The following is a 72,089-nucleotide window of genomic DNA, read 5'->3' on the forward strand; positions in this document are numbered from 1 at the left end:
GAAAAAATTAAACAAGCACTCTTTCTATCCAACTTAAAAGCTAAAATGATCAACATCCACACTCTCCATATCATAGTAAGATGTTCACACACATTTAATAAGCTCAAATACTTATTCACCAAGACTTTCTCCACTAGTCCACTTAGCATATGAATTTCAATGTTGAAGTTGGATCCCCCATCTTTGTAGGACTCTAAAGGGATCCAATTTTTTGTATTTTTCATTCATAGTTGAGAACATAAATACACATACAATGTGCAATAAAATACCAAAATGTAATCCTAATACTAGGCACCCTACAGAGTACACATCACCTCTATGCACATCATCCACATTGTCTCAACCTTCTGCAAAAGTATTCATGAAGAATGGTTCACTTATACATTTGGAAATAAACACAGAAGGACAATGATACTGATTAGTAGCCTTGAAAATATACTTGAAAAAATAAATTCACACAAGCCAAAGAAGATGCACAAAACTTAAAACTTTGAAGAACTTCATCACTCTATAAAGGTGATTTAATATCTTTGATGCTTATAGTTGCATTGATCACTAATTAGGGATTCAAGAGCATTATATGGATGAAAGATAAAGCTTAGATACACATACCATATATTTATACTTAAAAAAAAAAATCAAAGATAATAAGGCTTTGTGAAGACTTCCTAGATATAAAATTTTCACCTACATCAACGTACAAAGCTTCATACATTTGAGTTAGGCTCCTCAAGGGTTATTTCTCTATTATTTGATGGAGAAATATTTAAAAGGAGAGTATGTATATATATATATATATATATATATATATCTACACACACACACACACACACACACATATAAGTAGATGAAATTCACTATTCCAAAGCAACTAAATCGAGAAAAGTTGTATTACCATGGAAACTTGGAGTTAGATAGAAATGCATAGTGCATATCATAGGAAGCAAGCTTTTAATCCTTTATAGTGTAACATCTAGCATTACAACTAGACTACCATTTGCTTAGACCCAAGAAATCTATATTTCCAATGATTCTTCAACAAATCACATCTTACTCAATGAGGGCCTATTACACTTGATTACATGTATACCCATGAATCTTACTTGAACATTGCCCCTATCCATTATCCATACTTATCCTTTATATTATGAACACAAATAGCCTTAAGGGAGTCTCAAGGAAACCATTGATAGCTTGCAAATGCAATCAAAATGATTCAACAAGAAGTGTAGTTCTTGCGAGAGATAGAAGGCATGGAGCTGATTGCAAGAACGGGAGGAATGGTGTCTATGGAGTACCACCTAATAATGGTGTCTTTGTGGTTATGGTTATGGGTATTGAAGAAAGGAGGTATACTTGTGGAATGGAGAGGGAGAATACCAAAAAAAGGAGTGGTTCTTAAAGAAACACACTAAAAAAGACATAATATAAAATCGGGTTTTTAAAGAAAAAGGCTTTTAGGAGAGGAAGAAAAAAATTCAATGTTTATCCCTACTTTTGGATGCCTTATGGTGTCCACTACTAGCATGGAGACCATGTTATTGGGGGGTAAAAGTAAGAGGAAGGAAAGGGAGGATGGATAAAGTGAAGGCATGTAGAAAGTCTACCTAGAGTTGGCCCAAGGAGAAAGAGAAAGCGGGAGTGGATAAAATGTGCACACCACCCCTCTCCTACCAGTCTATCCCAAATCTCTTGTCACTAGGAGATTCATCAACTTTTAAGCTAAAGGATTTATTTTTTGTCCATATTTTCCCTAATAGGCTCAATGTGCAAGATTCTTCATAATTTCTATTTATCTCTAGTCCTTCAAGTAAATGGTAGAGCTCTTTAAGATACCCAATTTTCCTCTCAAAGATTCCTTCAAAACTCTCAATCTTCTCAATAACAATAAGACAAAATCTCAAACACATTGATAGGTGCATTTCATAACCTTTTATTATTTCCATGTGAACCTTCTTTTAGAATTACATAAGATGTATATAGCTTATGGGATGTGTAATTTAAGCCTTATGTAGGAATCAATGTTTATAAAGGCTTGCACATTTCTACAAAATAAGAGTGATCTACTTTTCCCTTAGAATTTTTTTTCTAAGAGTTATCCTCTTTGGAAATGTTTATCTATAATAATTTTAGCATTGAGCTTGGATAGATTTGGAGGTGGGCCATATGATATTTAAAAAACCTTGGAGTTAAGCATGAGAATCTCCTCATATTTACGGAAATGATACCATGCATATAAGAAAGTCAACATTAACACAATGGGATATGAAGACACCTTCTATAAAAAATTCAAACTTGCCAGTCACTTGAAGCCAAGATCTTAAAAAATGAAAGAAAGAGGTGGGACCAAGCTTGGACACATGTCTTTGAGTATTTAAATGAAATACTCTAGTAACTCTTTCATATAGTGCATACATCGATTCCCTTTTTCTTTTCTTTTATATTTTCATCTTTCATAAATCTCACTTTTTCTAGTCTATTAGTAAAGTGATTATGATATTCTCTCTTTCTTTATATTTGAAGCTTCATAAATGGTGCATGCATGAAAAAGACTTTGGACCACCAATATATATATATATATATATATATGTGCATAAAGGGATTCATAACAAAGGCCACATCTACAATGGTAAAGATTTTAGACTCCTCAATTACTATTAAAAGCCTTTTCTCCATGAATCTCTCACAAAAGTAAGCTTCTTTTCCATTTGAAAGATGATAACATATTGTAAGAAGTTTATGTATCTTTTCATATTCTCTCTACTCAAACCCTTATAAATTTATCTATTCCATATTGTAAAACTTAATATTATACTATTAATGCACATATACAACTCTTTCTCACATTTTTCAACCTTTGTAGTTTACCTTTCCTTTTCTTATAATTATTTTCTCTAGAAATCTTTGCTATGAAGACTTATGCATATAAAATATTAAAATGCATTATGATAGAAGACTCCATGCACTATCTTACATCACTTGGTGCATCATCCAATTTGGGGCTCTAATTAATCAAAATCATACTTGATTAATTAGAATTTGTAGATGATATAATCCAATGAAATGTTTAAGAAAGGAGACCCCTTTGAGACTTTGGGGGATACACTACAAGGATTTAAGCCTATAGTGACGGCGGGTAGCAAAGCAGGTACCGGCGTCGCTATTTGCGTCGCAAAATGCGACGCAAAAAATGATGCAAATAGTGACACTCCACGGGGAAAAAACAGGCTGAAACCGAGCGTGGGTTTATTTCGTGTTTTTGCGTCTTATGTTTTGAGAGCGAGAGCGAGATAAAGAGCGACCGTCATGAGAGAGGGAGAGGAAGAAGGCTTGCCGCCACCGTGGCCATTGTTCGCGAAGGAGAGGAGGAGCCTTCATCGTGAAGAGGAGCTGCCCCACAGTCACCATATCTCATCGGTGAGTCTATTCTCTCATTCATTTGCTTGTTTAGGTTTTAAATCACTTTTTCTTTTGCTTGTTTAGGAGCGGAAATGAGAGAGGGGGAGAGGGAGAGAGAGAAAGAGAAAGAGAAAGAGAAAGAGAAAGAGAGGGAGAGGGAGAGGGAGGGGGAGGAAATGAGAGAGGGAGAGAAAGAGAAAGAGAGGGAGAGGGAGAGGGAGAGGAAGAGGGAGGGAGAGTGCATTCTCTCTCTCCCTCTCCCTTTTTCTTTTGGAGAATGTTAGGATATATTGTGAGAGGGAGAGGAAATGAGAGAGAAAGAGATGGAGAGGGAGAGGGAGGGGGAGGAAATGAGAGAGGGAGAGAAAGAGAAAGAGAAAGAGAAAGAGAAAGAGAAAGAGAGAGAGAGGGAGAGGGAGAGGGAGAGGGAGGGAGAGTGCATTCTTAGTCTCCCTCTCCCTTTTGCTTTTGGAGAGTGTTAGGATATATTGTGAGAGGGAGAGGAAATGGGAGAGAAAGAGAGGGAGAGGGAGGGGGAGGGGGAGGAAGGGAGAGGGAGAGGGAGGAAATGGAAGAGGTTGTTGGCAAAACCTTTGTGGTATGAAGGAGATGCTCTCAATAAAAGGCCATCTTTGTCTCTACTTTTTATATCACTGCTATCCATGTGTTGACATCTAATTGAGCAAGGCCTATTTTTATGACTTGAATGTACTATTAACCACCATCATCTTTCTCTTCCAAAGGTTCACTATTGATCCTCTATGCATATAAAATGTTTGCAATGCATCCATGTGTCTTTAAAAGCCCTCAAGAGAGTCTGCAATCAATACCACATCATTTGCATACAATAAAATGGATATCGCTATGCTTGCTAATTGGTCCCCCCAAACTATACACATAATCTGAGAGCTCATCATCATAAAAACAAAATAGAGTAGGTGAAAGTGTGCACCACTCCTTCATTTGGATGCAACTATCCACCATATCAAAAATCCCTGCTAGTTCATGTATCCTCCCAATCACTAAATCATACAAGGCATGAATCCCCACTATAGATCTTCTAGTGTGCCATTATAATATGGTTGAAACTTGAGCCTAGCACAAGACACATGTCAAATGCATTGCAAAAATCTAGAAAATAGCAATAAATCCTCTTCTGATGTGTCCTACCCTCCTATATAATAGCTTTGATGATCAATACATGATCAAGCATAGTGAACCCTCTCCCAAAGCCTACATGCACAGGGGATTCACTAGTAGTAATAAGGATATGTCACATGTGTGCAAGAAATATATGAAAATACTCCTTATATACCCCCTATTTATGGGACCTTACCTTATAAAATCTACCTTCCTTCCCTTAAATAACCCCCTCCCTTACACTCACGTGGTACCATACGGTAGACCCTAGTGGACCCCTCGAGCCTACATGCCTCATGCTCTATTCTCATCTCTCTTTGCCCATGTTCTAAGCTCATATTTCTACTTAGGCACACTAACCGATTGTAATGATTTACTTTTGACATTTTACTATAAGTAATTACAATTCAATTATGTTATTCTATATATAATTCTTGTGAAAAGGAAGTTTTGCTCTTCTATCAATGTGTTTTCTTTGTAATAATATTTTTAATTTGGTAAAAGTATAATATTCTACCTCTTGATAATGTTGGAGTTTTACACATAATTACTTAGTTCATCATTTGTACCAAACAAAAATTATTGTATGTTCTTCTTTTATGAACAAAGATAAGTAGATGCATGATAATGCATGAGCAAGATGCAGACTCACAACTTCACAATAATACAAGTAGCCCCAACAAGTGCTACTAGGAGATCATCTAGTGTGTTTGTATCATATACGTATACCCATTCTTATGTTTATATAATGGCAAGTACCTTTGTCACTAAAAATTTCAAGGGCACTAAATGAGTTTTTGAGTTTGTCCACAAAAAATGGCATCAGATGAGTGTTGACAAGAAAGACTACTCCTCCATCGCTGCATTTGTCCTCTCCTTATGGATGCATGTAGGGGAAAAGGGTTGGAGGTGACCTCCTTCAACACTTCAAATTCCAAGTCACTTAGAATGGTGGGAAATCAAAGCATAGTCATATGCCACATAGGTAAATAAAAAGAGTATTGATGTCGAAACTATTTGTAAGGCCCTCTTCTTTGATAGGAACCAAGAAGAAAGACATAATTTTTTTAGGTAATCTAAAGCAAGCATTCTATGTCAATGGAAGCTTTATGCACTAATGAATTTTTTTGTACTTGATGGGGAAGGTGCCAATAGATCCAAGACAAAACATCAAACCATCCTACGATAGGGGTACTGCATCCAATGAGTATCAAGAGAGCATGCACATGTCACAATTAGTCCTATTGTCTCACTATAATATATCTAACAAATGGCTCATGTATCATCCAATGATAAGAGGCATGAAGTGTCTTAAATTAATGCTTGATGTGAGAAGTGACAGTCAAACTCAATGGGACTAACCTTCCATCTCAATCCAAGTGCATTCTAGAACCTCCAATAACAATGAGTGAAGGTTTTTCCCAAATTGTATTACAAGTCATTAAATTGTTTGTTGTAACATAGACAAGATGGAAAACGCAGAAGGTCTTGTTGTTCAAGATCGCGAGGCGTATCTTAATCAGCGTGTCCCATGTCCTTACTCTCAATGCAAGTTGGCAATTAGACGAAAACGTCGATTGTCTATAGAACACGTACGACGAATTGGCGAGTTTCAATCTGAGATCATTGATCACGCCATTGCGGATTTTCAGCAAATGGTAATTTGAAGTTAATATCAATCATGCATTGTACTCGCAAGCTAATTGAATGCCATATACAACAAGATTGGGTCTTGCTAGTAAATTTTCTTTCCAGGGAGGTGATGTCTCGTAGCAAGGGGGAGTGTGCCCTTTGCAGCCAATTAAAAGAGTATGTGGGTGTGCGATGGATGGAGTACAAGAGCCAATCCACCACTCGCAAGGCCAATCTATACCGTCAATGCCAAAGGAGATAGGCAACCTTCCAGACCTACCTACAATCTTGGAGCCTGAGATGGAGGCAATGATCGATGCATTGATTCCCATGGATGTCGAGACTTCTGGTTCACTTAGAGAGGAAGCATCCATACCATTATATGATGGGTGCCGAGTATCTCGGCTAAAGACACTGCTTGCACTCTTAAGTGTGCAAGCAAAATACGAGTGGAGCGATACGAGTGTCACCGAGTTATTCAAGTACCTTGTACATACGCTTCATTGATTATTTTTTTCGGCACTATTATTACAAACATTTATTATTTTTCAAGGTGTTTTATGATTTTTTTCAAGTTATTGAAATATCATATATTACCACCTGCAAATAACATGCCTAAGTCTCGTGATGATGCACGACATGTTTTACGTAAGCTTTGCATGGACTACAATAACATCCATGCATGTATCAAGGATTGCTGTCTATTTTGAGGAGAATACGAGACTATGGAGACATGTCTAAAGTGTGGCGCTTACAGGTATTGATAGGACTTGCAAGGGTAAACCATCCCTCAAAAAGTTCTCAGACACTTTTCGCTCGTCCCCCACATAAACCACATGTATCGTACGTCTGGCTTGGCGAGCTTGACAACGTGGCATGCACAGAATAGGTCCACGGATGGAGTTCAAGGAATATCAGCGGATTCGCGCGCATGGAGCCATATTGACTCTCCCTTCCCAGGCTTTGCCCGAGAGCCAAGGAATCTTCGGCTCGGTCTCGCAATGGGTGGCATGAACCCATTTGGTCTACGCTCAACTTCTTATAGTGTGTTGCCTATAGTCCTTGTCAACTACAACATCCCTCCATGGCTTTCTACGAAGAAATGATATCTCATCCTTAACTTGCTTGTCCTAGGCCGCTACAAAGTAAAAAATATGGACGTATATCTTCGTCCATTAGTCGATGAGCTTAAGATTTTGTGGGAGGAGGGGGTCACTGTGCAAGATATGAGCAGGCGCGATGGTTGGCGGTCAGCCAATATTCAAGCCATTCTCATGTGGACGATGCATGACTTTCCAGGATTGGGAGAGTGCTTAGGTGAGCAGGCCTCCGTTCTCGCTAGTACAGAGAGATTAGAACCTATTGCAATCCCTTGATATAGAAGCAAATAAGCCAATGGAGCTTGGTTGAATGTGATGCTGTCAATTGTTGTCCCATGCTTCTATTCCATGCTACAAATCACAAATGAAAACTTGATTGATTGTGAACAAATGTTAGGAAGTACAATCAAGAAATCGTGTTCGATATCCAAGTTCATGTCCACTATCTTAGGATGACGTAGGTCTTTGTTTTTACCCATGGATGGGATAGTGGGCCTATACTAGATAGGGAGCTACAAAGAGAAAGAGAAGAGAGGCAGGATGAAGCGATGGGGAGAGGATGGGGCAAACAAGCTTCTAGTAGGTAGGAAGATAGAGAGACGAAGGGGAAAGGAGAGGGAGCATGAAGGAATAAGGAGAGGAAGAGAAGAAGGTATGGCAACCTTCAAGTGCAAATGATGAGGAGAAGAGATGGACGATGAAGAGATAAGAGGAAGATAATGACAAGGGATAAGAAGGACATAGGCATTCAACATTCATGAGAGAGAGAGAGAGAGAGAAAGAGAGAGAACCCTTTTTCGTTAGTTCTTTAAAATACGCCCTTCTTTCATGAAATTTAGGAAGTTATCCACATATCACTACAAGATATAGGCCTTATACCGATGTTTAAAGTGACGAAAATGCAAATAACAAAATTTTCCCCCGTCATCGCAAAAAGCATCGTTATTGGCGACGCCATAGAATAGTCGATATTACCGTTGCTATTAGCGTCGATATTGGCGTCGCTTACCGACGCTGATAGCGACGGTTTGCGACGTACAGAATGATGCTAATAGCGACGCGAGCAGTAAAATTTCCGACGCTAATAGCGACGATAACAGGGAAAAAAATAATTTTGCACTATTGTGTACAATGCACTTGCAAACAAAAATAATGTATACTGAAATCATAAAACTGATACATGAAATAAATACATGATCGCATAAAAAGCGATTGGTATAATCATGACATGATATCACTAATACATAGAAAATATCTACATAGATCAGGCAACTAAAAAATAAAGGTGTGTGAGCTCCTAGGATCCAAGGGCGAGCTACAAATCCTCGTCCCCCGAAAGCTTGTCCCACCACAAAGGAGCATCGCATGGACTTTGCAGAAAAAGAAACAACACATTAGTCCACCATACAATAATGCATTCAAATATATCATGGTAACTACGAACAAGAAAGATGAGTGACTTACAGGGCCGCCGCGTCTACAATCGGTCGATCAATGCAGTGAGACCATGCTTCTCTGCATAATATCGAGTCTCAAGTCCAGTCCGATCGCGATTTGTAATGGAGTGCTGCAAAGAAAAAAAAATGCTAACTATTAGAAACATGATTATCAGTACAAATAATATTTCAAAAAAATAAACAAGCAAAACAAAAGAAAAACTTACAAAGTCCTCTAAATATGTCTTGTGGCCGCCACTCCCAAGATGATGGACCACTTCGGCCTCGAGTCGTGCCCTCGCCGCCTCGCGCTGCTGACTCCAATATCCTGGAGAATCTGTAGCCTCCTCCCTCAGTCGGCGCTAGTCGTCTGCATCTAACCACTCAGGCTTTGCAGCCCCACTCTTGATTGCCTTGCATGCGTTGAATCGTCTATGTAACATATATGCACGCATGCAATCCATCATCTAGCCCGTAGAGAATCTATCTACTACGGCTGGCACCGGAAACTCCTCGTGCAAGGATGCTCGTATGTAGTCCTTGCTCCCCTCTGGTATATTCTTCCAATGATCCAAGACATTGTGCCGGAAAACTTGTTGCCACAACTCTCTTATGCGATCCATCACCCTCCTCTCCTCATCATTCACGATGATGGCTCCTGACCTACTATCAACTAGATATCCATAACCCCCTATAGTCTACCTAAGATGGGTACTCTTCCATTTGCATCCACACACCTGGGCATATTCAGGAGACCCCTGAGCATCTCATGTACTGACAGGGATAATATCTCTCGGAGTAGCACCCACAAGGGTGCCACTGCTGACGGCTACACAAAAGCCAGAGTAACTAGAGTAGACATCCCCACAGGTGTGACAAATCCTGGAGGTGATGCAGCTCCAGCTGAACGAGGAGATGGAGACACCGTGTCCGTGTCTCCACAACATCCACATGAGCCTGAGGCACACTTCCTGGAAGGGCCATGAGAGCGAGGAGTCGCACCTGTATCTCGTGTCGACCGCAGGCTCACTGCCTCTATATCTCTGTAGCATCCCCCTGATCCCGATGCACTCCCTCCCTCTGGCCCAAGTTGTGAGCATGGAGCTCGTCTGCTCGAATCCGAAGCATTCGATCACGCTAAAGCAGATTTAGCAGAGCACCGTGACAAAGACGCAGACACCTCCTGGTCTGCCATCTCTCTGAATCTGGTGATTTGGTCTGGAGACATGCGTATGAAGATGTCCTGTAACTCCTCATCGCTCATCTCTCGACTCATCCTGAAAATGTCACCTGTACAGATAAAAAATGATGTTAGAATAATCAATTTAAATCATAAAAATGACAATAATATAAATCATTTAAAAAAAATCTCACTTAAAATGCATATCTTATGTACCCTTATAAGCGATTGGTCAACGAATCGAGTAAGTGGATGCTCCAAGTATGAAGTATCCTATGGTCCCATGTTAATCTCCTGACACAACTCCACATACATTGGAAGGTCGATAGACATGTCACCACAAAAGAATGACTCTCCCTCATTCTCAAAGAATTCTTGGACTCCTGTATTTCCATCATTGTTAGAGCCGATGCTGGCTCCAAGCTTTCGACAGCCTCTACCCCTTGCAATATCGACCCCTCTATTTGCTTATTATCTTCATCTATGCTCGGAACATCGCTTTGATCATATACTCTCGCACTTCGGGGAGTTCAAGGTATAACATACCACCATCGAGGTTGTCGGGGGTGTCGTAATACAATTAGCAAGCAAATGAGTCCATGCAGCTGTTCACAATGGGACGGCAACACAAAGATGTCACGCAAATCCGTCCATTTTTTTTCAGAATTTATTTCGAGAAATCCAGATGGACCTCATCAAACTGTTGCTCCAACTCCTCCAAGTACCACTTTGAACCACTGCACATCGAATAGTATCATGGAGAAGCTACGGTAATCCACCGTAACAATACTTTGCAAGTTCTCAAAATACTCCATCTCATCCACAACCGTGTTTGGATCCGTTGCTGGTCGCCGGTTCTCTTGCTCGAACCTTGCCATAATACCATAGTCCATTGCGGAGCGCATTTTGTCAATGCGCTCCTCGCGAAAATGCCATCTGTGCAACCACGCTGCATTATATATTTTGTACTGTACATTGAAACACTCCAATTAGATATCACATATAAAATTTAGATACGACAGATTCTAAACCCCTCATCACCTTTGGACTACATCCCCTCGAGAATTTCCACTCCTCCATTGAGACCTCTGTCCCTTCGCGAGACGCTGCGGTCAGAGCTCCATGCAACCATCGTGTTGACATAAACCGCAGCATCTCCTCCATGCCCTCAGGATATCGAATCGGTCGATGATGCGTACTACGTTGAAATTCAGCTCGTGCTTCCTCTCAATCTTGCCTAGCGATCTGGTACTTGGCGAGCCACGTCTCAATAGAGGCATGGTGCAACATACAAAAGCGATGCACATTCTCTTCCATTGAGGCATCCATTCTTTTTTCTACCCCATTTTCAACCACCACATCTCCAGTCAATCTATCATCGTCCTTCAGCGACCATAGCATTTCATTGTCTGGTTTCACCATTGGTAGCCATTATGAAATATGCACTAGCGCCTCAAACACCAACCAACCTTCGGCCATGTTACCTTCTGGCCGAGCTCGTTGTCGCACAAAGGCTTTCAGGATTTTCATAAAGCGCTCCAAGAAGAACATCCATCGTGTATGGACAGGTCCAGTAATCTCCACTTCATCCACAAGATGCACAAGAAGGTGGATTTGTATCATGAGAATGCTGGTGGGTAGGTATTTCTCAAAGAGACAGACCATCTCCACTGCTCCCCCCCTCGCGGATTCAATAGAGGACATCTTAATCTCCTTCTGTGAGATCCATTCCACTAAAATCGACAACTTGTAAATGGCCCCGTGTATTTCTGAAGTAAGACATCTTGCGATCGCGATCGGTAGTACAAACTGCTACAAATGAGAAAGCATTATGAATAATGGCTACATTCCAAATAGCAAAATGCCCACGCTAATTACAATCCATTCGTAGTACAAACCTGCCATATCTTATGCCAGTCATGGGATTTTAGCCCTGATAATTGGTCATCTTTAGAAAATACGGACCTAAGAGGATACATCATACCCATCGGAGTATGGATAGACTTGATTACTTGCTTCACAATGCGCTCTTCTTTAGTGGACAAAACCCAAGGAGCGCGAGGAAGCTGCATGCGACCATTAGCACTCGACTGCGACCAAAGCACCTCCATCTTACTTAACTCCTTCAAATCCATTCGTGCCCCTATAGTGTCTCTCTTTCCTGTGATGTGGTCCCATAACAAGTTGCCTAAATTCTTGAAAATATGCATGGAATCCAACAAGTGGTTGACCTGTAAGTGGGTCAAATATGGCAACTAGACATGTTCCAACACCATGACCTAGTGAATACTTGATTGAAGGAGATAAAATATAGATATTACCAACGAGAATGAAGGCCTGCTCACCTGAGCACTCTCCCAATCCCGAAAAGTCATACATCGTCCACATGAGAATGGCTCGAATATTGGCTGACCGCCGACCATCTCGCCTGCTCATATCTTACACGGTGATCCCCTCCTCCCACAAAATATTAAGCTCATCGACTAATGGACGAAGATAAATATCTATATTTTTTACTTTAAAGCGGCCTGGGATGAGCAAGCTAAGGATGAGATGTCCTTTCTTCGTAGAAAGCCATGGAGGGATATTGTAGTTAACAAGGACTATAGGCTACACATTGTAAGAAGTTGAGCGCAGACCGAATGGGTTCATGCCATCCATTGCAAGACGGAGCTGAAGATTCCTTGGCTCTCGGGCAAAGCCTGGGAAGGTTGAGTCAATGTGGCTCCATGTGCGCGAATCCGCTAATATTCGTTGAACTCCATCCGTAGACCTATTCTGCGCGTGCCACATTGTCAAGCTCGCCATGCTGGACGTACGAAACATGTGGTTTATGTGGGGGATGAGCGAAAAGTATTTGAGAACTTTTTTAGGGATGGTTTGCCCTTGCAAGTCCTGTTGATACCTGTGAGCACCACACTTTGGTCATGTCTCCATAGTCTCGTATTCTCCTCGAAACAATATGCAATCATTGATACATGCATGGATGTTATTGTAGTCCATGCCAAGCTTTCGTAAAACATGTCGTGCATCATCACAAGACTCAGGCATGGTATTTGTAGGTGGTAATATATGATATTTCAATAACCTGAAACACTCCAACAAAAAGGCCTTATAGACGCACATTTAGACGCGATTTTTGAATGTAGAGAAATTATTACGGGCGCGTCTATCCACCCGTCTATTTGCGCGTCTACCATATGCGTCTATAATCGCATGTATCAACGAATTTACATGCACAAATAGATGCGCAATAGACGCACATATACACGCGCATATAGACACGCTGGTAGACACGCTTTTGCAACAAGCACTGGTAGACACGAACGGAAAACAAAAAGTGTCTTTTTTTATAATTATTTTTTAAAATTTAAATTATAAAGCACGTGTATAAGCGCGTGTAGTATGCATTATAGACGCGCGTATAAACGCGAATTATCTGCAATTTAGACGCACGGATAGACGCGCAAAGCAGAACTGGAAAAAAAAACCATAGAGCATGTGGTTGCAAAGCAACCACATGCTCTTTGGTTTTTTTTCCCCCCTCCCATACATCAGATTGTGTATTTGGAAAAAAGACAATGTATCTTACGGGCACGAGAATTGAAAATAAAATTCCATGCATTCATTATATATCAAAAGCATTTACAAGGGAAGTTTAAGTGCTTGCGACTTAAAGCATGACCGCAAGCAGTAGGCTCAAAGAGATATCATATATATACAAGAAAAGAAGGCCTCATGAGGAGGTATACTACTCCTCTAAAAATCTGAAGAGGAAACATCTTCGCTAGTACCACCATGGCTACTAGCGTCGCTACCCCCCTCCTCGCTATGCTCCACATCCGGGTTCGCCTACACACACAAAAGATCAGGGTTGCTTACATAGACAAGATGGAGAAAAAGTTATAATTAGCTATACTTTTAATAGGAAAGTAAGAAAAACATACCTCCTCTGGCTGTCGAATCCTCATGGCCCAGTTGTATTGGTCCTCAGTGATGAGACCCTCATAAAAGTGAAGCCATGTCGCTACACGGTTATGGCCTCGATGGTAAACTACCTCTCTAGGAGTAGGTGTCCTACCAACGATGGTAGTTTGTAAAACATTTAGAGATATACAAACAATTATGAGTCATAATATATTAGAATAAAATATATAAAGAATTGAAAGAAATATAAATTTAAAAAAAACTAGAAATCAAAATATACTTACAAACTCTGCCTCCCACGACTCTCTGCCGCCTGATCCGTAATGCGACGATCCCCTTATTTCCATTTGGATCCGTCGCACCTCTACATGCTGGCGACTCTTCACTTTCTCTGTTTCTTTCTTTTTGTCTTTCTTCCACTCCATGCGGTGGCACATAGGTGGTTCGCTATAGGCTCCACGCCCCTCCTCCAGCCTCCGTAGTGAGTCCCTGGCCCGTGTCATGAGGTGGGATCTTTTGTTGTGAAGCATATCCCTCACTTTTGTATGTCCCCAATCATCCGAGAATCACTGACCCTCAGGATTTGGGTACCTCCTATGGACTGCCCTCAACACCTCCTACCACAAACCGCTTTTCTGATTTTTAAAGGCAATGAAACAATCTTTATACATCACATGCACGATGCTCCTCATGTACGCCATTACATCCCTTTCCTCATCATCATGAAAGATGCCAAATGCATCTGTAACTCTATAGTACTGGTGTACAACGTCCTCTACGTGATCTACTAGTGAGGGTGATCGCTGGCCACCTCCTAGGCAACCCCCACACAAGCCTCGTCCTCCCCCTCGACTCTCCCTCCTCCCTCTCTGTCGACTACCCTCTACCTCGCTGGACACACGAGCTTTTGCAGATGCACGTGCTTCTATAAATGCTTATGCTTTAGTCGATGCACGTGGAGCACGTGGAGAACCTGCATGTGGAGTACCTACATGTGGAGTCTGGGAAGTAGTGCCGAGCAAAGATGTCAGAGGCATCCCAGACATAACACTGAACACCTCATCTGCTGTGGGGGAGCGGCCAAGATGTCTGGTTATCTCTCCCATGAAGTCTTCCCTATTAGGAAAACCTCTAAAAAATGCACTGATCCCCCTGTCAAAGAAGGCTAATGTATCATTCATGTGATCCACATCCGGGTCATTGCTAGATAAACCAGGATACGACATCTAAAAAAAACACAGGAAAAAGACAAATTTATTTGTATACAAAAAATCATATATTACCTACATTTTCAAAGAGCTTTCTTTAGACATTGAGCATAACACTTAAGTGCTAATGCTTCTCTTAAACAAGAAAATTGATAAACACAAACATGGGATTGGTCACATTCATCATTGCAAAAATATATTGTTTACTATCAGAACTGGGAGACTTGGCATGTGTATCCCCACGTCTAAATTGCAAGTTAGACCCGCCCTCAGACACGCTCCAGAGTGGACCTTCTGTCCAGCGCGTCTATTTGCGCATCTAAGATGCAGCACAGACGTGCTGTCAGACGCACATTCCAGATCAATACGCATGTATAATCGCGTGTAGACTGCAGGTCAACCTTCTGTCCAGCGCGTGTATCATCGCATGTACACTACAGAGCACACGCGCCAGCACACGCACACTAAGACGTACCCTGAGACGCTATGAGAGGAAACATTTTTCGCGTCTATATCTGCGTCTACACTGAGATGTAGACGCGCTCGATCAGCTGATTTTAGGTCGACGACCGCCATTGATGATTTACAAAATGCAATACATAATGGAATCACAAATCCTAAATACACAGACAGAGCAGAGAGAGGAAGATAGAAACAAAGAGAGAGAGAGAGAGAGAGAGAGAGAGAGAGAGAGAGAGAAAGAGAGACTCACCTTGGGTGTTTGGTGTGGCGGGTGGTGGCGCTTCTTCCTTCTCCTTCTTCCTCTCCTTGGTAAGTTACCCTCCCTTGATGCTTGCTTGCTTGCTTGCTGCTTCTTCTTGTTCTCTCTTCTTCCTCTCCTTGGCTTTCCTTTTTTCCTTCTTGTGTGTTTGAAATGAAAGAAGAGGTGAGTCATGAGGATGTGAGGCATGAAGAGACTAGGTGAGGCATGAAGAGACTGCATGTCGGCTAAACTCAACCTTCAAAACCGCAAAAAATGCAAGAAAGGAAAGGCGCAGTTTGAAAAGAAATGATTTAAGTATGGTTTGAATTTTGACGTGTGCGTCTATTTTTGCGTGTCTATTGTTCAGATAGACACGAGTATAGACGCGAACATAGACGCAGAAATAGACGCCAATATAGACGCATAGGTAAACGCGGATATAGACGCGCATTTGGGCTTTATCATAATTTTTTGTTTTTAAGATAAGTTTTGATAGTGAATTCTTATCATAAGTTTTAATGTATTTTTGATGATTTTTGTGTATTTAAAATTGAGATCTTATGTAAACATATGAATGACAAATATTTTGATGTTGTCATGAATTAGGTTTAATCATGTCAACATCATCATCACCTAGTGCGGTGCAAGCTGATGAGTCAATGATGAGCACATCCTCAAATGAGGATGAAACATTGCGTCTTCATAATCGAGATTCGTAGCTACGATGAAAAATTAAATGCATGTGTGATCCTTGTCGAGGGTGTATTTTTCGAGCACGTCGAATTGCAATGTCAAACCTCATCTTGTATAGAGAATGGAACCGAGAAAAATCACCGGTATTCATTGTTTTTTTTAACCATTAAGATTGCATGTCTATGTTACGGGAATTATATATCAACGTACATGAAACTCCCTTTTGTGGTTGAGCAGGATGCGGTGCCACATCCTTAGATGCTCCCTCCCGGGCGTTGAGAGGCTGCAAAATATATGTAGGTTATTATCACAAATGCTTCCAAAAGAAAACAAATTGCAAACTAAGAGAGAGCAAGCAAGACATTACTTGACATCTCTGGGAGGCCTCGATTATGTCAAGATCCATGCATGTGTCAATGATTGTGTCTTATTTCGTAGGATTCATGAGTTCGCACGAGAATGTCCTGTTTGTGGCGAATCAAGATACGAAGTGGAGATGAAGTCAATGGATGTGCCTCGTAAGGTTTTGCGATATTTTCCGATTGTTCCACATATAAAACTTATGTACAAGTGTAAGTTTATTGGAAAGCTCATGTCATGGCATTCTAGTCATCGTTCAAGTGATGGAAAATGGAGGATCCCTGCAGACATACCGGCATGGCAACATATAAATAATTTGTGGCCCGTTTTCAAAGAAGAGCCAAGAAATTTGAGATTTGGTTTAGGTATGGATGGAATCAATCCATTTGGCATCAAAAGTACATCATACAGTGTATGACCATTGGTATTGGTGAACTATAATATTCCTCCATCCATAGCAATTAAAAAGGGACATGCGATATTGTCCCTTCTGATTCCTAGAAAGCACAAGGTAAAAAACATGGACATTTACTTAGAGCCTTTGACTGAAGAGTTAGAAATGTTATGGGAAGGTATTGAGGTGCAAGATACAAGTGCATCTGCATCCTCTAGAGATTTCACATTGAAGGCCATGTTGTTGTGGACCATGCACGACTTTCCAGGATACGGAGAGTGTTCATGTGCATGTATATAACTCTATATTTGAAATTCAAGACTTGAATCAATTGACTTTTATTAATTCACTTGTTTTTTCAGGTTTACCCACGTCAGGATATCATGCATGTCCTATTTGCGGTCCCTCTCTAGTTTCCTCTAGGCCGGCACCTTTAAAGAAGGTTATCTACGACAATCATCATCGATTTTTCCCTATTGACCATCCCAAATATATTCTCCCTACTAATGGAATGACTCCACAATCTCTAACCATTCGAGATTGGAAGGAGAGATGGATTAATGCCGATAGCCACTCTCCACTCGGCATGAGTCGGTAAGAAGTGCATTTCTCTCGATTGACTTTAAAGTATTTAGCATGATGAATTGTTTACATAATATATTGTTTGTTTGTTAGGTTCTCTATATTTTTTCGTCTTCCATACTGGACTGAACTTAAGATCAATCACTTGTTGGACCCCATGCACATATTCAAAAATGTTGTATCTACATTATGGGATCACTTGATACGGGCTCGTGATTCAGTTAATGTAAAGGAGGATTTACGTAACATTGGTCGCATGAGACGAGCCTGGCCACGCATTGGACCCAGAGGAAAGATTGAGCTATCCCATGCACCTTGGATGTTGTCAAAGAACGAGGAAAAAATAGTGAAGAAACAAATATATAGCTTTCGAACATCCACAGGATGTATGAGATGTCCCAAGGGAGCCTTCATAAAGAAAAAGAAAAGAGGTATGGAGCAACTATCTGGTTTGAAATCCCACGGTTGGCACAAAATGATTCAAGTAAGGGTATCTCTAACCATGAGTATAGTAATTAGTGGAGTAACTATGTGTAAACTTTGGGGTATGATGACTTTTTCCTCAGCTAATCATTTGATCTATGAATATTGTTTACATTCAGTTCGTACTTCCTACTAGCATATCCCATTGTGTATCCAAAGATGTACGTGATATCATTCACAAGATGGGAGAGCTTGTGAGGTGTATATATATTGTATTTTTTCATTATATATCTTTGAATTTCTACACAAAAATAAACAAAAACATCATATATCTTGACAGATACGTGAGCTCGAAGGAAATTGATCTAAACACTTTGCAAGATGCTCGAGTATTATCTGTTGAGGTGGTTTGTTTGGTGGAGGAAATTTTTCCTCGATCCATTTTAACTACTCAATTACATTTACTCGTACATTTGATTGATGAGATTGCACTTTGTGGGGCAGTTCATGTAAGGTGGATGTTTTTTCTTAAGCGCTTCATAAAAACCTTGAAAGATTTTGTGAGCCAAAAAGCACGGCCTGAGGGAAGCATGGCTGAGGGTTGGTTAGTGCAATCATCCCTTGTTTGTATCTCTGAATATCTTGCTGAAGTGGATCCCTCTCAACCACGACTATGGAAAGATGATGAAGACTTGAGGATGACCTCTATAGTACTTCAAGGAAAAGGAATGAGTAAAGTGCTAACAAAAGAAGAACATCGTATGTTAAATAGTTTTTGTGTGCTCAATAGTGATGTAATGAGCAAATGGGTGACACTATATAATGAAGCAAGGGAAAGAAAAAAAAGAAAAAGACAAGAATTTCGCACTAGATATGGATGTAATGTCTCATTTCTAGATCATCTAAATGCGCTCCCACGTCATATTGATATAGATTGGTTACATGAGAAAACGGAGAGAATGGAAAAAGAGGAGGAAATTAATATATCTCAAGAAGAGTGGAAATACGCACAAGGTTGCTTATCAAAGGTGAGACATACTATCAATTAATTTGTTTCTATAAGTTTTATTTTATATAAATAATTGACATGTTTGATCTTTTATCTTTTACTACTAGTACACATTATTCAATGCACTTTGGTGTGAGGGTAAACATCTTCGAACTCAAGGTATAGATGAAAAGAGAAATACCCAAGATTGTGGTGTCCTTGCTCACTTCGAGGATGCCAATGGTACCATGGAAGGTTATTGTGGCTTGATCCAAGATATTCTGAAGCTTGACTTTAGATGATTCTTTATATATGTACTGGATGTGAAGTGGTTTAACGAAGTGGTAATAAATAGTGAGCATTGCACAATCAGACATCATCCAAGTGGTTTTGTAATCATTGACTCTACAAAATTTCACCAAAATAAGAATGACACATTAGTACTACCTCAACAATGCAAGCAGGTACATATGCAAAGGCTAATTTTTTTATATGTATACATGTGATACATATATACAATATAATAAGTACTTAAGTTTTTTGCTTTTGTTTTTCAAATATAGGTTGTGTATCATCCAATGATAAATAATAACCAATGGTGGTATGTCATCCCTATATCTAATCGTTCAAAACCAATATATGGTAATATTACCGACATGGAGATAGCAAATGACAATCCAACAATTAATGATGATATGCATGATGACACCATAATGGATGATATGCGTGATATAATACAAGATGAACCTCGCGAGGATGTTCAAGGAAATGCAGAAGAAGACAATAATGTGATTATCGATGATATTGATGAAGTTATTGAGCAATATAGTAACACATCTGATAGTGGGATAGACTTATTTGTTTCGTTACCTCTTGGTAACATAGACCTAGAAGTAGATAGTTTAGCAAGGGTTGATCTCATTGAAAATGATATGGATCATTCACTATAACATACTTAATTTGCTTATTGATTTAATGTGTATTCCTAATTCTATGGTTTTTATCATGCGCACACGTGCATACTCAAGAATCAATAGTCAATTTTAAAGCTAAATTAAATTTTCCATAATAAAAAGGAATTATATTTTATCATCTTCAAGTACGTAGAGAAATTACGAGATACATATTGCAATGCTTGCTACTAATTGTAAGGTTTCTATCGCTTGCCGCTAATTACTTATATCAGGCTTGTCAACTGGAGGAATTGCCATTCATTAGAGAGCAATGAAAAAGTAATTATTAACTCTAGTTTTTTAATTCAATGATTCAATGTGTATTCTTAATTCTATGGTTTTTATCATGCGCATATGTGCATGCTCAAGAATCAATTTCAGGTGGTTAAATAATTATTAACTTTGGTTTTTTAATTATGTGAATTGCTAATTTTAGGTGGTTAAATAATTGTGCATCTGCTTTCGCGTCTATATTAGAGTCTATTTGCTCAGATATATAGACGCAAAATTCGTGTCTATTTACACGCATGTTTACACGCACTTATAGACGCTGTGATAGACGCGTCCGACTTTGCACGTCTAACATGCGCGTCTATGCCTCGTTTATATTGTAGTGAAAAAATTTATAAAACACCTTGAAAAAGCACAAATGTTTGTAATAATAGTCCCAAAAAAAAAAATCAATGAAGCGTATGTACAAGGTACCTGAAAAACTCGGGCACACTCATATCGCTCCACCTGTATTTTGCTTACATACTTAAGAGCGCAAGAAGTGTCTTCAGCCGAGATACTCGGCACCCATCATATAATGATATAGATGCTTCCTCTCTAAGCGGATCAGAAGTCTCGACATCCATGGAAATCAAAGTATCGATCATTGCCTCCATCTCAAGCTTCAAGATTGTAGGTAGGTCTAGAAGGTTGCATGTCTCCTCTGGCATTGACAGTATAGATTGACCTTGCGAGTGGTGGATTGGCTCCTGCACTCCATCCATCGCATGCCCACGTACTCTTCTAATTGGCTGCAAAGGGTGCACTCCCCCTTGGGACGAGACATCACCTCCCTGGATAGAAAATTTGCTAGCGAGACCCAATCTTATTATATATGGTATTCAATTAGCTTGCAAGTAGAATGAATGATTGATATTAACTTCAAATTACCGTTTGCTGAAAATCCGCAATCGCTTGATCAATGATCTCAGATTGAAACTCGCCAAATCGTCGTACGTATTCTATAGACAATCGGTGTTTTCGTCTACTTGCCAGCTTGCATTGAGAGCAAGGACATGGGACACGCTGATTAAGGTACGTCTCGTGATCTTGAACAACAAGACCTTTTTCATTTTCCATTTTGTCTACGTTACAACAAATAATTTGTTTTTGTTATCATTCTTTTTTTTTCTTAGATTGTTATCCTCTTCTTCCATCTCTCTCTTTTTCTATGACCTAGCATATAGTATCATAAAACACTAGTATTTAGTACCTAGTACTCAGTACCCTAGTACTTAGTACCTAGCACATAATATTTCATTTTCTCTCTTCCTCTCCCTCTCTCATTTCTTCTCCCTCCCTTGCTCTCACCCTCTCTTTCTCTCTTTCCCTATTAGGTTTAATGATATTTCTCTTTTTATCTCTCCTCTCTCTCTCTCTCATTTTCTTTTCTTTCTCCTCTCTTTCTAATTTCCTTTTTCACTCTCCTCTCCCTCTCTCATTTCCTCTCTCTCCCTCGCCCTCACCCTCTCTTTCTCTCTTTCCCTATTAGGTTTAATGATATTTCTCTTTTTCTCTCTCCTCTCTCTCTCTCATTTCCTTTTATCTCTCCTCTCCCTCTCATTTCTCTCTCTCCCTCTCTCTTTTTAACTCTCCTTTCTCTCTCATTCTTCTCCCTCCCTTGCTCTCTCTCATTTCTTTTACTCTCTCCTCTCTCTCACTCATTTTTTTTCTCTCTCCTCTCCCTCCCTCTCTCTTTTTCTCTCTCCTCTCTCTCTCATTTCTCTCCCTCCCTTGCCCTCTCTCATTCCCTTTTCTCTCTCCTCTCTCTCTCATTCCTTTTTTTCTCTCCTCTCCCTCCCTCGCCCTCGCCCTCGCCCTCACCCTCTCTTTCTCTCTTTCCCTATTAGGTTTAATGGTTTTTCTCTCTTTTTCTCTCTCATTTTCTCTCCCTCTCTCGCCCTCACCCTCTCTTTCTATCTCTCTTTCCCTATTAGGTTTAATGATTTTTCTCTCTTTTTCTCTCTCCTCTCTCTCTCACATTTTTTATTCTCTCTCCTCTCCCTCTCTCATTTAGCTTTCTCTCTTTCTCTCCCTCTCTCATTTCATGTCCCTTCTTCACCTTGACCCTCTCTTTTTCTCTTTCTCTATTATTTTGAATAATTTTTTATCTTTTTTTCTCTCCTCTCCCTCTCTCATTTTTTTCTCTCTTCCTCTCCCTCTCTCATTTCCTCTCCCTCCCTCGCCCTCACCCTCACCCATACCCTCTCTTGCTCTATTTGTGTATTATGTTTAACATCTTATCTCTTTTTCTCTCTCCTCTCCCTCTCTCATTTCCTTTTGCTCTCTTCCTCTCCTTCTCTCATTTCTTCTCCCTCCCTCTCCCTCTCCCTCTCCTCTCTCTTCCTCCCCCTCCCTCTCTCATTTCCTCTCCCCATCCCTCTCCCTCTCTTTAATTTCTCTCTTTCTCCCTCTCCCTCTCCCTCATTTCTTCTCCCTCTCTCATTACATACAAATTATACAAAAAATAAATAAATAAGGAAGAGAATACACTCTCCCTCTCTCTCTTCCTCTCTTTCTCTCTCATTTCCTCCCCTCCCTCTCCCTCTCCTTAATTTCACTCTCTTTCTCCCTCTCCCTCTCCCTTATTTCTTCTCCCTCTTACATTATATACAAATTATACAAAAATTAAATAAATAAGAGAGAGAATACACTCTCCATATCTCTCATTCTCTCAATCATTTCATCCCCCTCCCTCTTCCATTTCCTCCCTCTCACTCTCCCTTCCTCCCCCTCTCCCTCCCTCCCCCATTTACTCCCTCTCCCTCTCTTTCTCTCTCATTTCCTCTCCCTCTCTCAATATATATACACAAATTATAAAAGCAAAAGGGAGAGGGAGAGAGAGAATGCACTCTCCCTCCCTCTCCCTCTCCCTCTCCCTTTCTCATTTCCTCCCCCTCCCTCTCCCTCTCTTTCTCTTTCTCTCCCTCTCTCATTTCCTCCCCCTCCCTCTTCCTCTCTTTCTCTTTCTCTGTCTCTTTCTCTCCCTCCCTCTCCCTCTCCCTCTCTTTCTCTCTCATTTCCTCTCCTAAACAAGCAAAAGAGAAAGAGAATTAAACCCTAAACAAGCAAAAGAAGGAGAGAATGGACTCATTGATGAGATATGGCAAGGGTTTGGCAGCTCCTCTTCGCGATGAAGGCTTCTCCTCTCCTTCGCGAACGACGGCAGCGGCAAGCCTTCTTCCTCTCCCTCTCATGACGGTCGCTCTCTCTCTCGCTCTCCCTTTCAAAATGATCGACGAAAATGCGCGAAATGAGCCCGTACTCGGTTTCGGCCTGTTTTTTTTTTCTTGTGGGGTGTCGAGTGATGCAAATAGCGACACCGCTACCTGCGTCGCTACCCGCAGTCGCTATAGGTTTAAATCCTTGTAATGCATTTCAAACCTAAGTAGATCACTTAATTGAAGTAAGTAGTGGGTGATTTTTTTGGGATCTCTAACATCTTGTCACTACACCATTGTATAAGTATATGCCATAAAAGACAATGCTAATAAACTACCAAAAAAATCATTATATATATATATATATAGTGTATATGTGTATGCATTTATGTATACATATATACATCTAGAGCAATATCACAAAGAAAACAAACATAGCAGAGAGATGTGTATATATGTACGTATGTATGTATGTATGTATGTATTTATTCTATCTCTATCTCTATGGTTCACTCATATATGCACAAGTGCACACGCACACTCTCTCTTTCAAATAGAAATCCAAACCTTCCCTCCCTCCCTCTCTCTCTTACCACGCCTTTCTTTTCGTCGTACATGCATGCACATGCACACCCACACACACACTCTCTCTCAAATAGAAATCCAACCTCTCTTCCTCTCTCATTATACCCCTAGTTTTATCAAATATGTGAAAATCAATGCAAAACCAAAAACAATTCCATTATATAACTTGTCAAAAGTCATAAATACAAAGTCTTACATTGACAAACAAAAAAACTTATCCTCTAGAGGTTCAAACATGATCTGACTTTTCCCCCTTTTCCTTGCGGATGCAACCGAAAACCATGCTCATATTCTGAAGGAGCAGTACCAGAAAGACCCTTTCACCTTGTGACTCTCCCACACATGATCTCTCACCTCGCGAGGGACTCTTCACCATCCGAGACTACGCAGTTATAGGGAGCAAAGCCGACAATGTCGGTTTGGGGGTTCAGCTCCACAAGGATGCCGGCGAGCTGAGTATTGCCAATGATTGTGTAGCCCACAGTGGAGTTTTGGAAGGTAAGACAGTAATCCGACTTGTCGTCGACGGGAATAGGAGTAAGGACTTGTTGGGCAGTGAGGTTCAGGACACCGCCTCCGTCGAAGTGCAAGGCCACGCGAGGAAAGGTGTCGGGGATGCTGCCGCCATCAAACTGGTAACAGAAGGGGCGCGGGTGCGCGCTGCGCTTGAAGCCTATGGCTGAATCGTTTATGGCGCGCGCGAAGGCATTGAATAGGTTCGGATGCAGCTGAGTGAACGTCGTGCCCATGTCTATCAAGACCCCCGGCGTCACGAAATCCGATGTCGAGGTATTCAGCAGAGTCCCGTTGACGCTGATCCCAATCATGTTAACAAAGTAGCCATGACGGCCCTCGTAGTGCATCCCCGTAAACGTCATCCCGTCCGGTAGCTGCATGGATCCGAACCCCAAGAAACCTGTCTGCGGAGGTTGAGCGAACACGCTGGGCAGGCAGAAGAAGATGCTGGTATTGAGCTGGGTGTGCAGGGTGAAGTTGCCGTACCCTAACCCTAGAACGCCAGAGCCTTCTGTGAAGCCGCGCGCGCTGTGTGCGCAGCCGAAGATGATGTTTGATAGTGCGTTCGTAGCGATCAGGTAGTTTTCGCCTTCGGTATAGTCTGCGCCGTTGAGAAAAAGGTTGTCAGTCCCGTAGACTCCTGAGACATGGGGACCAGGGGCTTGGTCGTGATAGTTGTGGTAGGCGAGGCTGTACGCGCACTGAGACGCATTCAGAAACGGAGCGGCGGCCTGAACGCATGGCGCGATGTCTGGGAGGAAATTGCCTTTGCACAGGTCGTCGTCGCATAACACAGGCGTGTAGGTTGAAGAGGTGGCGGGGTCCCAAAGGGTAGTCGTTTCGTTGAAGCAGGAATCCGCAGGGCAGGGGCTACATTGGAGCCAAGTGAGGTGTGACTGGGTGTCCAGGAGCAAGAGCTGGGGTTCGCCGGGCGGGATGCCCACCTTCATCTGCACGTAGAAATCCGACGTCTGGGCTCCTGGCGAGACGCGGCCCGAGAGCGCGTCGCCGGTGTTCGTCGGCAAGGACGTCTCTGTCTCTCCGAGCGGGTCCAGCATCCCTCTCTCGATACTGCGCTGGCGCCGACGCGCCATCCGCGCCCCCTCTCTCTTGGTAGCCTCCTCGAAGAGCTGCTGCCGAGTTGCGTTTTGGGGCCGTAAGGGTGACTTTGGATGGTCCCTATGCCGCAGCCCCATCACTAACCGCTTGTCCGGCTTCTCCTCCAGGTGCTTGATCACCGTGTCATACTGATGTTGCTTCATTTGGCCTGACCCATGGACCTTGCTAACGAGGTCGGAAGTCGAGTACCGCGACCGCTGCTGTACCGCAAGGCTACCTTGGGTGCAGTATATAAGGAAGAGAAGCTGAAACATAGCTTGTAGTCTAATCACACGCACGACGGATGACCCCATATTGATTCGAGCGAAAAATACGATGTCCCAGAAACTCGTGTTTAAATAACAGTCTAGTAATCTCACTGGTCCCGCCAATGTGTCCGACCATTCTTAATCAGGTCGGGTTCTCCGAACAGCCATTTACAACGGCATTTGTTATAGGGCCTTGAGGCTGGTTACACACCCCCATTGCCCGCCTAGTTCGCACCCAATTTGTGGCCAGAGAAAAGCGTGACTTGGCCAAGCCACATGTTCACACGTCCCCATTGCCCTCCTAGTTTGTGCCCAATTTGTGGGCAGAGAAAAATGTGACTTGACCAGGTTTGCCACATGTTTACACATAGGGCAGCGGCACTTGTCTGCCTCATGTTTAAACACAAGGTGGGTGTCCATCTGGAAATGTTTAACACACAAAGATGAATACGAATCATTAATTAACACCAAAATAGGCTTTGATCAATCTCAAGTTATTGACACAACAATCAAATTAATCAGTTGTTGCTTACACAATAATTATAAAATGATTACCAATTAGCACAATTAATCAAATATTTAACTAGAGAGTAGGGGAGTTGAACCCCTTCACTATACTGTTAAAGCATGGATCTACCCAGTTCTCTACAAGGTGGAAAGAGGGAAATTTTATTTCATACAAATACAATTCTCACATTAGCATTTTCTCTCTCTTGAAACATGGTTCAAGTGATGTTGTCCCTTTGGGCTGCTCCTTTGGGTTGGCCAAATCCTTGTGTCAGCTCTGCTAATTTAGCTCATTGAACTACTTGTGATGTATCTATACTAGTTAATGTTGCAATCTCTACTAGTCCATTCCTTATACTATTTCATTGGCCCATGTCTTCATGAGGTGTGTTATTTTGTCTCTTTAGTTTTGATGTAGCTTCACGTATCCATGCATCATCAAAATTATCTTCCTGCATAATGCACATATTATGTAGAACAAGGCATGTTGCCACCATCTTTGATAATTTTTTAAGAAGCATATCACATCTCTTCAACAATATGTGGAATCGAGTCCGGGGGTTTCAAAGGCTCTTTCAATTGGCATTCGATTGCTCGATAGTAATGTCCCGAGAGAATCCATTCTTGCTACTCTCACAAAGAAGACAAATTGTCTCAGAGCTCCACTAAAGTATTATTTTTCTAAATCTAGTTTTAAAAAACATTCCAATCATGCATTGAACCTGCCTAACCTATGCCACAATCCCAAACAATGCAATTGGCGACCACAATGATTTGAAGGATGACTGAATGGAAGGCCTTTCTATTAAAATAGTCTTCATGGTTTTGTCTTGGGGCATTGATAGGGATATAGCTACCATCTATTGTACCTACTATGAATGGTATACCTTGAAATCCTTGAAACACATATGGAGATTGAATTATTTGTTGTGTAGATGGCTAATTAATATACATGTGTAATCTAGATATGGCTGATATGTCACAAAAGTCCAAAACAACCATTTGAGTACAAGATGTCGAGACCCTATACAAATCACTTGTAAGTCCCAAATTTGAGCCACGTGCCACTCAATGTAAGGCCACACAAACTCACTTCTCAATAGGTACTACTCTTTTGTAAATTGCATTCTTGCATCTCATTTGTGCTGCTCACTTCAATACAAGATATTTGAATGTGGTATTCCTAACTCACAGTCTACTTTTAAACATCCGATTTCTCAAGAATCATGTGGTAGGGGGACTTGCTTGAGCTACTGTACCAAACATATACTATACACACAAGAGGAAGCTCACTCAAGAATACAAGAAGAGAGATGGAGGCCTAAAAATTTTCTTATTGGTTTTTTCTTCTTCTTTTCCACACAATACAATGTACACAAATTATAGATAAGATACAACATCAAGAAAAGTGGCCTACTAAGTCAAACAATGTATAACTGACTATACTAATCAATTGAGTTATAACTACGCGAGCTCTGCTAGTTGGTGCCAAAAACTAAATATAACATGTGATAAGTTAGTGGCCATGTGAGGATCATAATGACCACGAATGTGCTAAGTGTAGACATGCAAACCCATCTAACCAATTAGTCCATCACATCAATATCCGCACATGTTGAGCTTGCCATCTCAAAATGATTTGAGTAGCTACCTAAAATCCCTACCCCATTAATGTTTGTGGCTTGCTCGTCCATCATGTCCTCAATGGGCTATCCTAGTGTGAGGAGTAGAAGAATCTCAAGCTATACACTTCATAAAAAATTACAAATATATAGTCTAATCCTACACATTATCTTGATCACTTAATAGTAGGTCAAACATGGCCAAAATAGTGATCACAACACCAATAGCACAAATTTTTATCGCTAGCACAAATATTTATCACACTTTCCTTATCCATTTACCTATCTAAAAATACGATAAATCTTTATGGGATACTTATACAAAAATGTTAGAAGATTAAACTTGAAAACACAAAACAAATGAGGACTCAAGATTTTAGAAGATCACCTTTTATTATTCCTTTTTCAAGCTCTTGATCACATCCACTGGACTAGATATAGAGGAGACAAGTGTGTCCATGATAGTGAGCCATCATTCTTCAAATGCTTTCTTTTCCCCTGATGTTGCTTTTGGTTGGCCAATAGTGCTAGCCATATCCCTAAGAGAGTCATATGTTCTTCTCTTCTTCTTTTAACATACTCCTTGGGTGCTATTTAATCAGGCCTAGATTTTGGAGACTCATTTGAGGCAATGACTTCTGCAACATTTACACTTGCATCATTGGATATTGTCATAGTGTTGTCTTTAGACGAAGACATACCACTCACAGTGAAGGCTTGTGCATCATTGACAACACTCGCAAGATTCCACATATATTCATCATCAAGATTTTACCACTAGCAAGTGATCTTGCGATCGTTGCCTGATACTGCATTATGGGTCTTATTCTTTTGATAAGACTCTTAGTTATGTCCCAAATGTTTTCTCCATACCTCTCCATCCTTATCAAACTACTGAAACAACAAAGCTTGTTGTGTGGCCACCTTGGACCAAATAGCCCCTCCTTGCTTTTTGTGGTTTGAGAAACTTTGGGCTTATTGATCTTTAGATGTGGATGAGTTGCACTATTCCATGTATCCTCTTGTTTTTTAACTTTTTTGCTCTTTGTGGTTTAGGAGGCTTTGCTACATCAGACTCGGATGAATTCCACTGTGGGTGTTTCTTGTTTCTAGTTTCAGCCTATTGCGTTGATGATACTTGGGACTCAATCACATCAACATCATCACAAGTTGGGTTAGATCATAGCTTGTAGCCTATAGTCCTTGTTGATGGGATACATGTTGTATGTATGAGGGACTATGCTAAGGGCTATGTGGTATTAGCTGCACAAGTGCCTCTATACCTTGTTGTCTTGGATGTTGAAATGGAGTAAATTAAGGGGGCTGAGGGCTTATCAAAGGAGAGTGGCTTGTACGTGCATTCGCTAGAACACCCCCATCCAAGCTTGGAATATGGAGAGAGAGGAGCCACATTGAAATACATCAAGTCATACGATACACAACATATTGACTCATCTAGGACATACAGTATTGATATTCCTCCATGGGGCTACTATCTTGAGAGTTCATTATGCTTCAACCTTAAACATGATAAACAATTGGTGCATGCTAAAATGGGATTTTATTTATTTGGATTTTATTGCTACATTTCCATGTGTTAAAATGGAACATATATGTATGATATCCATTGCAAAGCTTAAAAGAGAGAACCTTACACACACACACACACACACACTCTCTCTCTCTCTCTCTCTTTTGTTATATGAGAAATTGAGTAGTGTGGGGGGACTTGCTTGAGCTACTGTACCAAACACACACCATATATAGAAGAGGAAGCTCCCTTGAGAACATAAGAAGAGAGATGGAGGCCAAATTTTTTTCTTGTTGGTCTCTTCTTCTTCTTTTATATACAGTAGAATGTACAGAAAGTTCATATTAGATACAATATAAAGGGAAGTGGCTTACTAAGTCAAATAGTATAAAGCTGACTATACTAATAGATTGTCACTATATCTATGGTAGTTATAGGTAGGTGCAACAAACTAAATATAAGAAGTGATAAGTCAGTGGCCATGTGAGGATCATAATGGCCACTTATGTGCTAAGTGTAGATGTAATCCCATCAAATTAGGTAGTCCATTATCAATGTCTGCACATGTTGAGCTTGCCATCTCAACACTTCTCCCTCAAGCTCAAATGTATCTCTACAACACCAAGTACGCTTCAAAATTTTCAAAGCTTCTCTACATCCAATGCCATGGTGAAAATATTAGCTATTTGATCTTGTATGCTTATATATACTAAGTCAACCTCTTTTGCAGGTACATTCTCTCTCACAAAGTACTAATGCACCTCAACGTGTTCTGTCCTAGTATGGAACACTAACTACCTACCTAACTGTATACTGCTCATGTTCTCATAGTAATTGACAATTGGACCATCTCCCTACATATTCAAATCACCCAATAAGTCTTGCAACCAGACCACCTCACATGCTACTATAGCAGCTCTATACTCAATCTCTATGCTACTCAATAAACTAATTATAGGTTTCTTTTTGCTACTCCATGTAGCTGCTACACTACTAAGGGAAAACATGAATCTACTTATAGCTCTTCTGCTTCTCTTCTATGAGATATGCTACCATCCCAATTTGTATTTGTGTATTCAAAAACTTGTATATCCTTACCTATCTCATAAAACAGTCCATAATGCAAAGTGGACTTTGCATATCTCAATATGTATCTAACTATATGTAAACGAGACTTGTCACAGGGACGCTTTGCCAGATGGCAATAAAAGATGATGAAGAGTACTCAACTCAAGGAAAGTACATGGAGTAAAAATAATGGTTAGGTTTTCCATTAAATCGAATATGTGTGGGCATGGTAAGGCAAAGTGGGAATACAAGGATTTCAATCTTCACAATACATCATAACACAAGATCTAATTCACAAAATTATTGAATTGATACACTCGAAGGATAGTTTAGAATAAGCTCAATGTATCTATTCACAAGAGATCTTAAAAGCTTGGACATAAGAGAGAGTAATATGTCATGTTTATGCATGAAAAGAGAGGAAAATTGAATGTGTATTTGGCAATTGTGATATGATACTTCCAAGTATTAAGGTCCCAAAGGTTAAGAAAGGTGAAGTGGAGCAAACAAGGAAAGAACTTCCTAAGCATAAATTTAGCATAGACATTCAGATACTCCTTCAAAGTTATCTCCAATAAGGGTAAGATCTGACTTTGTCTTTATCCCTTGCGATTCAAAATATTCAATCCTTGTAGCTTAGAAGTGATTAGAGCTAGAGCTAAGCATTTGGTCATCGAGTTTCAGTTGCACCAAGGGAATGTCCGCTACAAAGCTCTTGAACATATCATGAATTGAAAGATTTCACTATAAGGCCACATCTCTCCTCATAAGGAGGAATAGGTGGCTGTGTTCTCAAGGCTGAAATCACTGATGTTGTGGTTGCTGATGGAGATGATCTTGTCGGAGCATACTTTACGTCTTCATCTTCCACATATAATGCTCCTCAGTTGTTCTTCATGGCCATTGTCTTAAGCTTAGAAATTGTTCTTTATTCTGAATTTCCTGCAGCATTTGTTGATATTTGGGATCATTTATCCTTTGGGGAAATTCAAGCAGCTAAGGCCAAGATATTGTGGACCTTAGAAATTCATAAAGGCTCTTGGATCTAATGCTTATAAGTTGCAACTTCTTGAAACCCTAAAAGTTCATTATGTATTCCATGTAAATCTCTTGAAGCCCTATGTACCTAATCTTGATCATATTCTTGATTATCAACAAGTTGTAATGACAAGCCAAGGTTTACTTGAACTTCAACCTAACAGAATCTTGGATGTAAAAGAAACAATCCTTAGGAATAGGATCCTTAGAGAATATCTCATCCAGTGGAAGGATTATCCTGAAAAGGATGCCACTTGGGTCGATGAGGTAACCCTTATAAAAGAATACCCCCAGTTTCTCTCGAGATGAGGACATCTCGCTCTAAGGATGGAAGAATGAAATGTCCCCATTACTTAGTTTATTTTAAGGTGTGTATACATGGTGTTGCACATCCACACATGGAAAAAAAACTGCAGAATCTCTACAGGATTTACAAGAAGTAGGATTAGTTTATTAGAATAGTATGAAATCTCTAGTATCATGTTTAGATGACTTAATTCCCACTTTAGATAGATTCAAATATATATTGTGACTTATTTTGAAGGGAATAAGTCGTCCAAGACAAAATATAGATTTGAAAAATGTAATTTATAAAAATTATTATTTTTTTCTTTTTTTTATTTTTGCAATTTGGTCCACACTAGCTTGTTGATCAGATGTGTTTTGATCGTTTTGAACACTTGGACAGCTATATTTGGAATTCATACAACAAAATTATGATCCAAACAAGTTGCAGGGCAGAAAAAAATGAAAATAGTGAAAAAAAACATAAGCTTTAAAGCTAAGCGCTAAAAGAAAGTATTCTCTCTTTGACATTGATGATGTCATCGAAAATCACTAAAAAGAAGCTCCTCTCTTCTACCTCTCCCCCTTGCAAAACTATAAATTGAGGGCTTGGGGATGACCAAAGAGAGCGATAAGAGCAATCTTGACGAGGATGAGACGTTGATCGAGAAGGAGAAGAATCTATTCCACGAGATGAAGAGACATCATTCCATTCAACCCAAGGAAGGGGATACGCAAAAGGTCTCTCATCCTCTTCTACTCTGATCTGAGAAGAGAAGACATTGAAGAATTATATCCTATTCTATCATACCTCTACTGTCGTCTCTATTCTGTCTACTAGAGAGAGTGAAGGACTGCTCTCCATAAGGCAAGAAGAATCATCTGTGAGGCCTACATCATTGAATCCCACAATATCCATCATCATCATCAAGAGTCTTACACCCTTGCCAACCGGTATTACTACTGTATTCTTCTTTTTCTTCTTCTTCTTCTTCTATAAATTATATTTCCATCATGGCCTCGAAGAAAAAGAATTAAAAAGCAAAAATCGCAAATGACCCTACTAATGTGGAAGAAATAGTTGGAGTTGCGAGCATGCGAGTTACTAACGAAATCACGGGCGCGGATAACAACCCTTTACAAATCGCAATACCACACATTTTTCTAAAAAAGTTCTATTCAAATAAGATAAGTCTCTTGAGAAATACTGACTTAAGGCCAAGAAACTTAGTTACAAGAAGTGGGAAGTTAGAGACCCGAAAAACCTAGATACCCCTAGTTAAATTCCAAGGGGAAGATTTTATTATATGAAACTCAAGTGTCGATTGCAACTAGAATTAAGTATCACTTGAAAGTTGCATGATTGATTGAAGTCATAACTACTTGCAGACATAAATCTTGTTTTTGATTTTCTAGATTAGATCCTGATTGAATTAAGAATTGGAATAGACAAGAATTGAAGAGCCCTATACCTCCCCCAAGGATAGGTGTTGAATCCTCATACCAAGAGGGGATGTTTTTATTGCCGCGGAAGCATGGACCGGCTCTGATGGCAAGAGGTCTCCCCGTAGGGATCGTATTAAGTAGGAGGTGGATAGGGTGCCAAGGGGACTCTAGCTAATAAATCCCTTTTTCACACCTAGTAACTACTTGGTCCCTTGTATGGCACAAGTTCTACTTGGGACACCTATAAACATTAGCTATAGGTGGATTTGATCTTGTTAAATTGTAACTACTTGGTCCCCTGTATGGTGCGAGTTCTACTTAGGACACCTATAAACACTAGCTATAGGTGGATTTGATCTTGGTAACTTGTAGATGCACCAGATGAGACAACACGTGAAATTGTAATTTTTCTCTTGTATGGGTGGGAGAATACACATTATAGAATATAATCAATGAAATTGTTTTATTCTGATTGTATGTCTGTGAGTAAATTATGTAAACGAATAACTCTACATAAAAGGATTTTAATTAATGAAGCTATTTTTATATATATTATGTAATGTGGTAGGTAATTAGATAGCTAAGAACTTCCATAGAGGAAAGTTGGTGGATGAATTCTTGACAAATCCAGTTCTATGGCAGGATAGTCTTGGTTAGCTAAGAGGTTTCCCCAAAAACAAACACTGGGAAGAAATTCTAGGAAAGGCTTGATTCGCTGACTTACTTAGGGTTTGGTCTCAGAACACGAACTGTAAATTATCTCAAGGAAAAGATACAACGACTGTGCAAGAGCACTATGAGGGATTTCATAAATCCTTAGTATACTACTGTAAAAAAGTGTTATTCTCCATGAACCAAGTGTAATGGCAGTCGCTCCTTTCAAACAAGAACCCTCTCGAAGGACACCTCCGGATGTGAGCTAGTTGTTGATAGGTGACTGTTAGATCAATCAGTAACCTTCACGTCGGTCCTCCATGGGTAACGATAGGACACTTCCCTTGTCGGGTAGGGTTAACCAGTTGACAAAATCCAATCATTCTGTTTAGAGTAAAGATGGTGACGGCTCGAAGATAAACTCTGGGCGACTACTAAAACGTTACTCGTCACGTAATCAAAGGAGGGTACGTGAGAGAGAAGGAATATGAAAAGTTCATTTTCAATAATATAAAAGGCCAAAATGAGATTGCAAAAGTGGACAGAAAAGAGGATTATTTTATTATTCTTATCTTAACTTTTCTTTATTCTTGAAGGAGAGAGAGGGGTGGCTAAAAGGCCCATTTTTGAGTTCTTTGTTTTTAAATGCCTTGCTTGACTCCACTTGTTGTCACTACATAATATATACAAGTCAATATCCAAAAAAACACACACACACACTTTGATCTAGCATTTTTTTAGCCACCTCTTGAGTTATCCATATCACCTCAAAGAGCCCTTCCCACCATAGTAAATCTAGTCAATAGCCCTAGAGATTTAATAATAGTATTGAACCATTTGATAATCTCCAGTAAAGCGCACGGGCTTTGCTCGATTTTCAATGCAAATGATTAGTAGATACGAAGGAACTCATTTTATAATTGAAAATGAGAAAAATGAAATCTTGAGAGCTCATTTTAAGATATTCGAGAGATTTTTTATAATATGGATTTTTCTTAAGAAAAAAACTTCATGGTCAATTTTCTCATTGTTGGAAATTCTTTTGAAGATAAAATTTAATTTTCTAAAATATGAGAACTCTTACACATCCCTTCTCTTTGAGCTATTTTGCTCCATTTCACTGCTCTTTCATAGCTCTACTCTAAGCTTTTCTCTATGTCTATGCAACCTTCCTTATGTAATGAACTACCTTAACCTCTCTTTCTCACATTTAGTCATCAACAACTAGTGTATGAAATATATTTGTGTGTATGCATTGTGTAATGTCTATCCATCCTCTCACACACACAAAGCTACTTGTTTTCCTTTGACGTCTGATCTATGTGTTTATATATGCATCTCTAATCCACCTCCTTAGATATATAACTTCCTATTTCCATTAATATCTCTATGCATCCCCTCCAGGCTATCTCCATAGGCACAAAACCAACTATTTTGATTAACCTCTCTCTATGTCTATATCTGTGTGTCTACTTCTACCTCTCTAGTTTACTTTTGCAAACTCAATTTTCAATTTCTTCCTCTCCAATCTAACTCCATAGATATCAAACCCCTTATTCTTATAAGTATCTCTATGTGTTGATATGGAACATCTTCATAGACTCAACATACATCTAGCTAAATCATATAATCAACTCATATATTTGTAATTGGCAAAAAAGCAATAATAAAAATAAATATATACAACATTTGAGAAAAAGGATTAGAGAGTACTAGTGTTAATTATCAAGTTCTACGAAGCTATAGGTAGATGGGATTAAAGCACATGGACTTTGTGGGTGGATGGGGGAAACAATCCATTTGATCTCGTAACTAATAAACCTCTAGTTTTCTTAAGAATCACAAACCTATTGAAATATGTGTATGAGGGTGAAAATGGATCATTGGTTACATTAGGCAGCTCATTGATAACGTGTTTAAACTCTTGACAACCTACCAAGCAATCATTAAAAATTGTAATAATATGTAATCATTGCAAATTAACTTCAAATAGAGTAGCTCATATGAAAAGTGAAGAAATGAAATAAAATCATAACTCAAGAAAATGAATACGTTATCAGAATGTAGGGTACTATTTATGACATTTGTATCTTGTATGAGGAGGCAAGCTACAATTGGATGACCTTGGAAAGTTCAATAGCAAGCTAATACAGGAATGCAAATGAAAGAAAAAGTCAATTAATAAGTTAATTATTAACAATGGCCAACGGAGATTGTACATCAAAGCATGCAAGGTAGCTCACAATGAAAATCTAGGTGAGGGTGAGCTTTGACAATCCATTTGAAGATTAATGAAGGCAAGTACATTGGAAAGTCCTTTAAGTAATCCAAAGTTCAAGGCTATGATGGAGAAGGTGATTGAGTGCATGCTAAAAGATATCTCAAACAAGTTTTCAAATGTGGATGCAAAATCTATTTATGATAGGGTTGGCATTAACATGGGGACCTATTTGAAAATATTCAAGGGTGTGAAGGTTGGGTTTAGCAGTATGCTGAAGAGAAATAGAATCATGCCTCTTCCTAGAGAATCAAAGTTAATAGAGGCCCAATATTAACATAGTTTCTAGAGCTTATAGGAGATCCCATGCATGTTCTTGGCAAGGAAATACCAAAAGCTGAAACAAAAAATATATATGAGATTAGATTTATCCAAATTAATCTTTACTATCTAGATCTATGCAAGGTGCAATCAGTAATGGTAACGTACTATGATATGTGCACCCATGAGGAATGTAGTGATAAATTGTAATTTATCATCAAATTGAATAAAAATGAGGTTGTCAAAGGAGTAAATCTTGAATGAATTAGTGTAACTTTGATAAATTGAGCCTTAGAATTTGATAAGAAGAACCCAATAAACTTAAGTATCTAATCAAAGTGCCATGTATGGTGGCTTGCTACATTTGATATTCTCGAGGATATTCCTAAGGAAACATGAGGTGTTACAGTCGTTCTTTATGCATGCAAGCATTCCAAACATAATTCATCATTAGAAACATAGCGAGATGTTTTTGGTTGAAGGATATCATCAATACTTGGTGAAATGGCATCTTATATGAGACTTAAAAACTTTAAAATACATATGTAGAATCTCCAATGGTGCAAATGTACAATATCCATGCCTATATTACTTAACAAAGAGGGTGGAGGGAAAGGAACAGAAGAAGAAGTGAAAAAGGGTAACAATTGTTGTACTAACGCGTTGTCGTGCCGCTATGCGTACACCATGTGAAAAACTCTAAAGTGCGGCTTTCTTATTGATCTAGAGAGCCAATGCCATTTTAGACATTAGTGTTAGTGTCCATGGTTCAAACATATTTCACTTGCACAAAGAGCTTGTTTCTTGCAGATGTTGGCTAGGCATGGGAAAGCCTTTGCATTTCAACCAGATGAAATTGGATGTGTTTAATGATGTTCTTCAACATGACCCTCAAGGGAAGGGTAGTTATATGCTATCACGGCCTTGAGGTGGAAACCATAACCACCATGGACTTATTTTATGAAGCCTTCCAAAGGGGGTTCACCCCTAAGAGGGGTGGCAAATATTGGTTGTGCGTGTTGAATTTGACACGCCAAGAACCCCATGAATATATATGAACATATGCTAAGAAGATCAAAGAGGTTTTTCGTAAATTGAATGTCTCTATCCCTATCCCACCTACTGCTTTGTTGCAATACTTCTTGCATGGTCATGATTTTAACATCTAGGTGCAATTGGCTAGTGTCACCTTGGCAGATATAGACACTGCCATTAGATGAGCACAAGAAATAGAATCTTGGTTGCAAGTGTCCTATGCTTCTCAAACCAATCCCAATATAGGTCTAGCGTCGGGAAATAATTCGCAACTAATCAATGGTAGTGGAAGCCAAGGGATACGGATGGCCAACCCTAACAGGAGAGGAAACATGGTGCCGAATGTGCTTTTATTGCCAACTCTGCCTAGTGTGACTCTTCCTATGGCTAGTGAGATGCCTCCAAATATGGGAGGCCAAGCAGCGAACCCTAATGTCGTTCCTCTGGATCGGCAATGAATGCAACGATGCCTAATCAAATTGTGCGGCCAAGGGACCGACGGGTAGGCGATCAAGACTATGAGTTGAGTTCCTCAAATGTCCTTACGGACGTCAAGGACATGATGAAGCACTACACATATATGATCTCTGAACAATATTGGCAAATAGCCATTGACATTAACTTCTTAAAGAAATAATAGAATTTGATAGGGAGTCGACGCAAAGACGGTGCACCCTCTAGATTGAGCTGCAAATGGTGTGTTGGGCAACATTATCCATGTAATTGCCCAAATCTCAAGTGTGACATTTGTGGAAAGTATGGCCATTTAGTAGTCACCAGTTGGAGCAAGATCAGTTCCCTCTAGCAAGGCAGTCGGCAACTAGGGCTTGTTAATCATCGTGCGCAAGGAAACAATTTTCAACAGGATGATGGACCGAAACAAATACTCCAAAGGGGTAAGGCTACTGTCAGAGATTTGCTAGGCAACAGTGGGGTGAGCCTCATCGAGGTTGTGCAGGTTAATTGTACTGAAGTTTCTAGCCTATGTGCCATAATAAGAGGCCAAAAACATAGAGAAAGTGACAAAGATAATCCAAAACCTATCGACGAAAGCCCTAGGCCGGATGAAAAAGGAATGCAAGTTCTAAATCCTGACAAGGAAGGGGGACCTTTGAAGACCATAGAGAGTAAGGCTGATGCCAAGAGAGATAAAGAGGTATCGAGAAAGAAGGTGAGAGTTAAAAAGAGGCAATAAAGCTGGTGCAGTGTCCTAAAGAGCGGATGGTTTGGTGCGAGAAGTGAGCTTTAGCGAATTATCACAATTTTGATTTAGCTAGCTCCCTTTGCAATGTTAAACTAGACATGAATCTCTTGTAGCTAATCAAGCTGTCGCAAGGAGTATGCAAAGAATTTAAAAAGATCTTGCCTACGGGTTGAATCGTAGAACCGTTGGCAATAGCGCGGGTAGGGGATGACTAGTTTGAACATGCTAACAAGCACTACCCAAGGTTTGTAGCCGATGTGGATGGCATTCCAGTGGATAATGCTATCGTTGACATAGAATCTTCAGTTAATATTATGAGTTCTGAATTGATGGAGAGGGTGGGTCTTTCTATTCTTCAAAAAGAAGCCTCCACAATCCTTAGAATGGTTGATGATAGTCTGAGACAGTTAGAGGGCTGCATTACTAATGTCCATGTGATAGTTGACAACGTAGAATGCCTGTTGGACTTTAGGGTAATCCGATTTGTAGGGTGTTCGAGTTACCAAGTATTGCTTGGTCGACCTTGGATTTTGCAAGCAGACTATCAAGTAGATATACCCGTTGGTAGATTAATATTTGGCAGAGGTGATAGACGTGTGGTAGTTGATACATATCTTGAATCACTTCAAAGTGAGCGAGCTCCCCTATCTTCTACAGAGTTAGAGACAATGGAAGATGTGTCTGCAAGTGAGATGTCTTCGACTGACGAATCCAAAGAGGGATCGACCACAAAAGATGTCTATCAAGTAATGTTGAATGAGCCATTAGAAGCTCAAGATAGAATAAGGGACGCAGATGTTATCAAGCTAGACCTTGGTATGCCAGACAATGAGCATCCAATAAAGCTAGGGTCCATGCTTAGTGCGGAGGAACAGGAGGATTATGTCACTCTGATCCAAGAGTTCCGTGATATTTTCGCTTGGAGTTACGATAAACTTAGGGGCATTTCTCCCAGCCTCGCTGTCCATATAATTCCGTTGAAGGGAAGAAGTCGTCTTGTGCGAAAGAAAGTCAGGTGTATGCCGTTTTAGTTGCGGGCTGGGTTGTTCGAGGAGTTACAAAAATTATGAAAAGCGGGTTTGATCTTCCCTAGGGAGAACACCGAATGGTATTCATCAGTTGTGATCACAAATTGTGATCAGGAAGAAGAAAGATAATCAAATCTGACTGTGTGTGGACTTTTGAGAATTGAACAAGCAAATAGTTAAGGATTACTACCCATTGCCCTTTATCGACTAGATTCTGGATCAATTAGCGGGTAGGAAGATATACCCATTCATGGATCGTTTTGCACGCTATAATCAAATGGCAATTGCAAAAAAATGACATTCATAACAGTTTTTGGGACCTTTGCGTAACATGTGATGGCATTTGGTCTATGCAATGCGCCTTGTTTGTGGCAATGAACTGCTGATAAGACCTTTGGTGACATTTTCCTTGAGGAGCTGAAGGTAGTTATTGATGATTTAGGGGCAGCCACCGTGAGAGAAAGGTAGTTGATTATTTTACGAAAATATTTTGAGTGATGCAGACAATTTTGCATAGCTCTCAATCCAAGGAAGTGCATTTTTGGCATACCTTATGGGCTCCTATTGGGCCATGTAGTTAGCTCGGTAGGGCTTGCAACGAATCTTGAAAAGATCAAAGCTATAGTCGCCATGATACCACCATGCACCCCCAAAGAAGTCCACAACTTTTTGTCATCAGTTGGATATTATCAACGGTTCATAAACACTTTGGCAGAAAGAACATTGCCATTGGCAAATATGTTATCCTTCAATTGTTTGTTTGTGTGGAGGTCATTTTGTTGGGTGACTAACTGTGCAAAAAGCCTTGAGGGCGGGATATTGGTGGCCAATCATCTTCCAGAGTCATTTTGTTGAAGGGAAGAAGTTGTCCTGTGCGAAAGAAAGTCATTTTGTGCTTGTGGAGGTCATTTTGTTGAAGGGAAGAAAGTCATTTTGTGCTTGTGGAGGTCATTTTGTTGAAGGCATCCACCAATATAATTCCGTTGAAGGGAAGAAGTCATCCTGTGCGAAAGAAAGTCAGGTGTATGCTGTTTTAAGGTGACTTTGGAGGGTGTAAAGTAGGAACTTGCAAGAGCACCTGTGCTGAAAGCACCAAAGAGGGGTGAAATTTTTTATATCTTTTCAATAGCTACCATGCATAGCATTAGTTGTTGTTTAGCATAGATGTGGGAAGATAAGTGGTATCACCCGATTGCTTTTGACAGTCGAAAGCTCGGTGTATCCGAATATAAATATACTTATATGGAAAAGTTGTACCTTGCGATGGTCTTTGCGACTAAAAATTTCAGGCACTACATTCTTTATGAGAAGGTTGTCCTTTATACAAAGGCAGAAGGGCTACGACTGCTGATGAATAAGCTACAACTGCCCGACCATTTGGCAAAGTGGTTAATCACTTTGTAGGAGTTTGACTATGAGGTTAAGAGCAAGCCATCCAGGTTACAAGGTATCGTAGAGTGCCTTGTGGACTTTGGGGAGCCAAAGAAAGATCTGGTTGAAGGCAGTGATTAGGATTGATTGTTCAAGATTGACACATCATCTATTCCCTCCTGGTATGCAACGATAAAGCATTCTTTGTCGACTCGAGAGACTGGAGCTACTCTATCAAAGCCAGAAAAGCGAAAGATCAAGCAACATGCTTTAAAATTCACAATAATCCCAGGCACGTTGTATCAGTAAGGGGTCGACGATATCTACCACCGATGCATAATACCTGACGAGGTCCCTTTCATCTTAGAAGAGTGCCATGATTCTGCTTGTGGAGGTCATTTTGTTGGGTGACTAACAGTGCAAAAAGCCTTGAGGGCGGGATATTGGTGGCCAATCATCTTCCAGGGTGCATTCGAGTACGTTAAAAGATGCGATATATGTCAATGACATGATAGTCGAGAGAATAGAAAGTGACCACTCAATCCTATTATGGCGATCCTTCTACTCGAGAAGTTGGGGATGAACCTTGTGGGCCCTATTACTTCGTCATCCCCACTGCACAGACAAGGTATATTATCGTAGTGACTGATTATTTTACTAAGTGTTTAGAAACACATGCAACACGGAAAGACGATGCAAAGGAAACCACCAGTTTCCTATTAGAGCAAATAGTATGTCAATTTGGTCCACCAAAAGAAATAGTATCAGACTTGGGGACACAATTTACTGAACAAAGTGATAAAAAGCCTAACCGAGGTTGGGCACATTAAGCACAATAAAACAACCCCCTATAGCCCACAAGCCAATGGGCAGGTTGAGAGTACCAACAAGCAGCTTGTGAGCATTCTATCGAAGGTAGTTTCGAAAAAGAAACGAGATTGGGACAAAAAGTTGTACATGACAGTGTGGGCATACAATATGATGTTCAAATGAGCTACTGGTCACACCCCATTCAAGTTAGTATATGGAGAGTAGTGTGTCCTATCTCTAGAGATCGATTTGCCAACGATAAGATTCGTGATCAATCATTCTTTGGGTGACAGGGATGCCCTCTTAGAGCGCTTTACGACTCTGGCACACCTCGATGAGATTAAATTTCAAAGCTTGCTACATCAGGAGGTGACCAAGCATCGGATGAAGCAGCTTCATGACCTAAAAGCAAAGAAATACACTTTTAAGAAAGGACAGCTAGTGTTGTACTATGATGCGTATAGAGAATTATTTCCAGGAAAGCTGGAGCCCAAATTTGATGGTCCTTATAGGATTGTCGGGATCGGGAAGAAAAAATCCACAGCATTATTGGTAGATCTTGAGGGTGTGGAGTTTAAGAATAAGGTTAATGTTAATAATATTAAACCTTATTATTTCTAACTGTGCTAATGACATAAGTGCCTTGCATGTCGATACACAATTGATCAAACATCTGCAAGGAAACATCGATAGAGGGTGATGGGTCGATTGATCCCTTATTTGGAGCACCCATACTTAGAGCACCGATATCATTACGGAAAGCTCATCTCCCATGGGGTCCACTAGGGTTTACCATATGGTACCACATGAGTGTAAGAGTGGGGGTTATTTAAGGGAAGGAAGGCACATTTTATAAGGTAAGGTCCCATAAATAGCGGGTAGATAAGGGGTATTTTCATATATTTCTTGCACGCAAGTGGCGTCTCCTTATTACTACTAGTGAATCCCCCGTGGCTCATCTGGTGGAGTAAAGGCTATAAAGTGACTGAGCAAGGCGATGAGACATTCATTTGGGAGATTAAGGTATTCTATCATCACTGTTTGTAGATTTTGATGAGTGTCCTTGTAGCCTTTAATGAAGGTGGGATGGAGCTGTCAGTTCATCCTCTCAATATGTTGAATTTTGACTATCATAATTACGAATAGGGGAGGTCTGCATGGTTGGTTGTGTAAACCCATTGTGGATGTACACATTATATTTTGATGGGGCGTCCAAGGGCCCTAATAAAAAAGGGAGTGTTGGAGTAGTTATCTGAGGTCCAAAGAAGTGAGTGTTGGAGTAGTTATCTGAGATCCTTGATGAAGAGCTACAATGAAATTAGTTGTTTATCTCAGAGTAGGATTCACTAACAACATGGCGGAGTATAAAGCCTTGATTATGGGATTGAATATTGCCAAGAAAGGCTGTATTTGAAACTTGTTAGTAAAAGGGGATCTCCATCTAATCTTAAATCAACTCAATAAGACATATATAGTCTGGAATCCTATCTTTCGTATGTATCATCAAACTGCTATAACCCTACTTGATGAATTTGAGAGTGTATCTCTTCAACTGATTCCACGTTCTTGGAATTAGTTTGCGGATGCACTAGCCAATTTTGTTTATGAAGAGGACCTCTTCTTCAACTGTGGTCCTAGTCTGAATGTTGCTCTTGCTAATGAGACAAGACGTGGCCATTTGTGGGGAATGTTATTAGACCACGCGTTATGTGGCAGGTGATGGTTGATATGGGTGATGTGAAGAGTAGCTGAGACCCATCTACCACTATTATCTTGGATCCATAGGTTGGTCAGATGACATGTTATGCATACGCCTCTTCCTATATATGTGGGAGGTATGGGTCACAACTTGATGCATTTAGTTTAAGGTTGAGAGCTTTATTTTTTCCCTCGGAATAGACCGTATTTTTGTATATCTTCCTTCTTCCAAGGAGGGTTCTATATGAGCTGCTTTGTTTGATTTCTTTAGGCCAAGAGGGCCCTTGTCTGTTTGGTGCAGGTATAGTTAATGGTCTGTTGTTTTAGTGATTGCACCATACATGTTGATGAAATTGCTGGAGGGAGCCTTTGTTACGGAGGAGCTTCTTGTGGCCATTCTAGGTGGTTTCATCCCCTTTTCGAATCTTTTTACCCTTAAGCAAATAACAATACATGTGTAAAGGGGGCACTTTCTTTTTGTTTGTTGGGGATCGGCAATTGAGGCATGAAGTCCCAAGTTTAGGTTATGTATGTCTGTGGGAGGTCTGAGTAGTCATTGCCTCGTGCAAAGGCATTGTTAGGCACTGCAATACTTGTTTTCGAAGGAAGTTCTAGTGACCTTGTTCTACTGACCTGCGAGGTGGCCGTTCTAGGAGGTCCTATTAGTGTGAGGCAGTTAGAGAAGCCTACTAGAATGATGATATAAAGAAGCAAAATCCTAAATATCTTAGAGAAAATTTATAAATTACGAAGGTGTGTAAAAAGAGGTTCTAATCCCTATTAAAAAATATATATAGATAAGGAAAGAAAGAAAAATCCTTGAGTAGTTTTTTATCGCCTTGCGAAGGCCGAGTAGGTTCCCGTGAATGAGTCAAATCTAGGGCCGATGCCTTATCTTCCTAGGGGTGGTATCTAGCTGGAAAAATAAGAATAGAATAAGGTAGGAGCGAAAATAAAAGTGAGCATTAAAAAAGGATTAAGTGTCACCTCGTGAGGGCTTGGTAGGTTCTTGGGTATCAAGACAGGACCTGAGACCACTCCCTCCTTTTTACATGCATGAGTATGGAAAATAAGAGACTAAAGGACCAATTTGCTAAAAGATAATATTTTTCTATCTGACTATAGGAGTCCTGGCCTAGTAGGAGCTCCTAGTTGAGTTGTCCTTAGTTAGGTAGGTATTTCAGACCACCACTTAGGATAACCTCTCTGATAGTTCTTTTTACCTTAGCTTTGTTGGAACGGTTGGTTAGTGACTGGCTTTAGGCTTTTTATTAGATTATGCTAGGTCTAATCCTCATGGATTTCAAACCTTGGTTTTGTCAAGGGGTAGGGTGAGAGCCATGATGTGTATCTATTTTGTATCAGCTTGATTCTTCCCTTGGTTATTTTTGTATAGATCTATTTGTGGGATTCAATGGGCTAAGTCACCCTATTCCCTGGTCGCCAATGACAGATGATTTTTTATGCCGAGAAGTGCTTAAAAATAGCCAAAATTTCCGAATTTCAAGGAAAAAATAGACTTCGTCAAAGGCAGCAATTGCAATCGATATGATTTTAAGCGGCGATGCCCCAAAAGTGCTTTAAAGACCCATTGAGCAACGGTTGGGGAATTTTCATAATTTTTCTGACGGTCAGAGGGGACTTCTCGAGATGTGTGACAGTGCAAGATTTCAAGACGAATTCCCAAAATTTTTGAGTGGCCAAATTTGATACCGGACGCGAGAGATAGGCCAGGCAGGAGGCCAAGGGCCAAAATGGCCGAGTGGAAATGGACTTGGGAGGGGCCAAAAAGTGTGTCGTTTGGGGATTCCCTTTGGGGGCCCCTAATTTTTTATTTTCATGGGGGGGGGACTGTTTTTTTCGGCGGCTGCAGAAAATGACTCTATGCTTAGAGATGATGATTTGGTGGAGGGGGGTTGGAGAACTTCTATGCACCCCCCCCAACTGATTGCATGTCTGATCATCCTCCTGTCTATGCTTCCTATTGCATGTCTCCGCCCATGAAATGGCTACCTGAACATGGAGAACAAAAATCAGTCTTTCTCTCTCCTCCCTCTTTCTCTTTGAAGAGGCAATTCATGTGGGAAGAACCAAGAAGAGAATCCACTGTAAGGATGCTTGTCCGGCATCGCGTCTAATTTTATGTAAACACACTAATAGATGCGTATTTAGACGCACATTTAGCGCACTTGTATTTTTATCATAAGTTTTTGTATTTAAGATAAGTTTTGATAGTAAGTTTTTATCATAAGTTTTTATGTATTTATGATAAGTTTTGTGTATTTAAAATTTAATATCTTAGAATAATTAATACGCCTTGAAGTTTTTATGTAAACATATTAATAACAAATTTGATGTTGTCATGAATTAGGTTTAATCATTACCGCATCACTTTCGGATCGATCGAGGGCTAGAGTTGCTATTCGGAGGTGGTTTGAGCCTTGAATGAGGACTGATTTGCAGTCCCACATCAGATTTTAAAACCCGCAAAGAAGGATAAAACCGGCAACTCTATTTTACAAAGGAAAATTGCTTGTTTTTTATATTTGATTGAGCCAATGTTGTTCTTATGGAGTGAAATTTGGTAGACATGCTGTTCAATATTTGTTCTATGCTCGCATAGTGAAAAAATACAAAAAAATAAAGTCAAAATGCTGGAAATAATTTTCAGAAAGTCGTAAAACACAGTTTTTTATGAGAAAAATGGGATTTTTGGTGTTTTAGGGTGGAATAAACCAATACACATGGGATAAAATGCCAATAGAATCTAAGTTTTTGCTATTTTAAGAAAAAAGAGCCACAAATCTAAAAATATATCAATTTTTAATTGGAAAAATAGAGGAAAATGGAGAAAAATAAGAAAAAAATAGGAATATGCCTCAGAAAAATATGAAAAAAATAATAAGTGGTTGTGGACATATGGTAGGGGCAAAGCATGAGGTTTGACCTTAGTTTTTCCTACCTTTTTGTCACAATGTGTGATTTATTACTTTTTATACATTAAACCATGACAAAACAACCTATATACACCTATGCAACGAAGCAAAACCTAAATGGTGAGGGGGAGGAGGATATTGTGCAATAGTTTAAGGGCTGAAATAATATAATTTTGATTTTTTTTAAATGCATAGCATTTAGAAAACGGCCTATTTGAAAATAAGGAATCTAATAGCACAAGGTTTGCCTTGGTGCTAGATTCTTGCAACGAAGTTTATACGTATTAGTTGGAATTCATGAAAAAAAAGATTTGCGTATTAGCACATAGAGTGATTTTCAAACATAATTGTTTGTGCACAATGAGAAATCCACTATTGCATTGATCATACATGTTGTATAAACTCGTGGAAATGCATAGAAATTGTTTGGATTAAAGTTGACCCATGCTTGAGAGGGCGAGATTCCCCTTGCTGTAGAGTAGTCGTTTGTTTCTCAGGGAAATTTATTGGTGAGGGAACATGGTGTCTCCTGGATATCACTGAAAAAAAAGAGAGGAGTCTTGTGTGAATGTGTTTATATGTAAAAGCAGTGCATTGAGGGGCCAATCCCCAAGATGTAGGAGAGGTGCAGTGGGGCCACAACAATCAGTCGATAGAGTGCCTCCTATGTCTATGATATGTGGCACTTATTGCCAATATGTGTGGGATAACCCCTTTGAGGGGTTTTGGGGAAGATGGAGTTAGACTCTTATCTAGCTATAAATGCAATATTAGATGTATCTAGTGTGCATTTAGTTATTACAGATGCTCTTGGCCTATGAGGTCACGTGGTGGTGGAGGTGTCTGTTGTGTGCATGAGGTCCCAGCTATAGTGCCATAGCCAATGTCGACCCATTTTTGGTCCCATAATTTATCTTTGTATGGGGGATAAGGTATATCTAGGGAGGCTATGAGCTCCTTATCCTACAAATATACTTCTAAAATATGGTTTTGAAAATTATAAAGGATTTGAAGTTGACTAGGCTAGAAATGCATTGGCTACAAATTGTTGAATCGCCATTGCTTTGCAAATGGATTGCTATAGCCATGGAGACTTCCAAATTGCTGTAGAGGGATTTCTTATTGACCTATTTGATGATATACAACTAGCATCCATGCAAAGCATACACTACAAGGAATTGGGCAATTAGCAATGCCGATTAGCGATGGCGGATATCGGCGTCGCTATTTGTGTCGCAAATAGCGATGCCAATAGCGACGCCGCAGGAAAAAAAGTGCGGCCGAAACATGAGCGTCATTTTCATTTCTTTTGCTTTGACTTTTGAGAGCGAGAGCGAGGGAGAGAGCGAAGGCTTTGTGAGAGAAGAAGAGGAAGAAGACTTGCTGTCGTTGCCGCCGCCGCCACCGCCGTTGTTTGCAAAGGAGAGGAGGAGCCCTCATTGCAAAGAGAAGCCGCCCCACGCTCGCCATATCTCATTGGTGAGTCTCCCTCTCTCTTTCTTTTGCTTGTTGAAGGTTTAAATCGTTCTCTTTTGCTTGTTTAGGAGAGGAAATGAAAGAGAAGGAGAGGGAGAGGGAGAGAGAGGGAGAGAAAGAGAGGGAGAGGGAGAGGGAGAGTGCATTCTCTCTCTCTCTCTCCCTTTTGCTTTTTTAATGTTTAAATTACTTTCTTTTTTGCTTGTTTAGGAGAGGAAACAAGAGAGTAAGAGAGAAAGAGAGGGAGAGGGAGAGAAAGAGAAAGAGAAAGAGAAAGAGAGGGAGAGGAAGAGGGAGGGGGAGGAAATGAGAGAGGGAGAGAAAGAGAAAGAGAGGGAGAAGGAGGGAGAGTGCATTCTCTCTCTCCCTCTCCCTTTTGCTTGTTTAATGTTTAAATCACATTATTTTTTGCTTGTTTAGGAGAGGAAATGAGAGAGAAAGAGAGCGAGAGGGAGAGGGAGAGGGAGGGGAAGGAAATGAGAGAGGGATAGAAAGTGAAAGAGAGGGAGAGTGCATTGTATCTCTCCCTCTCCCTTTTGCTTGGAGGATGTTTAAATCACTTTATTTTTTGCTTGTTTAGGAAATGAGAGAGAAAGAGAGATAGAGAGGGAGAGGGAGAAAAAGAGAAAGAGAGGGAGAGGGAGAGGGAGGGGAAGGAAATGAGAGAGGGAGAGAAAGTGTAATATTTCCATTATGAGAATATTTCTAAACCCACGTGATAGTCATGTAAGGAATTCCAACATCCAAAAATTACGCCAATGATGTGATTTTCGAATTTCACACTACGTATCTTAATCTCTGCTTGCATAAACGAGTTAAACGAATTTACGTGGGAACCTCCTTCTAGAAAGCCAAAAGGATAACCTTTAGATTAAAGGAAAATTTTTTATTACTTCCTTTTTTCTTTTCTTTCCCCCCAGCGACTGTCATGCTGGAGGGGAGGGGAATAGCAAGGATGACTAAGCATCCTTGCTAGGGGTCGTAGGGTGGGATAAGCCCATGCACGAGCCGCGTGGGGGAGGGGAGGCACCTCTCCCCCTCCCATATAAACCCTGTGGGAGGAAGGGAAGAATCAAGGGAGGGAGAGAGAGACGGACAGCCTTCGCTCTGTTGAAGCCCGGAGTTGTGTGAGAAGGGATGATGCTGCGGATTAAGGAGGAAGCCACAATCGCCACAAATCGTGAGGAAGAAGGAGCTGAGGCGATGACGTTGCACCAGTCGTAGCTGAAGGAGGGCCGTGTGTTAGTCGTGAAGGGAGGAGGACGCTTTGCCTGGAGCCTTGAAGTTGCCGTGAGCTCCTGCGTCAGCTCGGCTACCTCAAGCTAAGCCGCCTTCAAAGGACGTTCCAAATCACTGCTACATTCTGCCTCCTGGCCGCCCTGAACTCTTCCAAGTCATCTCCCCTTTCTTCCACGTGGTTTCTGAGACCATAGGGTTTTTTGTAATAGGGTTTAAGCTCCCATTCTCATGGGCTCCACCTAAGCCCTATCCTATTGCCTCTCAAACGGGTTATAGAAAAAAACCCCTTCCCTTCCCCAAAGTTTAGGCCTTTCCCAAGCTTGCCTTATGCCCTTTCCCATCGCAATTTAAGGCCTTCCCCCATTAAGACCCCTTCCTCTAGTGGAACCCAACCCCCGTGATTTAAAGCATTATATACCCTTCCCCATTGGTTTCGGAATCATTTCCCCCCCTACGTGTGTAAACCCTCATGAGCCTAAATTGCCTAAAGGTCCTTAGACCCTTACTTATAACCTTTACGGTTATTAATTTCCCTTTAAGCTCTCCTATACCTTGCATCTTTTTCCACACCTTGATATTTCCGTTTGTGCGAGCTTACTAAGGCCATTAAGCTTGTCCCATGGCTTTAATGGGTCTTAGTGGTAAAAGTTTCTAAAACACCCTTTTCAATTCCCGAATTCAAGGAGGGAGCCTTCCAAAAAAACTACTTTTGACAAACGGTGCAAGGAGCGACGGTGGAGTTCTAAGGAGAAGTTATAAAGCTGCTTCCACGTTCGACGGACCACACTTGCGATGCCTCCTAAGAAAGTCCAAGGCGTAGCCGCGGGAGGGTCATCTCCCGGTATCCATGTGGATATCTCACCTCAAAGCCAGGTTTTCTTCTTGATGTTAATTTGGGTTTTAATCAATCATGCAAAGAAAAATTGTTAAGGAAATATATATATTTGTTCAAGTTAATTCTAACGAAGGAGTTAGCTTATGAATGACAATGTATACAAATCAGCTTTCTTCAAATTGCATCAAGCATTATAAAATAATAGGTAATACTATCCATTTACTATAGTAATATGGTCCTAAAATGAAGAAATTATATCTTGCTTCATTAGTCTTATTCCTTTCACAAAGAATCATGGAAAAATGGCTAAATTCATGAAAGGTTTCTCTCAATGCTCAAATTACTAGGGAGATATCTTTGCTAGTTGCACATCTTAGCAAGGCAACTGTTGTTATTTGGCATGAGTTCATCTTTAAAGAAAGCAGAAGTTAAATGTTAGAAATTAACAAGTATAAAAATTAGATATACGAACTCATTTGGGAAGAAAATGTAATGGGAAATTGCTAGATGACACTCTATTAACACTTTTTCCCTACAAATTGAGGACTTGGAACTAATAAAGTGTGTATTCACCAATTCCTTAGCTAGGCCTTTGTCTCAAGGAGTATCGTCACTCTTTGTATCATCATGGCATTATGCTATATGCCAAATTAAACTGTATTGATTGAGAAAGTTAATCGAAGATAGTAAAACCGTGACAAGACACGTAAGATTACCTTCCAAAAGCTGACCAAACCAATCTTTCCAAAAGATAACCGGACCAATCTAAACATAGAAACATTCATACCCTAAAACACTGGACTACTTACCTTACCACAAGGACCATAAATTCATAAAGATAAGAAATTAGGATTCGCCCCTAGGGTTCTTAAATGAAGAAACCCTAGGCCTGACATACATCAGCTTAAGGAATCTAAACAGATTATTCCATCGCCGGACTTGCGCAACATACATGAAATCATTTTGTGATCAATTCACAAAGAAAAAAGGGGAAAAAAAAAAACCTCTTCAAAGACAGCAGATCCTTACGCAAGCTATCTTGCAAAAAGACGTAGTTTTTAGATATCCTTCAAAATAAGGAAAACTGTAAAATAGAAACTAGTATATCTAAGGTACCTTAGGGTTAACCAAGCAAGGTATACCCTGCATCCGAATATAAGGGATCTTGCCAAGTTACAAGACATCTTGAGAACGACTGCTGATACACTCAAAAAGAAAAGAATACTTCTTTAGCAGTTTGCCATACAACTGAGTTGGTTAATGGAAATGTTTGTGCTTGCTAGAGATTTTAGGATTCTGTTTGATTTATGAATTACAAATTAAATAAGTACCTATACTTCAGGTTAAAAGCCTGAACGGAGAGGCAGCTTCAGTTACCCCCGACTGCCTGCCTGACCCTAACCAAGGGGGTTGTTTGACCGCGCCGGGAACGTGGACCGAACCCGCCGCGAGAGGTCTCTCCGTTGAGTTCTACTTGGAGCAGGAGGACGCTTGGGTGCCAGGGGGGGCTCTGGCCGTAAATCCCTTGCCTTCCGGGTCCTGCACAAGGGGCTAACGCGACTCCGGATTGGATCCCGAGGCCCGCATACTAATTGACGGGCAGAAGCTTGGAATAGTAATCCCTGGAGATTACTTGTTAGCCTCCGGGCAAATTATGGACAAGCCTACGGGCAGAACTTCTTGTAATTCAAAGATAAAATGATGAGATATCAAAAGAACTTGGTTGATATTGTTTTTATATGTCACGTGATAAGATAACGTGAAGGAACCAGTGCTTAAACAAGATTAATTAAAGAAGCTGATTGTTATATGTCAAATTAATGTGTTAGATAATTACATAACTAAAACAAACTGAGGAAAGTGCGGAGGATGGGCCATGGGCCCGTCCTACGGTTGGGTGGTCCCGATTAGCCGGAACTTTTCTCAAAAATCTCGAGGAGCAGCGGAATGATCATCATCATCAAAAAGAATAACGAGAACGATGACCTAGAGTTACGTCTTACCCGATTTACGTTGTTTTAGGGGAACGGAATGGGACTATGCCTTATGGCAGAGAGGTTGAGCTTTGCATCCCTCTCGTTTCCCATTCTCCTTGAACCAAGTGCAGCGTGAATCTGCTTCGGACCTGGCGTTTCTGTGTGAAGTAGTTCGCTCGGGTCTGATGCTAGTTGCTGTTAGCTAGTGACCCATTAGGAAAACCCTAATTCCGGTCAATCCTAAGTGGGAACGGCTAGGATACTTCCGCTACGTGGTAGACGCGGGAAGAACTAGATCGCAAAACCCGTAACATTCCATGGGAATGTCGGTTGGAGCTTTCTAGACATCCTTTCCGATGGACTGCTAAGACGTGTCCTGGATGATACTAGGGGACACGTTACAGAAAGAGAACGAGAGGGAGAGGGAGAGGGTGAGAGAAAGAGAAAAAGAGAGGGAGAGGGAGAGAGAGGGAGAGAAAGAGAGGGAGAGGGAGGGGAAGGAAATTTAAGATAATAGACTTATTGATAATGGTATGCAATGTGCTTTCCCATGGGCCACGTACATTGGTAACTCTTTAAGATGGCTTAAAAATGGTCAATTCCTTCATAATGTCCAAGTAGGGGATCTAATTGTGATATGCATAATTCATTGTTTTTGTATTAACTTTATAGGCATGCCAAATTAGAAATCATGCCAACTAGTCAACGGAAGGACTAAAAGAAAATGATACCCTAGCTAATGGTCATTAAGGTACTTCATCAAAATGAACCCAAAAGTATTGTTATAGAAGAAGAAACCCTTAAATTGAGTATATGATAATTTCTCTCAGGTCTTATGACTATGAGAAAAATTGATTAAAATAAATTTTATTACTATAGTTATTAAATTTCATAGATGGAGCGCATTAATTTTAAAATGGATTACTTATACTCAAAGCCGAGATATAACAAATAATTATCTACGGGGACAAACAAATCCTTGAGCATGATACAAGGCCGAGATATAACATCGGAATATCTCTCAACTACTATATACAATGCAAGATTTATGGTCAACTTGCAACTTGACGTACATCTCCATAAAGCTATCCATTTAAGCCTCGTTTGCTGTAATGTAGATAAGATGGAAAACGAAGAAGGTCTTATTGTTCAAGACCGCGAGATGTATCTTAATCAGCGTGTTCCATGTCCTTGCTCTCAATGCAAGTTGGCAATTAGACGAAAACGCCGATTGTCTATAGAACACGTACGACGATTTGGCGAGTTTCAATCTGAGATCATTGACCAGGTGATTGCGGATTTTCAGCAAACGGTAATTTGAAGTTAATATTAATCATGCATTGTACTCTCAAGCTAATTGAAAACCATACACAATAAGATTGGATCTTGTTGGCAAATTTTCTATCCAGGGGGGTGATGTCTCGACCCAAGGGGGAGTGCACCCTTTGCGGCCAATTAGAAGAGTTCGTGGACGTGCGATGGATGGATTGCAGGAGCCAATCGACCACTCGCAAGGCCCATCTATACCGTCAATGCCAGAGGAGACTGACAACCTTCCCGACCTGCCTACAATCTTGGAGCTTGAGATGGAGGCAATGATCGATACATTGATTCCCATGGATGTTGAGACATCTGACCCGCTTAGAGAGGAAGCATCCATACCATTATATGATGGGTACTGAGTATCTCGGTTGAAGACATTGCTTGCACTCTTAAGTGTGCAAGCAAAATACGGTTGGAGCGATACGAGTGTGACTGAGTTATTTAGGTACCTTGCACACAGGCTTCATTGTTTTTTTTTAAACAGTATTATTACAAACATTTGTGTTTTTTCAAGGTGTGTTATGGTTTTTTTCAGGTTATTGAAATATCATATATTGCCACCTGCAAATACCATGCCTGAGTCTCGTGATGATGCACGATATGTTTTACGGAAGCTTGGCATGGACTACAATAACATCCATGCATGTATCAACGACTGCATATTATTTCGAGATGAATACGAGACTATGGAGACATGTCCAAAGTGTGGTGCTCACAGGTATCGACAGGACTTGCGAGGGCAAACCATCCCTCAAAAAGTTCTCAGACACTTTCCGCTCATCCCTCGCATAAACCACATGTTTCCCACGTCTCCCATGGCAAGCTTGACAACGTGGCATGTGCAGAATAGGTCCACGGATGGAGTTCAACGAATATCAGCGGATTCGCACGCATGGAGCCACATTGACTCTACCTTCCCAGGCTTTGTGCGAGAGCCAAGGAATCTTCCGCTCGGTCTCGCTATGGATGGTGTGAACCCATTCGGTCTGCGCTCGACTTCTTATAGTGTGTGGCCTATAGTGCTTGTCAACTACAACATCCCTCCATGGATTTCTACGAAGAAAGGACATCTCATCCTTAGCTTACTCGTCCCGGGCCGCTACAAAGTAAAAAATATGGACGTGTATATTCGCCCATTAGTCGATGAGCTTAAGATTTTGTGGGAGGAGGGGGTCACAGTGCAAGATATGAGCAGGCACGATGGTCGACGGTCAGCCAACATTCGAGCTATTCTCATGTAGATGATGCATGACTTTCCGGGATTATGAGAGTGCTCAGGTGAGCAGACCTTTGTTCTCGCTGGTAATATCTATATTTTATTTCATTCAATCAAGTATTCACTAGGTCGTGGATCGCCTTACAAGTCTGGTTACCTCATGTTATCATGCATGTCCATTGTGTGGGCCACAGTTAGACTCCCGAAGGTCACGAACCATGAAGAAGATGGTATATCAAGGACACACTGCTTTCTTGCCGGAGGATCATGAGCTCAGGGAAGGTTTCTTGGACAACCTCCAGCACTTATAAACACTGCAAGCTGGTATGAGCTGAAAATAGTAAACCCGGAATCACATCCAAATGGAATGCGACGGTTCTCAGTTTTCTACAAGTTGCCATATTGAACCCACTTACAGGTCAACCACTTGTTGGATCCCATGCATATTTTCAAAAATGCGGGCAGCTTGCTATGGGATCACATCACAGGAAAGAGAGACACTATAGGGTCACGAATGGATTTAAAGGAGGTAGGTAAGATAGAGGCGCTTTGGCCACAGTCGAGTGCTGAAGGAGGAGTGTAGCTTCCTCGCGCTCCTTGGGTTTTGTCTACCAAAGAAGAGTACATTGTGAAGCAAGTAATCAAGTCTATCCGCACCTCGACGGGTATGATGCGTTCTCTCAGGTCCGCATTTTCTAAAGATGACCAAATGTCTAGGCTAAAATCCCATGATTGGCATAAGATATGTCAGGTTTGTGAACAGAATGGATTGTAATTAGCGTGGGTATTTTGCAATTTGAAAAGTGGCCATTATTCATAATGCTTTCTCATTTGTGGGAGTTTGTCCTACCGATTGCGATCGCAGGATGCCTTACTCCAGAAATTCGTGGGGCCATTTACAAGTTGTCGACTTTGGTGCAATGGATCTCACAAAAAGAGATTAAGACGTGCTCTATTGAATCCGCAAGGCGGGGAGCAGTTGAGACGGTCTGTCTCTTTGAGAAATACCTGCCCACTAGCATGCTCACGATACAAGTTCACCTTCTTGTGCATCTTGTGGACGAAGTGGAGATTGCTGGACCTGTCCATACGCGATGGATGTTCTTCTTGGAGCGCTTCATGAAAACCATGACAGGCTTTGTGCGACAACGAGCTCGTCCAGAAGGTAGCATGGCGGAAGGTTGGTTGGTGTCAGAGGCGTTACTGCATATCTCACAATGGCTATCAACGGTGGAACCAGACAATGAAATGCTATGGACGCTGAAGGACGATGATAGGCTGACTGGAGATGTGGTGGTTGGAAATGGGGTAGAAAAAAGAATGGATGCCTCAATGGAAGAGAAGGTGAATCGCTTTTGTATGTTGCACTATGCCTCCATGGAGACGTGGCTCACCAAGTACCAGATTGCAAGGCAAGATCAAGAGGAAGCGCGAGCTAAATTCCGACGCAGTACGCGTCACCGACCGATTGGATATCCCAAAGGCATGGAGGAGATGCCGCGGTTTATGTCAACACGATGGTTGCATGGAGCCTTGACCACAGCATCCAGCGAAGGGACAAAGGTCTCAATGGAGGAGTGGGAGTTCTTGAGGGGATGTAGTCCAAAGGTAATGAGGGGTTTAGAATGTGTCGTATCTAAATTTTCTTGCTACATCTAATTTTAGTGTTTCAATGTGCAGTACAAAATATATAGTGTAGCGTGGTCGCACGGATGGCATTTTCGAGTGGAGCGTATTGACAAAATGCGCTTCACAATGGACTGTGGTGTCATGGCAAGGTTTGAGCAAGAGAGCCGGCGACGAGCAACGGATCTGAACACGGTTGTGGATGAGATGGAGTATTTTGGGAACTTGCAAAGTATTATTACGGTGGATTACCATAGCTTCTCCATGATACTATTCGATGTGCAGTGGTTCAAAGTGGTACTTGGAGGAGCTGGAGCAACAGTTCGATGAGGTCCATCTGGATTTCTCGAAATAGATTCCGAAAAAAAAATGGACGGATTTGCGTGACACCTTTGTGTTGCCGGCCCATTGTGAACATGTACAAACTGTCATTTGCTTGCTAATTGTAATACGACATGGTTTATGTCACAATGGTTTGAACTCGCTTTGTAAGTGTTTGTGAACAGGTAATCTTCTATCCAAACCCTCGACAACCTCGATGGTGGTATGTTATACCTTCAACTCCTCGAGGTGCGAGAGTATATGATCAAAGTGATGTTCCAAGCATAGATGAAGAAAATATGCAAATAGAGGGATCAATATTACAAGGGGTGGAGGCCACCGCAAGCTTGGAGCCCGCCTCGGCTAACAATGATGGAAATACAGAAGTCGTAGAATTTTTTGAGAACGAGACAGACTCATTCTTTTGTGGTGACATGTCTATCGACCTTCCAGTGTATGTAGAGTTGTGTCAGGAGATTAACATGGGACCATAGAATACTTCATTCTTGGAGAATTGAATTACTCAATTCGTTGTTTAGATCTTCCATAAAGGTAGATAAGATATGCATTTTAAGAGGGATTTTTCAAAAATGATTTATATTAATGTGCTTTGTATAGTTTAAATTCATTATTCTAACATCATTTTTTATCTGTGCAGGTATCGATACTTTCAGGATGAGTTGAGGGATGAGCGATGAGGAGTTTCAGGACATGATGGCATATATGTCTCTAGATCAACTCGCGAGATTCAGAGACATGGCAGATTAGGAGCTGTCTCATTCTTCGTCAGGGTGCTCTGCTAGATCAGCTTCAGCGCGATCAGATGCTTCAGCTTCGAGCAGACGATCTTGACGCTCGTGACTTGGGCCAGAGGGAGGGACTGTGACTGTAGGAGGATCAGGGGGTGTTGCTATGGAGACACGGACATGGTGTCTCCATCTCGTCGTTCAGCTGGAGCTGCATCACCTCCAGGATTTGTCACACCTGTGGGGACGTCCATTCCAGTTACTCCAACTTTTGCGCAGCCGTCGGTAGATGGCACGCCTTTTGGTGGCACCCCTTTTGGTGGCACCCCTTTGAGTGGCACTCCAGGAGAGGGTACCCCCGTCGGTACATCGGATGTACAGGGGTCTCCTGGATATGCCCAGGAGCGTGGACGGAGATGGGAGAGGGCCCATCTTAGGCATACTCCTAGGGGTTATGGATACCTAGTGGATAGCAGGTCCGGAGCCATCATCATGAATGATGAGGGGATGAGGGTGATGGCTCGCATGAGGGAGTTGTGCCAACAAGTTTTTCGGTACAACGTCCTGGATCATTGGAGGAACATACCAGAGGGGAGCAAGGACTACATAGTAGCATCCTTGCACGGGGAGTTCGCGGTGCCAGCCGCAGTAAATAGATTCTCTACGGGTTGGATGATGGATTGCATGCGTGCATACATGTCACATAGACGATCCGACGCACGCAAGGCAATCAAGAGTGGGGCTCCAAAGCCTGATGGTTAGATGCAGACGACTGGTGCCAACTGAGGGAGGAGGTTATAGATTCGCCAGGACGTTGGAGTCAACAGCAGGAGGCGACGAGGGCACGAATCGAGGTCGGATCGGTGCATCATCTTGGGAGTGGCGGCCATAGGACATATTTGGAGGACTTTGTAAGTTTCTCTTTTGTTTTGCTTATTTGATTTTTTGAGATATTCTTTGTACTGACAATCATGTTTCTAACAGTTAGCATTTTGTTTTCTTTGCAGCACTCCATTACAAATCGTGATCCGCAAGGCCTTGAGACTCGATATGTAGAGAGGCACGGTCTCAGGGCATTGATCGACCGATTGTATAGACGCGGCGGCCCTGTAAGTCACTCATCTTTCTTGTCCGTAGTTACCATGAGATATTTGAATGCATTATTGTATGGTGGATTGATATGTTGTTTCTTTTTCTACAAAATCCGTTTGATGCTCCTTTGCAGCGGGACGAGCTTTCGGGAGAGGAGGATTTGTAGCTCGCCCTTGGATCCTTAGAGCTCACACAACTTTAGTTTTTAGTTGCCTGATCTATGTAGACATTTTCTATGTATTAATGATATCGTTTCATGATTGTACCAATCGCATTTTATGCGATCATGTATTTATTTCACGTATTAGTTTTATGATTTCAGTATACATTCTTTTTGTTTGCAAACGCTTTGTATGCAGTAGTGCAGAAACTATTTTGTATGGCTCTCATACAGCACACAGTGCTAGCCCTGCCACAATTTTTTTTTTCTCTGTTACCATCGCTATTTGCGTCGCAAATTTACTACTCGTGTCGCTATTGGCATCGCTATAAGCATCGCAAATTCTCTGTAACCGTCGTTATATGCGTCGGCATATAGCGACGGTTCTATGGCGTTGTCAATAACGATGGTTTTTGCAATGACGGGGGAAAATTTTGTTGTTTGTATTTTCGTCGCTTTAAACGTCGCTATAAGGTCTATATCTTGTAGTGATGTTACGCTCACCAACAGCGACATGAACTTTATCATTTAGTTTCTATAAAGTAAGAAAAATCCTCCATAGACTTATGATACTAATTATGTCAGGTCTTGCAACAAGTGCTACGATAGAATAGCTTTAAAAGCCAAAAATTTTGTACACTCTATAAGAATGGGGTGTGTGTGTGTGTGTGTGTGTGTGTGTGTGTGTGTGTGTATGTGTGTACAAGGTATTTAGAAATCATTATATCCTACGTGAGGCTATTCCAATCATTATAGTACCAAAAGGCTTTGTCTCTTATTTATATTTTCCTTACTTACGTATGTTTTGCTTGCGGCCTCTTTTAAATGAAAAAAGTCATGTACGGTTCAGAATCCATGCTTATGTAATAATGATTTATTGAACTCACTTATGTCAATCTCAAAGATGGACCCACGACCCACAATCGAGATTCTTTGTTTCCCTAGTGCAGTGCAACTCGAGGCTATAACTCAATGCTATGAGGTTGAATTCTCTTTGCACTTACCTTTGCTCAATAATCGAGGGAAAATGCTCTTTTAGTCTATAGCCAATAAAAAGCCAAAAATGTTTTGTCAACATGCAAGATCTTTATATATATATATTTATTTATTTAAGGAGTGAAATGTTTCAGTCTCAATTATGTGATACTTATGACACCATCAAACAAAGATGCCAATTAGGAAATCATCATAACAACTGAGTATCATCATAGGGTGAAGATCCAACTAAAGTACCTCATGGAGAAATTTTTGTAGAAGCTATAAATAAATCTAGTTAATGTCTTCATGTCTACAAAATTACAATGATTAGTTAAACCTCTTTAGGTCAATTCAATATATATATACATATATATATAGTCTCATTTGATGTGCACTCAATTTAATTAATTTAAGTAAAGTCCTTTTTTTTTGTTTCTTAAAACATACAACTATTAGTTTATGTTTAATGTATGCACATATTGAAAGTAGTAATAGGTATGGGCATGAGCTACTTCGTCACCTATACATGATCATAGCTATACGTAACATGCATTTTTATAATTAAATGAGTTAGCTTGGATCCAAAATCTACTTGATGATTGGGAGATATAGATAGACAAAAGAGTTATAATTTATTATCATAAGTAGCATAGAATTGGTAAGGAACTTCATGCATACATGAAACAAATTGAGGTTTATTATTATTTCATTGAGGACTCTCAGAGAGCAAGTCTTGGTAGGTAACATTGATCTCATTCTTTATATATATAAGAACAAAAGAGTAGATTGCATATATTTGCATTAAGGAGTTACGAGTAGAAAAGCTTCCATGATATTGAAGTACATGTCATGGAGTTAAGCTTGAGGGGGAGTATTTATATATTAAGTTAAATATAAGTTGACATGCATGTACCTCCATGATCACTTGTAGATTTAGATCATTGATGTGGTTGATACTAGTATTAATACACACAACCTATTCATACTTTATAGTTGAACATTAGTTAGGGTTCCACCTATCCAAGTTATGAGATATTTATCTAGTTATCTTTTTAGTTACCATGTTTACACTATGAATTTTTTGTATATTATGTATGTTGTATTCTCTTTTTATTCCTAGTAGTTTGTCATAACAAAGAAGAAGATAATGATGAAAGATTAGGGTTGTCACCTTTTATCTTATATGTACTATCTTTTTGTTATGTGTCTTGCAAGAGCTCAAGTGCCCTTTTCAATTGTTGCTATATATTAGCCATGTATTCACACAATGTATTGATTCAAAACAAGATCTATTCAATATAACAAGTTGTGTTTCTATGAAATTATATTTTTGAGTATTTATGTATTATTCATTCCACTCTTTTTAGTGCAAACATGATGGTTAATGTGAGAGTTTCAAATTTAACCCACATTTGCATTGGTGTACACATCTATATGTATTTTGGTTTATCATAAAAGAGTTAATGTGTATTGAGGCCATATTTTATTTGAATTGCATATTTTTGGTTATTAATCAATATTAAAATCTAAATCATATAGGATTTAACATATGATTATTTACATAGATCATCTAGATCATCATACGAAAGAGAAAAATAACCATTCTTTCCATAGAAGTGATTAATAGGAAAGATGAGGAAGGGAATTGGATCATTGATACATATCGTTGTTTATCTTGGATTCTTATGAGTCTAAGTATGAAGAAATCTGTCAAGGAGAAAGAATTTGTAATTGAAAGTATACCAAAGCCCTAGAAGGGTAGAATTTTAGCTCTTTGAAAGATTGAGTCTCACATTGTGATAAAGGCATTGGTATAATATATATTCATGCATTGATAAATACTTGTTACACTCATAGTATGCATTCAATGAAATATTACAAATAGTAAGTCCTTATAGAGTATACTAAGCATGAGAAAATTGATGATATCTATGGGACTAAATTTTTTATGGTTATCAAAGGATACATTGTTGCAATTCAAAAAGTTTTGAAAGCTGTACAGGTGCATTTAATGTGTACCGTAAAAAGTGCAATAGAATTTTTACCCCCATGCTTGTACCATATTCTCATAGAAACTATGTATAACATTAGTAATTCTCTCATACCTTTATCATCAAACACCATCTTTTAAAGTAGGGGAGTCAATTTATTACGACTAATCCAAATTTTGGCTTTTCTCACTCTTGTTTTTCCTCGACAACTTTGTTTAAGAACCACAACATGCAGTTTTTTCCACTCATTGAAGTCTTGTGACCTACAAATTACAAAATTCTCTTCCTTGTCAATGGATACTATTTTTTTTTTCATGGATTCGGTTCCTTCAAAGTGAGACTTCCTTGAAAAATTACCATAGTTTCTTGATCTTTTCTTCTTCTTTATGTTGTTAATAGCGCTTGCTTGCATTTTGCAATGGTTTCTTTTTTTAATTTCATTCTATAAGAAAATGAAATATATTCATACACAATTTATTCCATAATCTTAATCAAAATATGTAATAAACAAATATGAATGAGATCCAATGGAATGTTAAAGATAGCCTTCCATGTGGAATCTTCTTTATCATGTGTTAGTGAAACACTTATCACTCTTTGCTAGTACTTCTTGCTATCCTTTCCTTCCACCCTCTATGTTAATTACTATAGCCATGGAAATATTGCATTTTCACCATTCAAGATTCCATATATGCATTTCAAAGTTTTTAAGTTTCTCATGAGGTGTCATTTGATTATTATTCATTGTACCCTTTGGCTGAGAGTATATCACCATGTTCTTGGAGATAAAAAATGTTTGGATTGTGTATGTGAAAAGGAGCTATAGTATCTCAAATATTTCCTTAGGAACTTCAAATCTAGAGAGCCAACACATATGGTACTCTAATTAAACATGAGGATTCCTTGGGTTGCTTTTGTTAAATTGTAAGGCTCCATTAAGTAAAAAGAGACAAAATCTTTCAAGATTTACTCTGATGACATTAAATTTCTACAATTTTATGATGAACTACAATTTTCTACCACCTTATTCTATATTCGCTACAAGGAAATGGAAGCATAGCGATAGCCATTTTCGGTAAAATTTAGCACTATTCCTCAAAGTGTCACCATATATATAGTAATGAAAATAGTAACACTTTGCGATGCATATAGCAATGCTTTGTGATGCATATTGTGATACCAATAAAGATGGTATACTCCGAAAAAAAAGTGTTGAAACTCGAGTGCAACATTTTACAAGGTTGTAGTTTAACAAGTGAGAGAGAGAAATAGAGTGAAAGAGAGAGGGAGAGACCTCAAAGCAAAGGAGGTTGAGAGAGAGAAAGAGAGAGAGAGAGAGAGAGAGAGAGAGAGAGAGAGAGAGAGAGAGAGAGGTCATCGACATTGTCATTGTCACTGCCACTGCCATCTGTGCAAGAGGAGATAGGCGTAGTGAAGGAGAAGAAAAAGCAAGGAAGCATGAAGAGATTGTTCTATGAGCTTTTCTCTTCTCTATTTCTTTTTTTTTTGGAGATATGCATAGAGAGAGAGAGAGAGGGAGGGAGGGAGGGAGAGAAACAAAGAGATGGAGGAACGGGGAGAGAGAGGAACAAAGACGGGGAGAGATTAATATAGAGAGTGAGGCAAAGAAAAAGAGAGAAATAGAGAGATAGATAGAGGGTAAAATAGAGAGAGGGAGGGAGAGAAAAATGGGGAGAGGAATAGAATGGGAGAGGGAGAGGAAAATAAAAACAAGGAAAAATAGATAGATCAGAGAGAGAGAGATAAACTAAAAGAAAGAGAGAGAAAAGGAAAAAAGAGAATGAGAGGGATGGGTAGATATAAAGAGAAGGAAGGAAGAGCAAGAAATAAAGGAAAAAAGAGAATGAGAGGGATGGGTAGATATAAAAAGAAGGAAGGGAGAGCAAGAAATAGAGGGAGGGAGAGATAAAAGAAAATGAGGGAAAATAGAGAGAGGGAGGGAAATAGAGTGAGGGAGATGACACCATGGATCTAAAAATACTAAAAATAAAATCCAAACAAATATGAAGATCACTTATAATCATCCTCTTCTTTATAAACATAACTTTTCTTTTAAAAATCTCTAAGCATTTGTTAGTTCGTCCATACATATAGATTAGTCTCTATTTGGTGAGAAACTTGAAGAGAGTAAAAAGCTAGTATTTTTATCCTTTTCTAAATGGGACTCCTCTAGTGGAGCATGCACTCCTATCAAAATGGCCGCATTCACATCTCCGAGTTGTTTTGGCCATATTATATTTTCTTGATTATGATAAATCTTGTATAAAAAAGTGCATACAACTTCTTCAAAAATTTCTATCCTCTTAACATATTGAAGTTGAAATCATCTAAAAATTTATTTTGAATCGATGTGAGTTTTGCTAGTTCATGGTTTAAGTAGTATTGAAGAATATCCTTATGAAGAAAAAATATGAGTCAAAAGTGGAGACCCTTGGTATCATGCTACCACCCAACAAATCCATGGCTTTATAACAAAAATGGCCAAACCATTTGGTTCTAATAAGAACTTGAAAAAACTCAAGTATTCATCTTCTTTCTTGATGCATTCAATCAAATATTCTCCATTTGCAAAATATTTCTTTAAGATGAAAATGACTCCATTGGACCTTGTTTGCCCCATCCTAGTCATGTGATATGGTATTTGGAATACTAGGCAAAACATGAATCTTGAGAAACTTTCAAAAGCCACCTAGGATATCCCAACAAACATAAGTGCCTAGTTCCAAATACCCATAGGTTGGCCAAGAAACTCTTGATCTTACAAAATCTAAAAGGTTAAGCCAAGATGATAATAACATGCTAAAACTGATTGTGTTTTCTACATAAATGATGGTCTTGTCACCTAATGTTTAGTGTTTCATAATCTTTGTTGCCTGTTTTTTCAATAAACATCCACAACTTTATCTTTAGTATTCCTTGAGGGCACCTCAAAAGATGTTGGCATTTCAAAATAAGTGGCAAGTACCTTGGTTGGGTAGGTCTCCATATTCTACAATTTACAACATGACTCATCCATGGTGAGATTAATCATATCAAGATAATGAAAGAGATCAGCATTTGTTGAGATATTGAGCTCCACTCATGATATGCCAGGGTGACCATTGTGCATTTATGTCACTGACTTGTCAGTTGTTGCAGATGCGGTTGGTACACCGCCCATGAATAATAGCTAGATGATAGCTATCCTTATCTACTCTAGTTCATGGCTCAGTTAGTATGCCACCTTAGCTAGTTGAGTTTGGTTTGAGGCCCATATATAGGGTTCTTCTATTTCTTTGTATGAGAGTTCTTTTGGCTTACACAACTAAGAAGAGGAAAATTGTTTTCAACCTCCACCCTTATGTGTATTCCCCCATTGTGCAAGCAAGAAAGCTACAAGTGAGACTCCTTCCTTCTGTCCCATAATCTTGACATGGTATCAGAGCCTTGTTCGTGGTAAGGAGCTCAAGAAAGCAAGCCAAGCTCACGGTGTTCTGGTAAGAGTAGCAGTGTTGCTTTCATTTTTTGTTTTGGGAGCAAGTCTCTGCAGGTAGCACAGCTGGGAAGTGCAAGAGTGCATTGTCTCAGGTTGAGACGCCCTTCGCGGTAAAGTAAGAGGGCAGTATATGCTGCGGGAGTGGGCTTTAGCCCTTGGTGACCCTGTTTTTTTTATTTGAGGCCATTTCGGGGCCTGTTTTGGAGGCGGAAGTTTTCTGCACGCACTCAGGAAAAGGACAAGTTTTATGCTGTGCAGCCACTGTTCTACAGGTGGGCGAAAAGTTACTATAGAAATTGCATCATATGCCTATGCGCAAAGACATTGGGAGTTACAGAATCATCCCTTTTGCCTATTGATGCAAAATTGTCACTAGGAAGTGACTGTGTGGTCAAATACCACTTTCATCAGTTTTGCACATTTGCCCTTGTGAGGCTGAAGTTCTGTTCTTTGCAGTGACAGAATTTTTTGCAGTGTTCTGTAATGGCGTCTGATTCTCTTTCACAGATTGTCACTGAAAATCTTGACAAGAACAACTTCCAAGCATGGAAGTTTAGAATGACGAATTTCCTTATCAGAAAAGGATATTGGGAATTTGTTGCAGGAAATGAAGAAGAACCAGTTCTTCCTGATGTTCCCAATGAACAGCAAATGCAGGCATTTAAAGCATGGCATGGGAGAGCCAAGAAAGTTATGTATTGGCTGTCTATCAGCATTTCAGACTCTATGATTGTGCATATTCAGGATGCAAGTACGCCAAAGGAGGCATGGGATACTCTGTCAAAAATGTATAGCACAAATACGCAAGCGAGAAAAATGCAGCTCAAGCAAGAGTTGCACAATGTGCAAAGAGAAAGTATGAGCATCAATGACTACCACATGAAGGTGAAGAAGATCGCAGATGCATTTGCTTCCATTGGGTCGCCAGTGGAAGATGATGATTTAGTTTCTGTGACCTTGAATGGTCTAGGAAAGGATTATGCACAGTTCCGAACATCCATTTCCGTCCGTGAAAGATTTCCTGATTTTGAGGAGTTGATTGCTCTTCTAATTTCTAAGGAGCAGAGAAATGGTAGTGCATCCTCTTCAGGAGGAACTTCAAAAGAAGCTGTCTTCTACTCAAATGCTAGAAGAGGTAGAGGCAGAGGTAGAGGAGGTCGATTTGGAGGCCGTGGTAGAAATCAGAATATGCAGCAAACTCAAGAAAACCAGTCCTATGGAGGAGAATGTGGTAACTCTAGAGGCAGGGGGAGCCAAAGAGGTCGTGGTGGATGGCAAAGAGGCCAAAATGCAAACAACAATGTTGAATGCTACTACTGTGGTAAAATGGGTCATATGGCTAAAGACTGCTATAAAAAGCAGAATGACATCATGAATGGGAAATTGCAACAAGGAAGTTATGCATCTTCTAGTAGACAGGGTGATGACAGAAATGAGCATTTGTTTACGGTGCAGCACATGAACAATTCTGTGACAAGTGCACAAGAAAGCAACGATGTGTGATATGTTGACTTAGGTGCATCAAACCACATGACAAGTCATGCAGAATGGATGGAGGATGCAAGGAAAATGGAAAAACCAGGATTTGTGGAGACTGGTGATGATAAAGCACATTCTATTATGCAGATTGGAAAAATTCTTTTGTCTATGCACGATGGAAAAAAGAAATACATGTCAGATGTATTTCATGTCCCGAATATCACCAAGAATCTGGTTTCTGTTGGCCAAATGGTTGAGCAGGGCTTGCAAGTGATATTTAATCCTCATGGATGCTTTGGTGAGGATACGAAAAATAAAGGTCGCTTGATAGCAAAAGGAAATAAGAAGGGAAGAATGTTTATATTGGATGCAGATATGTCTGAATTGAGTGCAGCAATGTTTGCATATGGGACCGATGTAGTTGCAGATATTGATATCTGGCATAAACGCATTGGTCATGTTAATGTACAGCGACTTAAATCAATGCAGACCCAAAATATTGTTGCAGGATTGCCTAAATTCAAGGTTGCAGAAATGCATAAGGTATGTGAAGCCTGTCAATTTGGAAAACAGGCAAGGAAACCTTTTCCTAGACATGTTCAAGAGAGTAAGAAGCCATTGGAATTAATCCACTCTGATGTGTGGACTACTAAAGCTACATCTCTTGGAGGCTGTCATTATTTTGTCACTTTTATTGATGACTATAGCAGAAAAGTTTGGGTGTGTTTTATGAAAAAGAAAAGTGAAGTTTTTGGGCATTTCAAAACTCTTAAAGCTATGGTTGAAAAAGAAACAGGCCTGCAAATAAAATGCCTAAGGTCAGATGGAGGGGGAGAGTACCTCTCAAATGAGTTCGCAAGGTTCCTGCAGGAGCATGGCATAAAGCAGCAATATTCATGCAGTCATACCCCACAACAAAATGGAATTGCAGAAAGGAAAAACTGACATATTGGAGAGGTATCTCATGCCATGCTCAATGAAAAAGACTTGCCAGATTTTTACTGGGCTGAAGCAGTTGCTACAACAGTCTATATAATGAATAGGACTCCCACTGCAACAATACAAGGGATGACTTCAGAGGAGAGGTATACTGGTAGGAAACCAGATATTTCTCATTTGAAAATTTTTGGTTGCATTGCCTATGTACATGTGCCAGATGAGTTGAGATCCAAGTTGGATCCAAAAGCTGAGAAGTGCATCTTTATTGGTTAGTCTCTGCAGCAGAAATGGTATAGATGCTATAATCCTTCTACTCGTAAGTTTACAGTGAGCAGAGATGTTGTTTTTGATGAGATGAGTAGCTAGTATAAACCAGTAAATGTGATTGATGATGTAGATGCACAAAATGGTAATGTTGCACAGAATTCACAGCAGCAGTCACAAAATATTAGTGGACCTGGAGTGTCCTCTAGCAGTGGTTCATATCCTTCGCCATGGACAGGCAGATTGAGATTAGGAGAATCTCCTCAAAACAATACAGATAGTGGTATGGAGGTTTTACGAAAAGAAAAAGAGAAGGTAGATCAGCCCATGTTTGATGTGAATGCAGGTCACTCTTATGTGGATGGTGAATCCAGTGGCTCAGAACAGAGCATTGATGATGACTTGGGTATTCCTTCTATTGTTACACCTAGAGTAAGGAAGACCAGGGATGTTTTGAGAGCACCTGGAAGTGAACCTACTTTGCGCAGGTCTACCAGAGCTAGGTATCCTGTGGATAGGTTGAAATATGATGGATTTACAGCCATTCACTATGCATATATGGTCAAAGTGATACAGGAACCAGAACCCACTTCTTTTGAGCAAGCCATGGGAAAAGAAAAATGGGAGAAAGCAAGGGATGAAGAAATGGATTCCTTGGAAGCAAATGCTACATGGGAATCGGTACCTTTGCCTAAAGGTAAGAATGTGATTGGCTGTAAGTGGGTTTATAAGGTGAAGCACAATGCAAATGGTTTTGTGAACAGATACAAGGCAAGATTAGTAGTCAAGGGGTATGCACAAACATATGGCATTGATTATGAAGAAACATTCAGTCCGGTTGCAAGGATGGCAACCGTAAGAGCAGTCATTGCTATGGCTATATCAAAGGAATGGTCTTTACATTAGATGGATGTAAAGAATGCCTTCTTGCATGGTGATTTGCAAGAAGAGGTCTATATGGAGTAGCCACCAGGCTATGTGCATACTGTTCATCCTGAGTTTGTTTGCATGTTGAAGAAAGCATTGTATGTCTTGAAGCAAGCACCTAGAGCATGGTCTGACAAGATAGGACAATATCTTGTCATTATTGGTTTTCAGATTTCCAAGGTAGACTTCTCACTTTATGTGAGAAAAACAGAGAAAGGTATTATGCTACTTGTCATTTATGTTGATCATTTGATTATGACAGGTGACAGTGATGAAGATATCCTTTATGTGAAAATGTTATTGAAGCAGAAGTTTGAGATGAAGGATTTGGGAGAGCTGCGTTATTTCTTGGGCATTGAGGTGATTAGATCACCAAGTGGGATACAGCTCTTGCAGAGGTAGTATGGATTGGACATGTTGTCCAAATATGGGATGATAGGCTGTAATCCTATTTCAGTTCCTTTGGAGCAGAATGTGAAGCTGAGCGCAGATGCAGGTGAGCTTCTGGAAGACTCTACTATGTACAGACGCATAGTAGGAAGCTTGATTTATATGACTATTACCATGCCAGATTTGAGCTACGCTAGTGGACTGGTAAGACAATTTATGCAAGCTCCAAGGAAACCACATTTGGATGCGGCTAGATGCATACTCAGGTATGTGAAGTCCACATTGCAGTATGGACTATTTTATGAGACTGGGGTTCTGATACAGTTGCATGGATATACTGATGCTGATTGGGCTGGTAGTATTTCAGATAGACGATCTACCAGTGGATATGTGTTCTCTTTTGGGAGTACTGTTGTCACTTGGAGTAGCAAGAAACAACCTACAGTTTCCTTGTCGAGCACAGAGGCTGAGTACAGGGGTGCAATAATGGCTGCATGTGAGGTAGCTTGGTTGCATAAGCTACTTTATGATATGCATCAGTCTACGGATGGGCCAGTTGTCATTTATTGTGACAACATGAGTAGTATACACTTGGCAAATAACCCAGTCTATCATGCTAGAACAAAGCACATTGAGGTGCATTATCACTATGTGTGAGAGAGGGTTCTACTAGGTCTTATTGATCTAGTTTATTTCAGCATAGAGGATCAGGTAGCTGACATATTCACAAAATTGGGCACAGAGAAGCTGCACAAGTTCAGAGACCTGCTTGGTGTGCAAGAATTGGGATTGAGCTCGAGGGGGAGTGTTGAGATATCGAGCTCCACTCGTGATATGCCAGGGTGACCATTGTGCATTTATGTCACCGACTTGTCAGTTGCAGATGCGGTTGGTACACCGCCCATGAATAATAGCTAGATGACAGCTATCCTTATCTACTCTAGTTCATGGCTCACTTAGTATGCCACCTTAGTTAGTTGAGTTTGGTTTGAGGCCCATATATAGGGTTCTTCTATTTCTTTGTATGAGAGTTCTTTTGGCTTACACAACTAAGAAGAGGAAAATTGTTTTCAGCCTCCACCCTTGTGTGTATTCCCCCATTGTGCAAGCAAGAAAGCTACAAGTGAGACTCCTTCCTTCTCTCCCACAATCTTGATAGCATTATGTAGTAAGACTCTTATTTAACTAGGAAAAAAGCTATCCTTTTTTAGGATTATCCTCAACACACACATGTATTCTTCTCCACCAAGACCCTTTATCACATCGGGACAGAATCCAAGGTTGTCGAAATGGCCTAATGTGCATTGGAAAATCTGGGTTGTTCCAACCATATCATACTTTTTGTCCAAATTATTACAAGTGTTCATGCACTTCAAAATGAGCATGTTATAACATAGTTATCATAGACTTACAAGATATGCCATTGTAGGAGGATATCATGAGATTCAAGTTTAGTCTAGCAAATTTTATAATGTTGGAAAATTTCAATGCATGAATTATTATGGATATGCAACTTTAAGTGTTATTGATGAGCTTATATGCACGGAATTGGATATAGTTGAAGTGGGTTTGTATACACCTCATGAATAGATTTGATTGAGTATGGGAGAGACTTTCTTCCCTTACGTAGCATACATGATCTATGAATTGCAATACTCTATCTTGCTAGCCATATTTAGATACACTTATTAGAACAATAAAGTAGGTACCACAACAATAGACTACTTAAGAGAGTCATCGATATTTATATTTAATGTACAAGACTTCACTATCTGGGTCTGGTCTAGGTAGACCTATGGGGTTGGCTTTGCAATTACACAAGGGATATCAACTCCATTATCTAGATTACCAAAATACTACTTCAATAGAGAGAGAGAGATAGAGAGAGAGAGAGAGAGAGACACACACACATAGAAATTCATAGTTAGTTAGGTGAGCATTTGAACTCTTACTTTCCACATTTGTCTTTAGAATAGAGCTTCACTGAGATCAAGACTTCAATAAAGTTCAACAATGAGATCAAAGCTTCAATAAAGCTCAATATAGGATCTCTCTCTCTCTCTCTCTCTCTCTATCTATCTATCTCTTTTCTTCCCCATTAGACCCCACAGTGCATAGGGATTACTTCCAAGGTCGTACAAAGTGTAAGAAGCTGAGAATAAGGAATTAGTGTAAATAACATTGATATTATGCCATGTCACACTGACATTGGTATAAAAGGAGAGGGCATGTAATTTTACATATCTTTTTGACACATTAATACAATTACAATCTTTCTCTCCCTTCTTGATCACAGCTTCTATGGCTTCCCCTTCTTTCCTGTCTTTCTCTCTCTAAATCTACTCTTTCTCTCTCCTCATCACTCTTCTTCTCTCTCTTCCTGCAGTCTTTCTCTCTCTTCTGCAGTCTTCTCTCTCCCTAGTTCACTCTCTGATAAGTGGTATCAGAGCTTGAGTCTTTGATCCATTCTTTTCTTCCATTTTCAGTCCCATTTTCCTATTTCAAAATCAATTTCAGGCAAAAATGGTACAAGACAGTGACTAGTGGAGTGCTGCAAGACATGTACAGTTAGTAAGAGACTACATCTGGAGATATCCAAGGTCAAATATGGCGGGTAATGGCTTAAATGGCTGGACGTCATCAAATTTTATGCAAAATTGGAGGTAATTAGGGTAAAGGATGGTTAACTGGGCTTAGTTTGGGGTTCAACTATGGTCACTTTTCAAAACAGGTCTTCCTTTCCTCTTTCTCCAAGATTTTGCCAATCTTTCATGGAGTTGCAGCAGAGATCTTCTCCTAGCTTTCAGCCATGAGGTTTTTACATCA

At 40.1% G+C, this 72,089-nt stretch overlaps 1 protein-coding gene across 1 annotated transcript; it reads right to left on the bottom strand.

The window, feature by feature from the left end:
• Positions 1-24,484: 24,484 nt before the first annotated feature.
• On the bottom strand, positions 24,485-26,062 carry LOC148040431 (aspartic proteinase nepenthesin-2-like). The gene has a single exon (XM_087663908.1). The coding sequence runs from the start codon at positions 26,060-26,062 to the stop codon at positions 24,485-24,487; it is 1,578 nt and encodes a 525-aa protein (XP_087520034.1).
• Between the last annotated feature and the right edge of the window lie 46,027 nt (positions 26,063-72,089).

This window comes from Lygodium microphyllum, chromosome 2, assembly GCF_053477565.2.
Source record: "Lygodium microphyllum isolate KBCC chromosome 2, Lygodium_microphyllum_v1.1.10, whole genome shotgun sequence".
Classification (NCBI taxonomy): Eukaryota; Viridiplantae; Streptophyta; class Polypodiopsida; order Schizaeales; family Lygodiaceae; genus Lygodium; species Lygodium microphyllum.

Excerpts from the sequence above, each read along its gene's own strand:
- LOC148040431 (XM_087663908.1), bottom strand. The coding sequence starts at position 26,062 with ATGGGGTCATCCGTCGTGCGTGTGATTAGACTACAAGCTATGTTTCAG.